We start from the raw sequence: 72,089 nt of genomic DNA, 5'->3' as shown, positions 1-72,089 counted from the left end.
GCAGGCAACATCTTGGAATGTGGAATCTTCCAAGTTTCTTTTGGATACTACAAAGAAGGAGGAACAACCCATGTCTGAGTTACAGGGCAAATATGAAACACTTCTTGAGGCCTATAATAGGGAGGTAAAAAGGAGAATTGAACTTGAAAACAAGGTAATGGGGAAGTCCACAAGGCCAAGAATAACATAACTCCCATCCTCCAGTGGAACCTTTTAAATCTACCCCCCTTGTAGAACTACCAGACACACCTCAAAGGCTAGAATATTATACAGCTAAGGATTTTGAAGAAGAAAAAAAAAGCTATGGGCTTTAGATATAGAGTTAAATACGCAATATGAGGATAAGATTAGAAAGGCCCTAATGTATTTGGTGGATAAGATTGAATGGCCCTTTTTTTTTTATCAATTGGCAAGAGTAATAAGTATATGGGAGCAACTGAAAACCCATGATGAAATCCTCAAGCCTATTGTTAACAAGTGGCGAAAAAGGGAAAAAGAAATCACCCTTTCATTTTATTTAGTTATAAGGTCTTCAAATGACCATATTGAAAAATTATATGATATTGCTAATGACTTGACAAATTTTGATAACAGGAGAGTTGCTTTGCAACTGAAATTGTTTCTTATTTGAATAAATACAAGAATAAAAAAATTTATCTGTTTCCTTGTGCTTTGGATAGAAAGAACCAATTGAAAAATAAGGATGAATGGAGTAAAGAACTGGATGACCTTTTCTGCATAAGGATAAATAAAGTTGTTAATGAAAAGGGGCATGCCTGGTGGGCCACCATGATAGAGGAATTGGTTAAAATCCAATTATTTTTTCATTCTTTGAGCCAAGAATTTGTTGGTTTTGAAAAGGAGGTTGATTATATATTAAAGAAACAAGATGATATCCTATGGTTCAACTAGCTAGATGACATACAGTTTAACACATGGATGGCAGATATTCCTTTGGACCAGCAGTTGGAGGAAGGCAGTTCAGATAATGATAGGGAACAGGAAGATGAGGTGTAGGTCATTGACACATTAGCACTAGAATTGAGGGAAGAAGAAAGTGAAAAGGAAATAGTGTGTGCTCAAGGTGAAAGCGGTGAAAACCCACAAGAACAAACTGATCTAAAGGCATCACAAGATCACCTCTCATTGGCTAGCCTGGTAGCCACATATTTTGAGGATCGGGAACAATGAGAGACAAATCAAAAGTTGATAAGTACAGTAGTAATAGGAACAGGCCTACCTAAAAGAATATTTGATACACCTGGCATTCTGTTGTGACCTTTTTGTCTTTTGTGTAATGTTTTGTTCCTTGGACACCTCTCAATCACATTATCCCTTTACTTGTTGCAACTCATATATATATAAATGAGTTTTCAAGGCATTGTGATGGTTCGAGACTTGTGTAATTTTTTGTTTTCTTTCAAGAAGAGTACATATACAGTCGGTCCAATAGTATGCAGGGGTTTTGAGTTTGCTTCCATTGTACTTTCTGATAAGAAAATTGAAATGACAGAAATGGCAATCTATTTTGGGCATTCAATTGGTTTTCTATTGGTTATTGTATTAGTCATATGAAAAGGATAGTACAACAGGGTATTTACACTATATATGTGTGCTAAAAGGAAGTATTATGTGTATGATCAAGATTTGTATGCTATTGTTAAAGCCTTGAAGAAGTGGAGACATTATTTGATTCCTAAGGAGTTTATGTGGCATATTGATCATAAAGCTTTATAGTATTTGGGAAGTCAATATAAGTTGAATCAAAGACATCTGAAGTGGGTTGAATACTTGTAGATTTTTACATTTGTGATCAAGCATAGGAGTGGAGTTACCAATCGAGTTGCTAATGCATTAAGCATAAGATGTTCTTTGATGATCGAGATCAAGGTTGAAGTTATTGGTTTTGATGAAATGAAGGAATTTTTTGATACTACCCCTATTTTTCTAAGGTGTGGAGAGAGTGCGGAGCACCAAATCTATCAGATCAAATAAGTAAGTATGATGAGTATTTCATTCAAGAAAGTATATTGTTCAAAGATAATTAGTTGTGTATACCAAGAAGTCCTATGAGAGTTAATTTGATTAACAAAAAACATTGTGGTGGTTTGGATGGACATTTTGGAATTGATAAGACATTGATTTTTCTTTTGCTTAAGGATAAGTTATATCAACAAAGTATGTATAATGATGTTTAGAATTTTGTAAGGATTTGTGGAATTTGCAAAATTGGAAAAGGAGTAAATTAGAATACTAGTTTTTATATACCTATTTTTCTTCTTGAGAAAGCTTGGAGTGACATTAGTATGAATTTTGTTCTTATATTACCTAAGATAGCAAGAGGGTATGATTCCATATTTTTTGTTTTGGATAGATTTTCTAAGATGGAAAATTTCATACCATGTAAGAAGACATGAGATGTTGTGCATATTGCTAAGACTTTCTTCAAAGATATTGTTAGATTGCATGGATTCCCAAAAGATGTTATTTCTAATAGAGACTGTAAGTTTGTTGATTACTTTTGGAGGACTTTGTGGAAGAAGATGGGTACTGAGTTGAGATTTAGTTCTACATTCCATCTACAGATAGATGGAAAGACAAAAGTTCTAAATAGAAGCTTGGGCAATTTTTTGAGATGTTTATTTGGAGATAAGCCAAGCGATTGGGATATTGTATTGGCACAAGATGAGTTTGCATATAATAATTTTGTGAATAGGAGTACAGAAAAAACATGTTTTGAGATTGTTATTAGAATGTAACCTAGAGGTATATCAGATTTGAGGGATGTTGCTAGTGAAGAGAAGAGAAAAGGGGAAGAATTTCCTAATTTTATGAAGTCTTTTCATGAAGAAGTGAAGTTGAACTTGGAAAAAAGTAATCAAAAGTATACAGTGAATGTTGATAAGTCTAAGAGACATCATGTTTTTGAAGTTGGTGATGAGGTGATGATTCATTTTGTTAAGGTTGTAGCTTCTATTAGCTTGATTTGATGGTAAAACATCTTTAAGATAAATATCCTATATATTTTATATGTAATGTAATATATTTTTTATATAATATACATTATATATTATTATATAATAATATAATAACATATTACATATATGCTTAAAGATGAGTTATACATATAGTTATTTATATTATTAATATAATGATGATTAACTATAGAGACATGTCTCCTCCTCTCATATTTATATGAGATCCAAATCTGCATTTTGAAATCATTAATAACATTGGCAATGTTATTACATTTATAGAAAATGATCCATGTTACTCAACAATGTATCAAAGCCTAACTATAAATGCAAGAAAATAAAAGAATACCTTGAATATTCTAAGCATCCTTTCTAGACTTCCCATCCAACTCACAAGTGTGTGAACTCAAGGATGCTTAGGAGTGCTTCACTACAAACTACCTTAAAGGATGTTCAGTGCAATATTCTATATGAAGAACAAACCCATTTTTTTCAATACAGAGCTCTAGTAAATGGATGGACAATGAACCACTTTCTCTTTCCTCTAAGAAGAGGGTTCCTTTAATATATTTTTTTAATGAATGATATTGGATCTCTACAATTGAGGTCCACAAAGGTCTATCTCCAACATTTACAAAGAGTATTGTGGCAGCGTTGGTGTGTTGCAACTTGACATTATGCATCATAATGTGGGTTAGAAACAAATGAAGACTCATACCAAATGAATCCCAATGGAAGATTGACACCAAATGGATTTTAGTCAAAGACTCTCACCTAATGATCGTGATGGAGTGTGAAATAAATAAGGGATTAACATATATATATATATATATATATATATATATATATATATATATATATATATATATATATATATATATATATATATATATATATATATATATATATATATATATATATATATATATATATATATATATATATATATATAACGGTTCTCTGCTAATCACACACACTTGTAGCAAATGTAGATTAATAATATGTAGAGGTGGAAAGCAATAAGAATCACTTTAAAAACTCTACAAATTTTCTCTATTCTATATAAACCAAGATGATGCCTCTACATAAAGATTATCATGCTCTCTAATTGAATACGATGCAGAAAATCTTTATTTCATGCACTCCTATCACTCATTTAGATGATGTATTAGTTCCTCCTATATTATGAGAGACACATAAGGATGAATCACTTTACTCTCTGGCTAGTTATAAAATAAGTGACTGTCATCATTAATCTTTTTAGTAAAGACAAGGGGAGGCCTTCTAACTATAATAATTGATATTGATGGTGAAAATCAAGGCACATTAAGGCACTTTGATTGGACCCATTTAAGGGTTTGGTGTTATATTCACATCATGTACATCATTCAAGTTTGCATGTTTGACTGGTCCTTATCACCTAGAATATAAGCATTCGGGCATATAAAGTAAAAAAAGGTAGACCATTCTAAAAGTGACCTAAGTGTATATATGTTAGTAGAAAAGTACACTAGGTGTTTAACCAGGTGGTGTGGCCATACATAAGAAGGAAATAAGTTACACACATTAAAGGTAGGTAGGTATAAATGCATAATTTATTGCTAATGATCATTCCCATTCCTTATTTCTATTTAAATTTTTGCTAATGTCATGTGTGGGAATATATATATTAACATATATATCTTGTGTCTAATATATTCTATATATTAATGAAAATGAAATATATGCATATATATTCAAAGTATATATTCTTATTTATGTTTTTGGGAAGATCTTTATTATGCTAGAAATAGATAATACTGAGAGGGGGGGTGGTGAATCAATATTCTACAAACTTTTGTGCACAATGGGATATTGTTAATTACTTTCTAACTTGCATATGGAAGTAAACCATAATTGTTGAATAGTAAATATAAACATGCACATAGAGAACTCATAACACCATCATTTGTTAACTAGGGAAACCTTGGTCAAGGGAAAACCATGGTGGGGATGGTACCCACTAGATGATTCACTAAACAATAGGATCCTTGTTAGAAGCCTCAACCCTATTAGGAGTTGCTACAACCTTGTTAGGAGTTGGTATAACTATTACACACAAGAATATCTCACTGCCCTAACATGCAATTATACAATTCAATTCCTTCACAAAATAGGTATACATACATTACTTTCTTGGCTACTATAACTCAAAATTGCTCCAATCTTACATCAAATTTCACATCACATAAAACTTGCAGATATTTCTCATAACATTTTGCATTGCACATCTAATCACACAAGTTCCTCCTTCTCTGTGCAAGATAAGATCTTTACTTATACCTTTCACATTAAAAAAACTTTGCACTGGAAACCTTCATGTCTTCACATGCTTGACGTAATATAGAATAATTTATGGAATAATATCCACATAGTCAGCTCAACATAACTTAGTAATTATTTTGTAACCAAAATAATTCCTTAATTCATACAACTTTGTTTACTGCTATGCTATGTTTTGCACTATTAAATACCCACACTTTTAATCTTACTATAACTTGTGTTGTACTGTTCATACACATCTATGCAATGGAACACATCATCATGATAGTTTCATGAAGCTTTCCTCAACTACACATAAGATAACTCTCAACGCATCATCCAAACTATTAAGATCTATTCTTTGAATTGCTGCAAACTATTTAATACTTAAACAATTTCTATCTTTAAATGCATAAATGAAATGTTGAATGTATGTTTCCATAAATGAAAACCGTCAAGACATATAGCTGACCATATTTCCAATAATCTCCTCCTTTGGCATGGATGGAAACATTTGGGAAAAATTTTCTAAATCCCAAAATGATATCATACATAACAAAAACAAATAAAAGTAACTATATAAAAATTGCCTTCAGAACATAGCAAGTTTAGCTCTCTCTCTCTCTCTCTCTCTCTCTCTCTCTCTCTCTCTCTCTCTCTCTCTCTCTCTCTCTCTCTCTCTCTCTCTCTCTCTCTCTCTCTCCTATAATACAAAACATTGGTTAGATAGTCTTGTGGCTACTTATTTGGCTTTCTCTTCCTATTCAGTTTATAAATCTAGCAATCGTATTCATCCTATGTCTATGGATAAATGTTAGAAAACCTTAGTACCTTTGGATTAAAGGTATATCCTATCATTAAATTCATTTAAAATATATAAATGATGGAGCTATACCTCTTAATTTAGAGGATAGTTATCAATCAATGATAACTGATCCAACTATTAGTGTATTTTGTCTTTTGTAGTTGGGCATGTTGAGTTCTCTTTTATTTTTCTATCCAAAGGACAAATCTGTTTACTAACAGGATGCAAGCATGAAGCTCAAAGAATGATAAATGTAAGTCGATGCTATGCAAAGGTGTAATCTAAGTCATGCCAAGCACTCCTAAGGTTACAAGTCTCCATATTTTCAAGGTTTCAAGTGTTTTGGACCAAAGTTTACAATGTCTTGACAATGTTGAAATTTTTTGACAAGTGTTTGAATAGTATCCAAGGTGTAAATTTGTAAGTTTTTCTTTATCTTGATTAATGTTTTACACACACACAAGGCACAATAAGACAAGAATAGTTTTACATCACAACCTAGGATTTAAGATTGTATATTCCATTGAATTCCCACTTGAACCGAAGTTCATCCATGCTTATCTATGAGTGGAAAACTTAGAATCTTGGCACCATAGGCTCTCCCTTATAGTGAACTCACTTCTTGGGGCTACCAAGATTTGGTTCCCAAGGGGCATTACTTCCCTAGGGACTATTGTCTCTACTAAGGATGTGAGAATATGGGATGTCTTCATGGGCATTAGTGACCCCTTGAGCTAGTGGGTAGAAAGAATTTTGGTCTCCAAAACAAGGTACTTAGTGTGGTCATTTCATTTGGAAAGTGAATGGTAAACTTCCTCAGAAGGTCTCCGAGCCCTAAGGACTAGGGTTTGATACACCACACAGATACTGGAGGAGAGCTATCACACAACAATACCACTGACATGACATTAATTGTATCAAGTCTATTATAATGGTTGGAATATTGAAACCTAGTTTTGGCCAATCACCACTTCAAGGTCGCTCCCTAGGGCTCACCAAGTGATGAGTCTTGTGTCCAAGATAGGCCTCTCTATAGAAATTGCACAAATTTCTCTTGCACCCAAGATCTATGAATAACAAGGGGAGATGATATGTCCATGAAACACCTAGGGTTCTAAACAATTCATAAACACCAAGTAGTATAGAAAGTTAATTCTGGTGAACCAAATAAAGTGTTATCTAATCTACAAAAACCATGCATAGAGTTTGAACAAGCACACAAGTCTTCAACAACATCCTGCAAACAAGCATTAGTAGTTTTTCAATTAATGAGTTCTCCCAATGATTTCCACATATTGTAAATAGACCATCAGTAAAAAAAAGTCATCTACTCTAGGTCCTAACATGAAATTGAAACCCTAGATGTGAATTTTGATCAAAATAGGTGCTTTCTGTGAACCAAATGAGCTATGATAGAGCAGATTACACCCCAAAAGACCAAAATGACTCAAAATGCCCCCAATTGTGCTTCGACAATGAATATTACATCCATGGTGTAGTTGGGGTCCTAAAGGGTGCAGTTGGTAGTTTTTAGGTGCAGTTGGGAGAGTGGAAGTAGGCTATGGGGAAATGGTGTCAAATAAATACCTAGAAACTTAAATCTTGAAACCTGCCTAATTCATCAATTTCTGTCTCCACTTTATGGGTTTGTTTACTTTGAAGTCATTTAAATAAGGTTTATTTGGCTGAATGCAGTCTGGATGGGTTGTATGTTGGTTTTATTGTTGCTTTTAATTCAAGCAATTATATAAATGCTTCAGTAAATCAGTAGGGTTTATGAGTTCATAAAAGGGATATTGCATAAGAATGGAGATGGGTGATTGCAGTTGATTAATTCTTATACAAGTTATTTGAATTATATCTTCTGCCAATAGTCAATTTCTTGCCCAATGGATAAGGCACTGGTCCTATAAATCAGAAGCAAACAAGGATGAATTTTGCTGCTGCATATCAAGTCATCTTATAAAATCAAAATTATTTCAATCCTGTTCAAGAATTATAAATGTTGGTCTCAACTCATTTATATCTAATTCTTGAGTCTTAGGTAGTTGTTATTTCTAGGAATATTTGTAAATTTTAGGAGAATTATGACCAGATCTACTAATAAGGGATGTGTATAAGTTTGAGAGCATTGAAGAATTGAAGTGAGTTGTGTATGTATGTGAAGGTAACAGATGAGAATCAGAATGAAACTAAGATAATTTCATACACAGTTGCATTAGAATTATCCCTAGGTATACCCACCTTGGTTTAGTAGATCCAGAAGAGTAGGAAACCATCATTTGGTTTTGTTGAAGTTGGGTTATAGTGATTCATTCATATAGTTGATATTGGGAATTGGCTAATCCCTAGATTGTGTGAGTCATTTCACTGTGATATTAAGCATTTTGTTGCTTGATAGTTTCAGTAGTTTGAAACACCAACAAGATACACACTACTCCTAATCTTTCAAAGCACAAGCATGAGGGAAAAATGAATAATTATTTATAGCAGGACTATCTATGAGAGAATATAACACAGCTTCAAGAGTATGAGCTGCGTCTTTAGCCAGAGATGATAAAGCAAATTGCTTCTTTTCTTCTTCTTTTTTCTCCCACACAAGCATACCCATTTGCATGTCATCTGCTAGAATCACTACATTACATTTTCTATTTTGGAGAAACAGTTCCTTAAAATGGTACTTCTAGATTGCACCAGGAAAGCTTGTATAACTTATAACAATGCATCTCATATAGTTTCCTCATAGTATTTACATTGCTGGGGCTCCAAACTCTACAATGAAGTTCTTTTGAAAACTTGCAAGCTAAGCTTCCTTTCTTCTTTAAATAAAGTAGTGAAAAAGACTCCTGACTCAACAAGGTCATGTTGTGGATGCAAGCCATACAAAAAGATGAAAATAAAACTACTAGAATGAAGAGGAAAGGAATGCAAATACAGATGTTCTACAATATATCAATCCTCCCAAAGATTGAGTTCTTGTTTAATTTCTTGCAAAGAAATCTACAGTAAAATGGCCACAAACCTGTGTGAACAGGTTTGGATCAAATTCTATCAAAGGTAATGCTGCTAATTTGAGTGAAAAAGCAAATGGGAGAAGCTATGGCATATTACATTCTTTGTTTCCGATCCAGAGTTTTCCAACACCAAGACATCTCGAGATTCCCTGCATGCAAAAGAAATACAAAAAATGAATAGTGCATTATATCAGAAATATAAATTTTCCACAACTTTATCCTTGCACTTAATATATGCTAACCCTGAACCTAAACATCATCTATAAAACAACTTTGTGACCTGAAAGAATTAATAGTGGCTCTGTTTTTTAAATTGTGATGAGTAGAAGAGAAAGAGATAATGTAAAAGCATTGAATAGCTTTGGAATCCGCCTCTACAACTTTCTAATAGATAACAAACTTGGAATGATATCTAATGATTAGATTCTTACCTCCTTTCTCCTCTCCTGTTGACCTTGCACCAAACTCCCACCGATTGCAGTCACGGTGCACCCCAAAACAAAATTAACACTACCGTGACCTTTTTTCTTATGTTCTGAAGGTCAAAATTTAAACAATTTTACCATAGTCAAAATTTGGTCAAAATTTCGACCATATCGGGCCCATTTTTTCAAAAAAAATGAATTTAACAACCCAAATAGGCCTTTGGTCGAAAATGGGGACCTAATGTACTAGTGCTTGCACATGTATGTATATCATGCATGTAGATATGTAATCATAGAGAAATTTTAATTTGGTGTGTTGCACGTGCACATGTAATGTAGGGGGACATGCCTATTTTTACTCCAACTTTGATGCCAGATCATGTATGTCGTCGAGACTCATTGGATGATGTTAGTAGTGGACAGGTAATGTTTATTTATGTTTTGATTATGTGTAAATGTATTTCAATATCACTTTCTCTTGATTAAATGTATGTATGTATTGATATCACTTTCTCTTGAATTTATATATAAGGGTCAGCACATCCTAGTGAGCACCTTGATAGTCAGTCTTCAGACCGCGTTGTGAGGAGGTGTGGTGATGATAGTCCTGCACTTGATGATCTATAGTTGTTTTTATCTAGATGATTTTTTCTAGACTTTCATCCAAAGAGACATTCATATATTAGATAGACACTTTATATACACACATGCATATTATATTTATATTTGATTTGATATAGATGTACCTGGATCTGCATGTCTACATGTGTGCACGCTATTTATATTTGATATTATCTTTTGATAGATCTCTAGATAGATACATGTTCTAATTCAAGTCCAACTTAAAACATGTACATGTTCAAAATTTAGTTAAACAAATCTCAATTTGAACTTGAAAGCTCACATTTCAAGTAATTAGTTAAATTGAAAGTTCGCATGTCCTAAAATTGAAAGCACATGTCCTAATTAGTTAAATTGAAAGCGTACATGTGTCCTAAAATTGACAAGTTAAATGAAATAGAAAGTTCAATATAATTAATTTTACAAAACCCTAATTTCATCCCCTTAAGACAAGTGGTGTTTGAATTTCTTTCCCTCAAGACCTGCACATGTCAAGTAATTAGTGTACACATGTACATATAAGTTCATAATTTCTATAATTAGTTACTTTATGACAATTTGAATTCAAGACATTGAGTTAAAAATGAAAGAGTAAAAGTTCAATTTAGAAAATTAGTTATTCCACCAAATTTCAAATTGTTCTTGAGTTACATTTCAAATTTTAATCATAGAGAAATTTTAATTTGTACACATATCCTAGAATTTTATCCCCTTAAGCCCAATGTTCTAATTCAAGTCCAACTTAAAACATGTACATGTTCAAAATTTAATTAAACAAATCGCAATTTGAACTTGAAAGCTCACATGTCCTAAAATTGAAAGCACATGTCCTAATTAGTTAAATTGAAAGTGTACATGTGTCCTAAAATTGACAAGTTAAATGAAATAGAAAGTTCAATATAATTAATTTTACAGACCCCTAATTTCATCCCCTTAAGACAAGTGGTGTTCGAATTTCTTTCCCTCGAGGTGCACATGTCAGGTAATTAGTATACACACATACATATAAGTTCATAATTTCTATAATTAGTTACTTTATGACAATTTGAATTCAAGACATTGAGTTAAAAATGAAAGAGTCAAAGTTCAATTTAGAAAATTAGTTATTCCACCAAATTTCAAATTGATCAAATGATTGTTCAACCAAATTTCAAATTGTTCTTGAATTAAATTTCAAATTAGGATTTGTTTCTATCTCATATCAAGTGGATCAGCTCGTTCTTGGATAACATTTAATATTTTCTCATGATCATTAATATGGAGCCTCCACTTACGTATTCCAGGTCCTTTGACTGGATGAAGAGTTAGACCAATGGCAATAACATGGTTACTATATTGATATACCTTATTGTTAGGTTGATAATTGGTGAAATGAATCCCATTTTTAAGTACTTTTCTTTGCTTCAAATATGTTCCCTGTACAACAACAAAACTTGCACATGTACATATTTAAAAAATGCATCAATCTTGAATTTAAGTCAAAGAATTTGAATTCATAAAAAACATAGATACTTGACATACATGTACATAATTCAACTATATACTAACCTGTGGGAAAAATAATTTCATCACTTATTTCAGTCTTTGTTAGCTTCTCTCTTTCCATGGTGCAACGTAATAAATAATAGCTAACACCTTCTACATTTTCCGATTCTGCCATGACTGCAAAAACATTTCCTACACAAACTTATATATGTCATAATTATGGATACATGTCATGTACATAAGTACATATATATAATAAAAATTAACCAAAATTATGAAAAATTTATACATGTATATGATCCAAGTATATATATAGTTCATACATACCAACTCTGGTCAATCCTGAAATATGGTTATAATCACTAGAAATCAATGGAATATCATCATAGTTTTTGTCCTCAAACTCATTCATATTAATAACATCTAGTGGCACCAAAGTCCATTCACCCACATATCCACGTTCTTGATTAATGCAACCATCATAGTATTCATCAATACAATCAGGACAAAAACATGAGTATTCTCTTGTGTACAATGACCACACATTACTATTTGTACTCATAATTGAATGCAAAGATCGTGTTTTCTCTACCCTCCTACATGCATGCATTGATCTTCTATCAACACTTGAATGTACACAAGGTCCATAATTTAGTTAGAGATCACCTAAGGTAACATATTAAATATAAATTTAAGATTCAATTTAAAAATATGGACAAATTAATTTATATATACCTAATACCTCCCAAAACACTCTAAATGGTATGACTCGGTCTGCTTGTGATGATGTGTTATCTATATTTTTTGGCACCGAAAAATGTGTTTTGCACCACTCAACCACATCATGAGCATTATTAATGTGATATGCTTTATAGTCCATTTGATACTTTCTTAAAGCATGTTTGATACAAGCTCCTGCACCATCATGCTCACCCTTTCCATGTCCACTCTCAAAAAAACTCTAAATGTGTGGTATATTAAGGTATCGATGATATCTACATAATGCATAAAATGGTCTAGCTAATTTAAATTGTGTTGCACATCCATTTGACCATACAAAATGTTTTTCTATTTTAATATTTTTTTTTTCAAATATTCAAAAAATGTCTTAAAAAAATGTTCCACAAAATGTGTGCCATGTTCTTTGTCATCACTAATGTAAAAGTGATACTCTTTTTTAATGACTTGTGCTTGATCTGTACTTTCCACACCATCCAGATCAATTTGTGCATGTCAATAAGACACTTGAACCATAATAGTAACTTTCTCTGTATAGTAGTATTCTGCTTGAAGTTGTTTTTGAGATACGAAAGAGAGATTCTTTGCAAAGTCAACAACAGATAGAATTGTTCCGAGTGGGAAAGTTTCTCTTAGTGGTTGAAATGGTTTTTCTTACCACTTAGCAAAAAATGCATGGTATATATATGGTTGAATCAATTTATGAAAATTTGACATAAATTCTCCAGCTGATATCTCATCCTCTACATATTCTAACCTTGTTGATTCTTTTCCAACTTTTGTTTTTGACTTTATGTACTTATATCTCTTACATTTTACCATCCTTTTCGTATTAGTATCTTCTTCTCTCAAAGGAAATTTAGTCAAGTTACCACATGTTTCACAAGTTCCTCTTATGCAATCTATTTCAACTATTGCACAATCATTTGGTTTGTCACATAAGATTGAAGTTATGAATTGACTCAGTCATTTGGGAAAAGTATTTTGAGAAGTTCCACCACTTTCTTCTATCATCTTTCGAAACCCTTCATAGTACAGATCAAATTCAACATGATATCGACAACAACATGTTTCAAAAGATTTATTTATCTTCACAAAATAGGGCTTCAATCTTTCAAACATTGTTTGTCCAATCTTTATGTTAGGATTTAAATTACAAAATGAGAGATACAATTCATGTTGAGTGACATCCAACCAATGTTTTGTGTGTTGAATATATTCCTTAGGCCCAATCCTCTGCTTGATGATATCTCTTCTATTTGGTGAAGGACGAGTATTATCAATCCAAAATTGAATAACTAAGTTCTTAACTATTTCCCCAATCCTATCAGATCGAGGAGCTCTACACATTAGTGCCCAATTGCCTTCTAATGTACTATCATTCAAATTGTTTCTCCTTTTTAGATAATGTAGTACTGTCTTCTAACTATACCCGAAATGAGATGATAATGAAGAGATCTGTCTGTTTTGGGATGTTTTCTTATTTAAAATAGATGTCAGTATCACTCTTCGCGTAATGGATTTATCTGTAGATCTAGTTTTTTTCCCAATGGAATGTAACCCTTCCTTAACACTTTCAACAATATATTTTTTCTAGTTTAGAAGTCCTCCTCTTTTTTATACTTGTATCTATCCCAAATAGTCTCAGTGGCTCTTTTAATTCATCTTTAAGAAGTGAAATTGATAATAGTTGAGTTTTCTCCAATGTTGACAGATTCTCAAATTGTGCAATTATGTCTTTAGAATTTTTATTCAATTTCCTCTTCGTAGTATGTGTAGGTTGATTAGCATATTCTCTCAATTTTTCCACATCCATTTCAATTAAATGATTTATGTTTCTATGATTAATTTTTCTCTTCAATCTTTGAGCTAGATTAACATTCTCATGTGTTGTTTGATCTCGGGCTGCGCAAGAAAAAATGAAACAAAGTCTTAAGATACAATCTCTTTAGGGGACATATATGTATACATATATACATGTTTAACTTGAGTGAAATATTATGTACTTGATTAAATTATCTAACCTTCAGATGGTCCTTCTTCAATATCCATTGCTTCATCTTCAATTTCCTCATGTCCAACATTGTCATCATCTACTAGAGTTGCACGTGCACGATATAACAAATAAAATCAAGTTTATAAGGGGAAATATCTCTCGCTAAATTTAAAAATTAAAGATATAAAGTTTGATAGAGACCTAGAAATCTAGAGAGATCTATATTATATACTTGCAAGAGATGCACATGTACCTATTTGAACTTGAGATGAACCTTCTCCAATGTCGGTAGGTTGTCTTGGTTGACTACGTCCTAAATAAATTCATTTATATAAATTTAATCATAATCTAATAAACCTTAATGGACTATAAATTATTAACATAATTGAATAAACAAGGTAATTTCCGTGCTAAATAAATTCATAATTTAAATTTATTCATAATGTAATATTTACCCTAAGGACTAAATATGAACATAATTGAATAAACCCTAATGGCCTAAATGTGAACATAATTTCAAATAAACTCTTAATATTAAGTTAATAGTAATGCTAATTTAAGATAAATATCATATTCCTAATTGGATTTAAACACTAATCCTAAATAAATAAACTAATTAAATACATTGGAAAAATGATTGTGCATGTGTACCTGATCTAAGATAGTATCTTGCTAGCATTTATTGACGATTTTCATCTTCTTGTTCCTAAGTTCTTCTTCGTGCATATTTACTTGCTCTTTTATCTTTATTGCCCATGTCATAAATTCTTCCTCCAAAATTCGAAAATAGGTTGAAGTTTGTCAAATATTTCTTTCTTCCCAATTCAAAAGCCTATAACTTGATTTCACATAAATAAAAATTGAAAAAAATGAAACTCATATTTATATAAGGTTTTTTTTCTTTAAAAAAACAACCTTATTAGCTAGCTAGGGAAAAACCCCTAGGGGTCGACTAGAGAAACACCCCTAGGGGTGGACTTAGGCAAGATCCCACGCTATCTTTCCCTAGTTTCGATCGAAACTACCAGAGTACTTTCGATCGAAACTATGGACGGTTTGTTAACCATGTAGTTAAACCACCCATACTTTCGATAGAAACTATGTGATTTAGTTTCTATCGAAAGTTTGGAAATTTTTTTTGATACAAACTAAGTTTCTATCGAAACTAGCTAGATAGAAGGTTATATGAATAGTTTGAAGTTTTTTCAGTGATTTGCTTTCTTCGAAGCTAAATTACCAGGTTCAAATGGAGCACTGAAGACGTAAAATTTTGCATGACTAAAGTACTCTGAACTAGCTTTCTAATAACTACGAATTTGGTGCTTTTTGAATTTTTTAGGTATATATTTTTTAACGTGAATTGAATATAGGTTTATTATAAAAAATAAACTAAGATATTCAGCGCTCATGGAAAAATAGTAAATAAAAAAATAATTTTTTTGAAAAATAAGTATGGTCTCTGTATTTGAGTCACCTTTCAATCAATTTTTTTTTTTTTTGAAATTGGGTAAATATATAATAAGTTACATGTGTCAAAAGCCACGTATTTCTAAATTAGTGTTATGCCAATTTTAAACTACAATAAAATATGAAATACTAACGATAAAGATATAAGACCAACTCTACAGTTTAGGTATGGATGTTAACAAACTAAATTCGAAAGAATCATGTTGATATCTATTGTAGAAAAAAAGTTATGTGTGTCAAAAATAGTGTCACTCTTTAAAAATCAGGTTTTTGATATCATACCAATTTTTGTAGGAGAAAAAATAATTCAATAATTTCAATTTTTTAAAAAATAAAAAATATATATTTAGAATCTAGACACAAAATCCTAAAAGACTCTAGTTTACTTCATCTTCAAATTCCTAACCGTTAAACGGGAATTTGCATTTGAAAGTGAAAGTTTTCTTGAAAATTCAGAGTTTAGTATCAGTTTAGGCAAAAAAGTGTAACCCACTATTGTGGTCTCACCAGTGACCACGTATCCAACATATACATAATAAAATAAAATAAAATAATATTAAACAATATTATGCAATGTGTGCAACACACATAATATCAACATGTCTGCCTTTGAAGTTCAATATTATGGTCTTCTTCCATTTCTTGAAATAACTCATCCTCTATCTCACTAATATTTTTAGATGTTTTGAATGATATGTCCTCTACAAAGGCTACATCTTTTCTTAGTTCAATTATTTTTTGGTTGGGAAGATATATCTTGTAGGTCTTAAATGATTCACTATGTCCAACAAATATCCTCTTCTTTCTTGATGGATCTAGTTTTGACCTTTTCTCCTTAGGAATGTGAATGTAGACTAGACAACCAAATATTTTTAAGTGACTTAAGTCATTCTTGTTTCAAGTCAAAGCATATTCGAGAGTTATATTTTCAAGACTAGAGTGAGGACATTTTTTTTGTGTGTAGACAAAAGTGTTAGGGGCTTCTGCCCAAAATGTGGTATGAAGGTTTTGATCATGCATCATGGCTTTAGAAACTTCTACTATGGTTGTGTTCTTCCTTTTAGCTACCACATTTTTTCAAGGATTATAAGGTACACTATATGAGTCTCTCTTAATCCCAAAAGTATTAAAATTTCTTTAAAGTTTTCAGAGACATATTCTCCTCCACTATCTAACCTTAGGGTTTTGATTCTTTCCTCATTCATATTTTCAACTGGGGCTTTTAATTCTACTAATAATTCATTTGATTCTTTAAGTTTTATAAAATAAATCCAAGTATTTATAGAGTAATCATCAACAAAAATAAAATAGTATAAAAGTCATCCTAAGGAAGTTACTATCATTGGCCCACATATATTAGTGTGAATAAGTTCAAGTATATTTTAGATTTTTGAACACTAAAATGAAAGGTCCCTTTAGATTTTTTTTCCTAATGCACAACCCTTACGTAATCATTCGTGTTCAAGTTTTACTATAGGTAGTCTTACTACACATTTTTCTATAGACAGTAGGGCATGGAAGTTAAGATGTCCTAGCCTTCTATGGCATTTTTCATTTGTACTTGCAACATCATGAGTTAAGCCTTGATTTTGAAAATTACACAATTTATATAGACATCCATCACATACTCCAATAGTATATGCATTTTGATGTTAGAGTTCTTAGGCCAAATAAGGACTTTCCCATCCAAGAATGTGTTGTGGTACCCATTGTCTTCCAAGCTGAGATGGATAATAGATTTCTTTTGATTCATGGTACAAATAGAACTCTGGTTAGTTGTAAGGAAACTCCAATATTTAATTGAATTATGCAGGTCCCAATTCTTTTAACATGATGTGTATAGTTATCTCTAATAGTGACTTCTTCATGTAAATTTTCATCAAGACTACCTATTTTTTCATCAAATATGGTTATATGATGGGATGTTCCACTGTCTATGACCCAAGTATTTCTACTAGTCAATAATGTACTTGATAATGCTAAGTAAAATATCATTCTTTCTATATCCTTGACTTCTACTTTGGAGGCTTGGTTCTTGAGTCTTTTAGGACATTTTACCATGAGATGTCCAAACTTATCACATATATAGCATTGTACTTTAGACATACCCCTCTTCTTCTTGAATGAATGTTTATTGTGATATGAATATCAGGATTTAACTGTGTGATTTTGAGTCAAACTCGATGACCCATATTTCATGAGTAGTGATTCAACATGAATCCATCTCTCATGAGAATAAATGGAACACTTAGCACTCATTGGATCTAGGTGATGCTCACAGGGGTGAAGCACCGGGACTTCCCGGGAGGTCACCCATCCCAGTACTACTCCAGCCTGAGCGCGCTTAACTACGGAGTTTCCTCCTTAGTTAAACCCAAAGCTTGCAACCCCATTTGCAAAACCTTCACCAAGTGTTGTGCCTTATGAACCATTCATTAGAAAGCCCCTTAAACTCATCAATTGATAAGTAGGAGATAATTTCCACAGCTAGTCAAATTGTGATATGAATATCAGGATTTAACTGTGTGATTTTGAGTCAAACTCGATGACCCATATTTCATGAGTAGTGATTCAACATGAATCCATCTCTCATGAGAATAAATGGAACACTTAGCACTCATTGGATCTAGGTGATGCTCACAGGGGTGAAGCACTGGGACTTCCCGGGAGGTCACCCATCCCAGTACTACTCCAGCCTGAGCGCGCTTAACTACGGAGTTTCCTCCTTAGTTAAACCCAAAGCTTGCAACCCCATTTGCAAAACCTTCACCAAGTGTTGTGCCTTATGAACCATTCATTAGAAAGCCCCTTAAGCTCATCAATTGATAAGTAGGAGATAATTTCCACAGCTAGTCAAATTGTGATATGAATATCAGGATTTAACTGTGTGATTTTGAGTCAAACTCGATGACCCATATTTCATGAGTAGTGATTCAACATGAATCCATCTCTCATGAGAATAAATGGAACACTTAGCACTCATTGGATCTAGGTGATGCTCACATGAATGGTTCATAAGGCACAACACTTGGTGAAGGTTTTGCAAATGGGGTTGCAAGCTTTGGGTTTAACTAAGGAGGAAACTCCGTAGTTAAGCGCGCTCAGGCTGGAGTAGTACTGGGATGGGTGACCTCCCGGGAAGTCCCGGTGCTTCACCCCTATGAGCATCACCTAGATCCAATGAGTGCTAAGTGTTCCATTTATTCTCATGAGAGATGGATTCATGTTGAATCACTACTCATGAAATATGGGTCATCGAGTTTGACTCAAAATCACACAGTTAAATCCTGATATTCATATCACAATTTGACTAGCTGTGGAAATTATCTCCTACTTATCAATTGATGAGCTTAAGGGGCTTTCTAATGAATGGTTCATAAGGCACAACACTTGGTGAAGGTTTTGCAAATGGGGTTGCAAGCTTTGGGTTTAACTAAGGAGGAAACTCCGTAGTTAAGCGCGCTCAGGCTGGAGTAGTACTGGGATGGGTGACCTCTCGGGAAGTCCCGGTGCTTCACCCCTGTGAGCATCACCTAGATCCAATGAGTGCTAAGTGTTCCATTTATTCTCATGAGAGATGGATTCATGTTGAATCACTACTCATGAAATATGGGTCATCGAGTTTGACTCAAAATCACACAGTTAAATCCTGATATTCATATCACAATTTGACTAGCTGTGGAAATTATCTCCTACTTATCAATGAATGTTTATTGTTAAACTTTTCCCCTCTTTTGTTTGAATTTTCCTTTCTTTCCTTCCTTGTGAGAATTTATATTTAACACTTGAATCTCTTCACTAGTTTTATTCATAATGATTCCTCTAGTGATAATCATGACTCCTCTTGAATACAATCAGTTTTTAAATGATCAAGTTTTGGAAGTTTGAATTGGGCACTTCCCTTGTATGAATGATGCCTAGGATGTGGGAAGTTCATTTAGAGCCAACATTGTTAATTTGTTATTGTCAGTTATCTATTCAATTGTAGATAATTGATCCCTCAATTTAGTTATCCTTATAAAATAAGATGTAATAGATGTAACACCCCATTAGGTAACACAAGAGAAAATAACCTATAATGTCACTAAGTTTTCTAAACATTTTTATTTAAGATTAAAACAATCAAGAGATACAAAGCGGAAGCAATAACTCAAGTACATACATAAGCAATATAATAACAATTACATCTTTCAAGGGTTCAATAACATTGAATCACACACGTAAGTTTTAATAAGATTAAATATGATAAGTAAATAAAGTTCATGTCATAGAATAACTACATGTACAAAATACAAGAAAGAATATACAAGTGCATAAGATGCCACATGGCATAACCAGAATGCATACACATCCTTTGCCCATGTCATAGGGTATGAAATGCTAAAAGAATATACATCACGATAAGATACAAAATCCCATAGGGTCTCAAATAATCGAACTACAATATACTAAAATATGACCATAGAACATAATCGCAAGACAAGAAGAATATAACAATTGCACAAGGTACATCTAAAATTGGCATCCAGCGATCAGATCTCAATGGTATAAGAAACACTACCACTCAACCCCGTGGAATGTAAATGTCCCACTCCCATTGTGTTGAGGATATAATCTCAAGTTCCATACAAATAACAATCCAAAATTCATAACAATAATCTAGGTCAAGGAATCCTTATGGCAATCTATCTCAAAGGTACCAAGTACAAAAGTGCATCTAATCTCAGAGGCAACAAAGACATGTAGGAAACCTAATATGTGTGCAAGTTTCATCACATGAGTCAACTCTAAGGTTATCTTGGCAATATTTCTAGACTTTAGATCCCTAATGACTCTATGCATGACATCAGTATCCTTTCTTACAAACAAGGCATAGTAATAAGGCAAGGTCGCAACCAAGCATCCTCTCTACTCCCATCCTAGCTTACACTAGCACTCGAGGCATGGGCGAGACAATACATCGACTCTTCCTAATTTACTTTAACCACATTAATGAGATGTTATCACTTATTAATACAACTTACAATGGGTTACCCAGACAGCCTCTTTAGGGCTCCAGCCTCCAATGCAAGCCACTTTCTAGCATACACATTGATAACCTACCCTAAGCTCATAAAAAAAAAAATCATAAAATCGTAATATTCACCTCAATCCTATACAAGAAACTGGAAATCACTGATAGATAACTGATTGAAACCTCATAGGTTACACTAAGAAAATCACAATATTCACCTTGGTTCTATACAAGCAATTGGAAAGCACGGATAGCTACTGATCAAAAACCTCATAGGTTATGCCAAGATAATCATAATACATGATCTTAAAAAGAACTCAATCTCATCATAAAAACACGTGAATATAATACATTGGTTGGGAATAAAATAATCATGACAAAACAACATCACATAGCAACATCATAAAATCATCACTTTCCAAGCCTCTAGTAAACAATCCTATTTGGTTGAACTACTAGGTTTCCTCAAAAAAAATATCACAAGATAAAACATGACATTTTGACATACATGTAAAACAAGTGTAGTTATTTATTTATTTTTAAATATAATTCCATAAAAAATGATTTTCATCAAATTCAAGTTTTTTTTTCAATAATTGTTTCGCAATTAGATAAAGGTTATCAATCATGCAATATTAGCATGTTATTATTTAAATAATCTTAAATCATGAATGATTTAATTAATAACATAAATGTATAACTTTCCCCCAATGTTTTAACTTTCCCGCTCGCTATTTTCCTGCGTGCTACTCACCTAGGCCAAATATGGCTATTGGAGTCGCATCCGCTCAACTCGTTTCTTCCTATGGTGGTTCCTGGGTTTGGTCTCCTATTGCTAGCGGCAATGTTGTCTCTTTTGTGGATGTAGCCACTTTAGAAGCTGATGTCCATGGTTTGGGGGTTTCGGCTGTGGATCGTTCGATTTTTTCCTTAGTTGTGACTACTGTCACAGTCTGCAATCCTATCTAGTTGGAGCTAGAGGATGATTTTGCCAAAGAAATTGCTCATAAGATTGAGGAATTCTTTGAGAGGGCAACTATTTTCAGATTTTGAGGCCTTCGGCCTTCCCTTTAGGCTCTTCATGCTTGAATTTCTAAGCACTAGGACCCGTTGATTTTTGAATCTGTCCATATTTACCATGTGGCTAGGGGTTTTTCATAGTAAAATTTGTTGATGCTAACAATAGGAGGGCTATTTTGTGTAGTCGTTTCAGCTAGGAGGATCATTAGCCTTTGTTGGCCAAACCCTAGCATGTGGATTTTGACCCTGCATCAAAATCTTTTTCTCATTTTCCTCTTTGCTTTTGGTTCACGAATCTTCCCCTTCACCTATGGCTGGATTTGGTTCTTGAAGTTGTGGGAGATGCCATTGGTGACTTCCAAATGATGGATTCTAAATCTTCTAATATTTTGCATACTTCTCACGCTCGCATCCTCGTGATGGTTGATACTTCGAAGGGCCTCCCTAAGAAGATCAAACTTGAGGACCCTAATGGTTCCTAGATATAGACTCTAGACTATGAAAGAATTCTTTTTTGTTGTAGAGTCTACTCCAGAACTAGACATATTGCAATGTGTTATCCGATAGAATTGATGAAATCAAAGAAAAGACCTTCTTGGTGGTCTGGGGCTTTGTTTCAACATTACTCTATCCTCTAAGACTCTGGTCCTATAGTTTCCCTCGCAACTATAGTTGCTTCGTGTGGCTGTAGCTCTACCCCATCTGAACAAGCAATTGATCGGTTGTTGGATGTGGATGCGGTCGCCCCTCCCTCTATGGGTCAAGTTCCTGTGGTCAATTTTTCTGGTGTCGTTGTGTCTATTTATTCGGTTGGATCAGATGTCGATGATTTGGTTTGGGAGAAGGAGGCTTCTCTGGTGGAGGAAGGTTGGACAAAGGTTAAAGAAAAAAAATACAACTGGTCCCAACAATCCTTTGATCGACTTCTTAGATCTCACTCTTTTGGGATTAAAGGATACTAAATGGTTTTATTGAGTTTTATTTGGTGGAAGAAGTGTATTGTGTTATCTTTGAGGTCACCCTAATCACCTTATTTTGGATGGTGACATGTTCCACCTCTGGTTTGTTGTTTCTTTTATTCGGGCTCCATTGAAAATACTTTGATGTGTAAAAGGTTTTAGGCACTCTTCAAAACCTGTTTTCCTTAATAAAAAATAAAAATGTATATTATTAGATCAAATCTTAATGTCAATTTTATTTGTAAAATATAAATTTGACTTCTATTTAAGTCTAATATTAATATTTACTTTTCCTTTAATTCATAATGCAACTAGAGATAACTCAAACTTGAAATTATAATTATAATTAAATTATTTACAATTTCTCTCTTAATATTTAAATATTCATTACTAGATGATTTTATAGCTAACTCAACTATAAATTTTCTTAAAATATAGCTACATCACAAATATATATTTATTAACTTATAACTCCACTTGCATTGATAAGTATATAACAAGTTTTAACCCACTCAGATTTTATTTTTTTAATATATAAAAAATCCACCTTATAAGAAAATAAGTAGTATTTATTTATTTTATTTTTACCATAAATAAATAATATTTTTTAAATATGTCTTTAAATATTTTTTGAAATTAATAATTGAACATATATAAAAAAATTAAATAAATCCAAAAATTATATTATATTTTTATAAAATAAAAATAAGCATGCAATTAGTGTTTTCGCATGTCTTTGATCTCTCCAGTCATGCAACCATAATATACTTAGTTTTCTATATTTAGTATATTTGTTTTCACATGCATGTATAAGTTTAGCTACGATGTGCTTTCCTCTCAATTAATCTTTAGCTTTTCCAATAAATTTTGCAATTAATTTATTTTCAATATAAGAAGAATATTTATCTTTATTTAGAAAATTTATGATAATCACATGACAAATTTAAAGTTCAAGCCCTAGTTCAATTTGTTGTTTTCTTCCAATTTTCTATAATCGAATGTTCCCTATATTAGAAAGGGTTTTAAAAGAATATAGTCATAATAATTTTGTAAATTTTTCTATAGTTTTCCTCTATCACTTTTTCATGATTAATAAGTTTTTCTTTTCAAAATCTACAACATAACTCTTTATCCAAAAATTAATACAATAAATTGATAAGCATTACGCAAGCACCTAGGAAGACACGAAGTAGACAGATTTTTCAATAAAATTCTACAATGCATTTTCAAACCCTACCTCAAAACAATAGCTAAAATGTGAGACAACATGTCAATGTATGCAAATCCAAGCCCTCTGAAACTTTCAACAATACTTTTGCTCCCATTCCAAATTTTGCTCCCCAAAATCTGTGTAAAATGAGCTTGAATCTATTAATAAAGAGTTTAACTCTACCTAAGGTTTTCAGTTTTCAAACATGCAAAGGCCTCTTCTTAAAATAAAATATTATTATTTTAATTTATTTAATTCTCTTGTGCATGTTTTTTGCCTTGAATTAGAATCGACTTTATTTAGATTATTCCCACTTCATTTTTTAATAAGACATTTTTAGAAAACATATTTATTAGTTTGACTGATAATAATATTTAAAGTTTATTATTTAAATGCAACTTCTAAATTTATTATTATTAAATTAAACAAATATGATTGCACCAATTTTAGTCTTTTAATTAAATCTTTAAATTTATTTCTTCCATTTAATTAATTTCTCAATTAATTAAATACAAAAAAATAAATTTTTTCCTTATAAATTTTTTATTTAATAATCTCTTTAATTAATTTAATTATACTTGAAAATTACAACATACCCACAAACTCAATACGATAAAACACGACTAAAAAGACAATGTATGAATCAAACTCAAAGGTTAAAAATCTTGAATTCATTTCACTTAGATGAATTCGAAAAGGTAAATAAATCAAATGTTTGTCATATATTTTAGGACAATTGGTTCAGGTTTAGAATTTGGACTTGAGAACTATCTCCCCTCTTTTACCATTGAGATATTGCGATAGGGCATGCTCATCCTAGCAATTCAGGAAAGTCGGTGTCTGGTACCTGCAATCTACATAAAATTCAAACGTGTGTGTGTGTGTGTGTGTGTGTGTGTGTGTGTGTGTGTGTGTGTGTGTGTGTGTGTGTGTGTGTGTGTGTGTGTGTGTGTGTGTGTGTGTGCGCACTAAACAAGCAATGACAGGGAATGGTACATTGTGTAGATCTCGACTAGCAGGTGACTTCAACCCCCTCCCTTAACCACATCAGACACGTCAAATATAAAGTAAAACATACATGTACACCATACACATTTTAGTATAGGGTAAGTAACCATAAAAACATACATAAATCATCCATATAATTGTCATCATGAAAGCAGCTAAAATCACTATATGAAGGATGTAAAACATCATCATCACAAGAATAGCCATGAACACATCAAATATCCCAGTATAAAGTAGCTCATCAAATATATAATCCAAACATGTAAGTGGTATCAACCAAATCGAGTAACCAAGTACCATTAAATCACGTAAACACAAAAAATGACCTAAAAGAATTTGACAATATAACAAAAAACAAACTAAGGGTAGGCACTATAGTTTTGTCTTTAATCATTTTTATATGATGCAGTTGTTGCTTTAATGCAAAGGCTCGACTATTATTGTTTATCTCATGCGTTCTCTCTAAGAAAGTAAACATGTCATGAGCAATGTCTAGTTTTGATATGACATCAACTATGTGGTCCTTTGCGAAGTCTACTAGGATCTTAATGGCTTTATTATTATTATTATTTCATTGGGGTTTGTCAGCCTCATCATATGGTATTGATACAACATCTTCTACATATGAATCTAATTCTTGTTCTTTAAGTGTCATCATTAATCCGAGTTTCTATGAGAAAAGTTTACAGCATCTTCAAGTCTATCTTCAAATTTAACTTCATTCACCATGGTTACTAATTAATTGTAAACTCCTTTCAATGATATTTTAGATTTTCTAAGGTTGTATATGCTCTTGGTATTATTTATAAACCTTTCCCTAATATCATGTTAAGAAAACATGATCAATGCTAATAATACCTTTTAATTTTATATAGTCTCTCTTTTCTGATGGTGACGCAAAGCTCTTCATCCATCACCTCAGACAACTTCTCCCGTAGGACCCCTTCCTCAACTCCGGGGACATCACCTCCATATTCCACTTACTTGTGTCTGCCTTGTGGGAGTCTACCCTTCTCTCCATTCCCCATTGCACCTCCTTGCTCACCCCTCATCCCATTCACAGTCTTGCCCCATGAATCAATGGTTCAATGAGGACTACAAATCCATTCATCGCATGCTTTGCTCTGCTCCACCCACTACCTCTTCCTCTCAATTGAAGCTCGAATACCACCGCTTTCTTTACCATAAGAAATGGAAGTTCACTTTAATGCAGTGTCTCTTTGTGCCATGTTCTTCTAGTCCCCAAAACTCTTTTGGAGCACTATGTTTCCTCACCACCCACCCCTCCCCTTCCCCTCCCTCTACTCTAGACTTCCACTCCCTTGCCTCCCACACCTCCATTGTTTATGATATTCCTGGCCAACCCCCTCCCCATCTCATCCTCCCTCCCACTCATTGTCACCTCTTCTCCTTCTCCCACATAAGTGAGGCAGTTAGAGTTATGAACAGTAGCAGAACTCCAGATGATGAAGGACTTCAAGCTAAATTCTTCAATTTGGGTATCTCTGTTCTAGGTCCCTTTCTTATAGTGCTCTTTAATTGAGTGGTTTGTGTTGGCTTCCCTGACGCTTGGTCACAACATATTATCTATCTGATCCATAAATTTGGGCCAACCTCTGACGTCGAAAACTAAAAGGCCATCATGGTGGGCATACCTTTGCCAAACTCTATGCGACTATGCTAAATGGTATCCTGTCTAGTGAGCTCGACCAGTGACATTGTCAGGCTAAAGGTTAGGCTAGGTTTCGTTCAAATTTTCAAACCACTAATCACATTTTGACTTTACAGGTCATCATTGAGGAGGCTTTCCACCACTCGATGAAAGTTTATTATTGTTCTACTGACTTCTGTAAAGCTTTCAACTTTGTTCCTCGGGTGGCTCTCTTTCAGCGTCTTAGGGACATTGGGATCTCAGAGATTCTTCTTACAGTTATTATGAGGTTATACGAGCGCAAGGTGGGCAGATTCAAGACTCCACAGGGCTTCTCTAATCTTATCCAGAGCACTATCGGAGTGAAACAGGGTTGTCCTCTCTCCCTGACTCTCTTTGGCATCTACATTGACAAGCTTGAGGCTTTTCTCTGTGATTGTTAGCTCCCTAGCGATGGTTTTTATTTACATCAGGTATTGATCTCTATTCTCCTATTTGCTAATGATGTGATTCTCCTAGCATCTTCTCCCAATGGTCTTCAATGGCTCCTTGATGGCTTGGCCTCTTTTTGCTACTCACATGAGCTAGTTGTAAATCTAGGCAAGACTCAAGTTATAGTCTTCAATTATTTAAAGACATCTCATCTCCATTTTTACTTATAGGGTATTGAGATTGAGATTGCATCTTCATATACTTACTTGGGGGTTAAGTTTTATGGACCTCGATTCAGCCTGAGACCAGCGATGCAGCCCAGAGTTAACAAGGGGCTCAGATCCCTTGCTATTCTTGAGCGACAGTGCTTTTGACACCACTTCCAGGACACCACGACTAAGATGTCTCTTCTTGACTCCCTAGTCAAGCTGACTGTCCTCTATGGTTCTACTATTTGGGGCCCCTCTATCTTAGAGTCTGAATGGGCCTCTGTTGAGAGAGTTCAAACTCTTTTCCTTCAGCATGTTATCAGATGTCACTGGTTCACACCACACAACATCATTTTGGCTGAGTTTGGTGCTCACCCTTTTAGATTGGGGACCATCTTTGATTTAGTTTGGCTACTTCATCGGCTTCTGAGCTTTGTTGATTCCTCCGACAATCATCATAGATATTCCTACTTGGCTTATTGTTCCTCTATGGAGGTGGCGAGTTCAAACTCTAGTCACAGGTCTCGTTGTTGGTACACCCAGGTCTCTGCTCTCTTGGGCTCGATTAGTATTAGTTTGGATTGTCTTCCCCCATTCCAGTTTTCCCTAACTCTGTAGCTCATCTTCTTCCACCTAAGTGGGAGTTAAATGAGCATGTTAGACTTGACATCTACAGACAGTATGTTATCACGACCTAGAGGAATCCCCCAGGTGGGCTCTGTCTGCACATGGATTTCTATGTTGAGCACTTCCTTGAGATCTAGGATGGGATCATCTTACGTCCCTAGTACCTTACCCATCATTAGACTCACACTCTTTGCATCTCCTTGGGATCTTTCAGGGTGGGTTCTCACTGACTACGTATTCAGATTGATCAACAGATTGGTAGGGAGGACAAGATCTGTCAACTTTGTCAAATCGGGGAGGTTGAGACCGAGTCTCACTTTATTTTTCATTGTCCCATTTACTATGAGGTCAGAGGGAGATTCTACTGTTTGTTCAGAGAGTGTCAGTCTCTTCCCTCATTCTTTAGATATATTGACCAGCATTGTCTTGCACTCTATCTTCAAGAGACCATGCAGCTTAGTGAGCACACTATATAGCTCCATCTTTGCTCGACATCGACCCCTATGTAGCTTATTACCTCTTTCTTCAGTCCTACAGTTCCAGCCTGAGGATCAAAGCGGCTTCTCTGAACTATCTTGGTTTACACTAGATATGTGAGACTCCGCAGGGATTACACTCAGAGACAACCTTCCAAAGTACCCAATTGCCCTAATGTCCACCTTTCCATTCTAGACTACTTCTCGCCTGTGAAGAGTTCTTAGCTATTGTTATTCCCTTTTCTTGGTGATTTTGTTGTTTTGCTTTCATGTTCTTTTTGTGGACACTGTACTGCTTCTAGTCCCTTAGACCTTCGTTGGTCTCTTATTGGACATTAATAAATTTATCTTATCTTATTTTATCTTATCTCTATTTCATGTGTTCTCATTTTAATAGAACTAGTTCAATATGCTTCTACAGATTTTGAACAAGTAAATGAAATGTTAATTTGTAATTGATTTAAAACTTTAATTTTATTGCATATGATATTGATTGTTGCTACTTGATTAATACTTCTTTTGATTTATGTATTTTACAAGTGCAACAATCTACTAAATATTTATATATGTACGCACGCACACACACACATGCAATTTATCTCTTCATCAAATCAATGTATGCATATATAAGACCATTAATATGCAAGTGTGTACAAATATTTAATAATTTTAAAGTAATTATTAAGCTTACAATAATATCACTTCATGTATGGATCCTTATCACTTGCTAGTATAGGTGTGTCTGAACATGGGACATTCAATGTCACTTTGAGCAGGAAAAATAGTAATTGTTTTATCATTTAATGTACTGGATGTTTAGATGTGTGTAAAATGTTTCAGTACTATTAAGCCTAATTTGTACATGAAGTAGTAGGATCATGGTGATCAAAGAAATCCTTGTAACCTTTGGAACCATCTTACCACATAGCAAAGTGAGCAATTCCATCAGTGTTCCACATATAATGTTTCCAAGGGGTGATTTTGTACAAATTATCTTGGTTTGTGATAGGTTATTAATGTCCAATGATAGATTATGTAGCATCTTTTGATTGGATGGTAAATGTCTAAACAAAAAACTTAAAAGTGTCTTACTTTAAAAAAAAGCATTTAATTTTAAAAGAAATTCTCTATTGCTTTTATAAGAGCTATTTTTTAGTGTGTTGTTCAACCAAATCTGTTTACGGAAGTATCCCTCATGTAAAGGAAAAAAAAAATCATCCACAAAAATGAAGAATAAATATCAATGACCAACATCAATTGCACAAATAATAATAAAAATTAATTTACATTCATTCATGTTTATATTTTTATATTCTAAAATAATATTATAAATAATTATCACTAATAAATACTTACTTTTACAATCCTCTAGTATATTATTTAAAGTATGTTCTCCACCAAAATCAATTTATGGAGATAAAATACAAACCATATTAACCCTTTCAAGGTCATACAAATATAGAGCTTCAAATATCATTTTACTTATGTAATTTATTTATTTTATTCTTCATCCAATTTTTTTTTTAAATTATTATTTTACTGTGACTTTTGTGGAATGGATACCACTCATCAGTTGGATGGTATTTAGGTTCTTGTAATTTCCAACATAAACAAGGGGCGCATGTGCCAAAGTTCCTACCTTCATGATTTTATGGTTGATTGAAGTAAGTTTTGGTTAAAATATAATGTATTTAATTTAATAAATATAATAAGTAAATAGTAATAAAAAATATATAAATTAAAGCAGTAAAAAAATATATAAATAAACATTATAGTATCATGCTAAATTAAAATTAGATGACATCTAAAGAACATTTATCATATGGTATTAATGATACAATTAAATGCAGTGACATGAGAGCAAAAAATTTATTTTTCATGATAACAGTGTATTTTTTTTATTGTATTCTTAAGTTTAATAATATGAATTTGATACTTTTACCTATATTTTCACTAATGGAACGATATTTTAAATTTATATGAAACAATTAAATTAAATTTAAAGAAAAATGTACAACCATTTGAAAATATGAGGTTAGTGAAATTTTTTATATGATTGGATAAGTCTAATAACATGATTAAAATTTTGAATTATAAATAAAGTGATAAATATATGTAGATTTCAAAAGAAAGTAATATTTATTTTTATTTTTATTTTATTATGTCGTATATGAATAATACAAATAATAATGTATGAACTAAATTTCTACTACAATTCATATGAGATCTTCTTTATAAAGTATCTTAAATAATAAATGTGTTTAAAATAAGAAATATATTTAACTCTATATTTGATTAAAATATCTATATTTGAATAACATTTTACAAATCACAAAAATAAACATCAATTAAAATTGATCGTGTTTTTTTTTAAGTTTATCCACTTGTCACAAATGTGGAAAAGTTAAAATTGAAATGAATGCATTCATTAATAGCGGTGTTAGAAAAATGAATTTTTTTTTTAAAGTGTATCCACTTGTCACAAATGTGGAAAAGATAAAGTTGCAATTAAGGCATGCATTAATAGAGGTGTTGGAAAAAATAGTTGTATTTTTGTTGAAAAAAATTGAATTTTTTTATTGCCTTTTTCATCATGAGCCAATACAAAAAAAAAAAAAAAAAATTGTATTTTTCAATTCCAAAACAAATTGCAAATTAATAAACCTTTTGCAAACATTAGTATATCAATGAAATTTTTAGATTATGTAACTAATATGGAACCTCATGATTCCATTAGTTTCCTGCCAAAGCAGGAACTAATAACTTGCTCCCCCATAACATGCTTACCTTAATAGGTCGATAACTTAACAGAGACCTCTGAACTGCTGAAAATGGGCAATGTACCTCTTGAGTCTTGAGGGCTTGAATGTGGATGCACCTTCATGCCTTGGAGACGAGGGCTTTTGCGACAAATCTGTCAGGTCTGAGATCAAACCAGGCCACGAGAGAGACTTACACAGTAAAAGTTTGAGACATGGTCTCATTTTAGGTTTAGCTTGACTGCACAAAAGAGTGACTGGGATGAACGGAAATGCTTCATCCTCCAAGTATTCTTCTAATGTTGGATCCACCAACTCTAGCTGTCTATAATCCTCATATAATTGTCAGGTCTGGAACACAATTGTACCAGGATGATCATAGTCATACACACATTCTTTGAATTTCAGATCATTAAAACCTAATCATAGTACACTGAACCTCCAAATGAAGCTTCATGAGTCTTGGACAAGCATTTTTGTTCGAAATTAGTCTTCCAACAAAACATTTAACTTCTCCGTATTTTGCCAATTACAACTGAGATTGTGGGAATCACAGACCCTCTTACCAATCCTGTACATTTGTCTAAATGAGCAGGTAGCAAAACGTAGATTTTAATCACTTTCCCTTAATTGATACATTCAAGCATTTAATGCCAATACTAATAACTGGAAATATCAGACAGATGTGGTGGAAACCCTTGCAGAGCTGTCTTTCTCTCTCAGATTTGGCTAATCTTTTTGCAAACAACCCATCTATCTATAATAACATGAAAAGATTTTGATCCCAATAGAAAAAATCTTGTCATATCAAATTTGCCATTGATATTCTCACAATCAAGACACAAAAATGTCATTTACATTCAATGATAGCTCTTCCAAAAACTGAACTTGAAATTGTCAAATATTTTACACCAAATCTGCACTGCTTTACAGGGCTTTAAACCCTCATTGGATGGCAACAACCATACCTAGGAAAATTTTACAATATACCTGGCTGTCCAAATCGGATTGCTACCTTTAACAAGAACAAATGTTCAATACTATACAACTTTGTGCACCTATAGCTTCCCCAAGGGCTTAAACAGACTCTGAAGGTCTGTGGAAAAGAATACTTCTGATAAAATACAACCTCCTAGCATATTTAGGAGCAACCTAAACTAATATTGCGGTTAAAAAAATAAAAAAATGCTTCAAATACCATTTGACTGTGACATGGAATGTATATCATGCACAACCAAAATGGTATTGAATTTTATGCCTTCTAACTCAAAAATTTGCTCCTCTCTACATACAAGTTTCCGACAAACACACATACCTCAACGACCTGATATCTCAAAATCGACCTCTGAAATATTAGATGTGGATGCACCTCCACTTTTAAATGTTGAGGATGGAGGCTTTTGTGATGTACGCTTTTTCAAATCTGTTAGGTCCGAGATAAAACCAGGTCGTGAGAGAGACTTTTCAGTAAAGGTTTGCTCTTCTGATAGCATCATTACCACTTGAGACATGGTCGGTCTGATTTTGGGCGTCGCTTGAGTGCACAAAAGAGAAACTTTGATGAACCTCAATGCTTCTTCCTTTGAGTACTCCTCTAACCTTGGATCCACCAACTCTAGCAATCTATTTTCCTCATATAAATGCCATGCCTGTAAAACAATTATACCAGAATAACCATACATGAATCTTTTGAAATCTGGATAAACAAAACTTAATCAGAGTACACAGAAACTTCAAAAGAAGAATTAATGAACAAGTGTTACTCTGCTAAATTCATCTTCCAAGTACAATTTTTTTCTGTAGGAAAGTTGCCATTTTACTATTGAACTGATATTGGTATACAGGTTTTAGACCCTGATACCAATCCTGTATATAAAACAAAGCTGGATTTTCTCTAAATGAAGATCTAGCAGAACATAAATTTTAATGTTTTCCTTTAATTAATATAAACATTCAAGCATTCAATGCCAATACCGATCAGTAGTTAAGAACTTCGGAGGCATATTCTGTGAACTGTTTTATGAAGCTGTTAGAGCTAGCAAAATTTTCCTTTAGTTGACAGTTTCTTTTGTTCAGTTATCTAAAAAAATGAAACTGGCTTGAGTACCTTAATCCAAGTTTTTCAGTTAAGGAAACAACAAAGGGATGCAATGGAAAAGTTGGTAAGTGTTTCCATTTCAAAAATAAGGAATATTCACATACTAATATTTGAGGAAACACGCTATTAATGTCGGTAAATTTTGATGAATTCAGTTTATACACTTTTTAAATGCTTAGAGTTTGATCTGGGATTCTGGATTTATGAATAACACCTAATAGGATTTGAATCTTGATGGAAAGAACTAAACTACCACAACTTAATCATCAGACTGCTAATATTGACCTCAAGGTTATTAAGTTGATAATTATTACTAATGATTGGATAAAATCTGTTCACTAGATCTAAAAAGCAGCAAATGGTGCACCACCAAAACATAATTTAATGCAGAATTACAAGTCTATACTTTTGGGGGGTTCTTTTATGCCACTTCAGAAAAAGTGTTGATATGACATCATATTTGATGATATGAACCTGAATAATGAACTTATCAAATAAACTGTTTAAGTTATTTGAAATCTCCAAATATGACTTTGAAAGGGAAAAGTTAAGATGCACAACTACTATGTTCATAAATATTCTTTGTAGTTAAAATGTGGCATGATGATTAAAGCTTGGTTTCAATATAAGTTTGGAAGTCATAAACTTACCTAAATGCAATAGAGATTAGATTAATCATTAAAGCTATTATTATGTACATCATGTTGTGTCTTATCAATGCTCTGTGAATGTCTCATGCATGTGTTTGGCATATTGATTCCTTTGTTGACAATTCCCATCTTACCAATATGGAAGAGCAAAGTATTCTTACTTTTAAGTGTGATCGATATTTGTTTGCCAAGGTTTCTTCAATATACCTTGTCCAAAGATTTCCTACTCAACGTTTTTTTGTTAATTATATAAACAAATTTAGTGATCCACAAATATACGTGGATGAGCCCATTATTTTATGGTCAGTTTAGGAGTATGATTGTCGATATGACCATATTGTATTTCATAACCTAAACACAGTACCCAAACTGTCTTACTTGGCTCAAAGAGGCTTAGTTTTCAGATCTGACATCTTCCAAGGAAATGCCCCCAGGGATAAAATAAAACAAAATGCTACAGGGCACAGGAAACCCCAGCTGCAATAGAACTTGATACATTGAGTGGCCCTTTTTTTTCCTCCACCTCTACTGCTACGCCTGCCATACTCAAATAAAACCGAAGGCTTGTATGTATACCAATCTTGAGACAAATCAAGGGCAAACAAGAGTTTGTTCATATGTATCAATATCATGTATGTACTATCATCCATTCATTTTCCTTTGGAGAAACCTGCTAAGTATATCTATGTAAGTGTAATGACACTGTTATAAATGGATGAAAATATTGCTTTATTAAATTCCTCACTAAATTTAGAGTTCAATAAATACAACTTTTTTTATCTGTAATATTTAACTTGCAAGCATGATAAGCCAGGAGGGGCATGGAGCCTGCAAGAACAGCAACCTAGCAAAGGTGGTCTCAAACCAGCATTAACACCATTTATTTGGGCCAAGTGGAGATTTGAACCATGGTTGCACCATTAAAAATGAAAGACCTGTTTTCCTGCATTTTGTCACCACAAAATGCTGGTAACAATACGAAACTTTTTCAAGCTAGTTTCGCATCTATCTAAGTTGAATTTGATATTCAATTGTTTAATGTTGATCAATCAATCAATTCCAATTCGTATATCAAATTGTTTTACTGAGGGCTTTTGTTAAGTCTTTTTTGTCTTTCTATCTGTCGAGCCTATGTTTGATTTTTGAGACCTTCATCGTCCTTTTTTTTGTTTTTGAGTGAGCATTTGTTAGTTTTTAGTCTTTTGGTCTTGCTCAAGTCATAGCTTTCGATTTTCCATTCGATCTGGTCTAACCTAAGGCTTAATTAAAGTTGTCAGTCAAGAGATATGACCATTTTAGTGCCCAAAAAGTGGATCTTTTTTATGCAACAGCACGAATTGAAAATATCATATTATATTTCTAATTTGACATTCACTTTTTGAAAAATATAACTTAAATTCACTTTATGTTATGTTTTTAAGTTACTGTATCTTTTAAATTTTCACTTAAAGTAACTATAGTGCACTTTATGTTATATTTTGAAGTTGAGTTTACTTTTTGGTTTTCACTTAAATGACTATATTAACTATATAGTTCAATTTAATTTTTAGCATTTAAATCAAATGCTCTAGTAAATATTACTTTTTAAATAATATTTACGTATTATATTATTAATATGATATGTAAATATAATTTATGTCTCACTTAAGTAATATTTTAATGATTTTAAATTGACATGTGCTTATTAAAATCACTTAAAGTCATCAAAAGTGGATATTTTATGTCATTACATGTAAAATCGATCAAAAGTGGACCTTTTACATGCCATTGCATATAAAATTCAACTTAGAAGTATAAATCCATCAAAAATGGACCTTTTTGATGTCATTACATATAAACTCAGTTGAAATGTGCAATGACATCAAAAAAGTGAGTTTTATAACTTAAATATGCTATTGCATCCAAAATGTGAGTTTTCACTTAAAATGTGCAATGACCATGAAAAGGTGAGTTTTCAAGCTAAGAGCATATTTTAAAATGTGCAATGACCACCAAAAGGTGTGTTTTGCATCTTGAGGCATATTTTAAAATATGCAATCACTCCTAAAAGGTGCATTTTGCACTATGAGGAGATTTTAAAACATGCTATGGACACCAAAAGGTGTGTTTTGCACTAAAAGTTGATGTTCTTGCTCTTGAGAAACCCATTTTTGGAAGAACACATGCAAAGAACCTCCAAGAACCCGTTTTTGAAGATTGTGGATGATTTCCTTCATGATTTTTCACGAAATCTTCTCCAATAGGGTCGTTTTGCCTATCCATGGGTTTTCAAGCAATGAAAATGGATTTATCTTGCTAATAGACGTTAATTCAAGCTCCTTCCAAGGGCACATTTTTTGGGAAAATCTTCCAAAAACTCCATTTTCGCTCACGTTTGGCCCAAAGAGGAATTGATTTGGCATTTCTTGGTGTTTACATTACATTGTGATACATGTTTTGGCTTTTGGAAGCCAAAACATTTTGATCTCTCACCTTGAGAAACATGTTTTTGGCCAAAAATGTCCCATGAGCATTGCATATCAAAAACGTTGGGATTTAGAGCAAATTTAGGGCACGTTTTTGGCTTTACCTTTGAAAATGCCTCTTTTGCTGCCTTTGCCAATTCGAAATTGCAAAGTTTAAAAGAGTCCAAGTGTTTTTGAAGAAATTTTCAACTTTGGATCTTCTCTTTTCATCATTTTTGGCACTTAATCCTCAAGTAAGTGGACATTTTCTTTCTTGCTATTTAATTTGTGTTTATCTTGTTGATTTTATGCATGTTTTTGCTTGATGATTGCCACTTGTTGAAATTGATGCCATAGAAAGTAAATTTTTCCTTTAAAAATGATGAAATGGTTCATTTTCATGTTTTTGGTTTTTCCCCAAACTCCAAATTCGAAATTGCATGTTGAAGTGTTTTGCTTGTTGACATGTTTGAGTCATTTGCCAAAGGTACATTTTTCTTTTTAAGTTTTCATGTTTTGTGTGCTTGTTTCCGATTTTCTCCACTTTGGAGAAGTTACGAGTTCTTTCCGAAGAACTTTTTCTTGTTTCATTTCATGCATAAGCATCATCACATTCTATTTCCATCTTCCATGCCACAACACTTCACATCTCATCCGACAAATGCGATTACATGTTTTCCATCTCATTCACCATCCACACATGCATGTAATCTCATTTTCCACTTTCATTTTCACTCATCTCACTTTCCGTATCCACTTGCAAGACACGATTACATGAAAAAGTTTTACGTGTAATTGCATCTCCAAAACCCGTTTTTGACTTAAAGTCACTTTTTGAAAAGTCAAAAAATGTCATTTTCATCTTCCATGTACTTTGACTTCACCTTTTCACCAAAGATGACTATAAAGTTCATTTCCCTCTTCCATTTTCCATTTTCCACCTTCATAACACTTCATTCCGCATTCCATTTCCATTCACATTTCATCTTCTTTCACTGCGTATGTATATGATTTCTCTTTTGAGATCATTTCATCGGATGTACAAAGTCTCCAATCCGTATTCGAATCTTTGTTGCTAATCAAGAATCAACTTGTATAGCAATTTCTTTTGATGATGTGTTTATGGTTTGGGATTTTTGTGTTGCACCACAAGCGCAAGAGATGCCCTCACCATCAAAATCCAAAGACAAGATGAAATATCAATTTAATAAAGAGTTGGCTCATGCAACTCCATCATCAGTTGTATCTATTCTTCATAATGTACTGGACACAAAGATCGGTCATGTGAATGTGGCTGATCTTTTGTGGAGAGTATAAACTCTTGTTGGCCACGAAATGAAGCGCATTAAAAGAAGTCACATTCACTTGGTGTCTACATTTCCTATGGCTGCCATGGAACTAGATTTTGTTCTTGGATGTGCAAGATGTTTCAGCCCAAAATCAAAGACGATCAAGGATGTTGACGGCAAGGTTGTCATTAGTCTTGATCCAGAGGTCATTGAGCAAATCTTCAAGGTACCACATAATGCAAAGTGTGCAGATCTAACCAAAAAATCATCTTTGGCAAGCTGGAATGAGAAGAAAGGTGATTATCCGAAGTATGTTAACCAATACTGGTTAGACAATAAAAGGAACAACTTCTCAAGATGGCCAAGGATCGTTCATCAGTCTAATTTCAAACAAGAATACAAAAATCTCATCATTATACTCAACAGAGTTTGCGGTCTCATATATTCCACCGATTTTGAGCCATGGATGTACAAATTCATCTCAAATCATGGAAAACAAAGAACACATCTTTTGGGGAGATTTGATTAGCACTGTACTCTGCCAGTTATTGCTCAACGTAGGGACCTTTGTGTCTTTTTACATGAACTCTTACTTTGTCTACATTGTTGTTGCTATGGGATCTTTCTCTGGTCTCTCGACCAAAGGAGATCGTCTTCATATTCTAGTTTGGGATTACTATGACCAGATCACTCCGGCTAATAGTAAGTTTCATCACAGAAGAGTCCAAGATGCTCTCTTTGGGCATTTCCGATGCTTATTCGATAAACAGTTATCCATCAAGAGGGTATCTGATGCAGCCTAGGTAAAGGTAAATCAATACGGCTGTGTCTTCATTCAGTTTCCAACTTTTACATATTTGAGAGTTGGGTACTTTAAAGGTGAGTCGTATACCTTACCTAGGTATGCTATTGATAGAATCATCCTGATGGAGTGAGTCAGACAACTCATGGAAGTCCAATCTGATCAGCATACTTTGTATAGGCCTGGTTTCAGTATCACTTTTGCCAAACCCTTGGCGATTGGTAACTATTCAATCAATTTTGTGCACAAAGCAAAGAATATGGAAGCAGAGTTGCAGTCAATTACCTTGAAGAAGTTCAAAGCTTTATTCAACTTTGATTATCGAGAAATGAATTCTCAAATCAAAAGGGCTTTCACACATGTTCATTGCATCAAGGATATCTGAATTGACATGAGAACAGAGCTAGATATAATGAAGATGGACTACTGCAGATTAACATTGCAGCAGATAATCGATCTTAACATGCTCGAGATTCCTTTAGATTTCCAAGTCGAAGATTATGGCAACATCCTTGATCCAAAATTTCATCAGGCCGGTTTTGATAAAAGGTGTCATTTTCCTATTCGGTGGCAGCAAAAGGAAGGTACATCCATATTGGATAGATTTCAATCCATTTTGGCAAACACCAACAAGTGGCTGAAAAGTAAAGGCCTAAAAAGAGTTAATCTTAAGTTGGGTTTGGATTGTGGAAGCTTTGGCCCTCCTGGAAGGAAGTCACAGCTAGAAATTACAAGGAAAGATGGTGCTTCCTCTTCTGATACGAAGAATTCCCTCAAATTCAAGTTAAAAGGCAGAAAGGGATCTAAGTCATCTTAGATCTCTGAATCAGTTCAAGAATTAGAGGAAGAATCAGAGGAGGAATTAGAAACAGAATCAGATGAAGAAGATGAGAAAGAAGAAGGGGAAGTTGTGATCATTTCTCCCCCAAGACCTGCACAAACTCATGCACCATCCATGCATGAGGCACCCTTTCTAGATGAAATAGATGATGATGTGGATTCTTTCTCCACCGTTTTCACACCTTCTATTCCACTTTCAGAAGTCAATACAATGGCTCTTTCTATTTCTTCTGCCGCTCCTCTTATTCTAGCTAATTGTTACATCCCAATTTTTGGCCTAGCTTGAAATATAGCCATTAAGGTTCGCATGAAGTCAGTTGGCAGTTTAATTTGATATAATCTGAAGAAATGGTAAGATAGTTGGTCGTTATGATTTCAAGTGAAGATGACATGTTAGTTGATCATTAATTGCGAATTCATGAAATTAAGATGAAAGGTTAACTATCGTGATTATTTATGGTTAAATAATTTATAATTTAATTGCGGAGAAATTCCTTGCAGGGAGCATGTCGAAGGGGTGGAAGCATTGTCAGAAAAGAATTAGGCAGGGCATCACCATCATTGGGCAGATTGGTAAAGTACCCAACGATTTGAAACAGGATACATCTGTGGAACTGCATGAGTCATTTTAATAATTAGTTTAATTAAAATAAATGAATTAAAGTATAAAACATATCAAAGGATTTTAATCTATCTTTCATCATATTATTTTGATAATAATTTATATTCATGCATTTAAATATAAAAATGATTTAACAACATTATAATTTAATAATTTAAATAAGTGATTATAATAATGTTCAAAACTATAATGATGTTTGGAATTATAATATTGAAATATAATTTCTTACTTTTAACCGAATAATTCTTGACATGAAAAACGATTTAATATTTGATAGTTTGAATTGTATAATCGTTCAACTTTATTTTTCCAACCTTTTATTTATTTTTCCTTCTTATTCTTTTCCTCTTATTTTCCTTCTTTTTACAAATTCGATTTGAATGGCATTCGAATGGTTTCTTTATAACTGAAGGTAGCCGAAGAGCTTAGGTGGCCAAATTAAATAGTATATCCTGGATCTTTTTCGGGAACAATTTCTCTATACACTCTATAGTTAGATCAGGATCCTCTGCACCGTCCATTATCATGAACCACTTTCGTGCCTATTGGTACTAGAATGCACTAAATTTTTGTGGAATGTTTATAGGCAGGAAATTGGGTTTGGGAGTGCTATATTCTACAAATAGAAGCTATGCCAGGGGATGCCACAACGAGAAAGATTCTAAAACAGTGGGTTTGCAGTCTAGCGGATTTGCATATATACTTTTGTGTTTGTTAATGTATATCTTGGTTTACACAAGTCTTAAGTTTTATGTGTATATGAGGATTCATTTATTCTGGGGGTTTCGTGTTTGGAGGATACCCTGACAGCTTGCAGAAGAAATAAATAATTGTATTCTTTGTGTATTTATACTTCTAAATAGCATTTTGGCTTGCTTTTCTTTCCAGAAGCCATTGTAGTCCTTTGTAGAATATTAGAGGCATAATATGTTTGAGGTTTTCGCACTACGTGCCTACTTGTCAACATTCTTTTGGATGTGTCTTTGTATTTTTACAATTTATATATGAATCGTATGAAAGAAAAACTTCTTGATCCTTCTTCAGGGTAGTTTTCTGTGTTTAAGAGTTGTTTCAGTAATTTAGGACTGCGGATACCAAGTTACTTACTCTACGTAAGAGATTTGCACTATTTGCATTTCTTGTTTTTGGTTACTTTTGAATAGATTGATAGAGATAACTTACTGACTGATTACTCTTTCTGCGTTGTCTTTATGAAGAGGTATAAATTAAGAGAAAATAGTGTATGCGTTACATAGGCATTATGAGACTTTGGCCTGATGAAACATATATGCAGATAAGTATCTTGATCTGGTGATTATTTTGAGCAGAGAAATGAATAGAAAGTATAGTTGGATATGTAACTCCAAACCACAATCAATTTTTACAAAACAATCCAATGTCTTGTTCTTGATTTACATTTGATTAGCCATGAGAATACTTAGATTCTGGATTTGGAGGATACAGAAATTAATTGAGTAGCATATATTATAAAATCAATATCTATGCATATGTATTTTCCATCCTTTATTTTATTATTCTTTCTCTATCTGGTTCGACATATTTTCCTCAGCCGATTAAGATTAATTAGTAGAGATAATCCATTATGCCATCTGTTGATATCCGAGGTGTTTTATGAATCCAATTATTTAAATGATCCTGAGCTTACACCAATTATACTATCCATTGAAATAGAGATAATTTTGATTATTGGAATGAATCCATATGATTGCAAAGCCTTAACACATTACTAGACATGGAATTAGAATATATTGACACCAAAGAATTCACCTGACAGAGAGGCCAATGAAATGGTGAAGAGGTGGAGATAATTTGCAAGAACACAGAAGAGAATTCAATTTATTAAACATTCGATTTTGAAAACTTCAAGGAACATAATTATGTAATCACAACGTGTGAAATACTAGATGTATGAAATCTTCTTGAATAATTGTTAGAGTCGTCTGCTCTTAATATTTCCGAATACCTAGGACTCACCCGGCTATGTAGCCAAGAAGATGGGTGATGAGGTGTGAGCAAGGAATCATCAATAAAAAGAATCAGTATTAGTTATGACATTTCAATATTTATCATTTAATACGAATTAATCAAAAGCTTGCGCATATTCCTATTATTGTTATCTCCTGCTGCCAAGTTGTATGGTGAGTTAATTACCAAGAAACCTAGTGGATGGCAAGATGACCCCTAACTATTCCGGGTAGGGAGGGCCTTTCTCGTCAGAGATTGAGTGGAGACAAGTTGTGGTCCGATGTTGGGTGGTTAAGCCCCTAACAATGTTTCACCTCTCTCAAGATGCTGGACATGCGTCAGACAGAGATAAGCTATGCATTCAATTGTTTTTCCGAAAAAAGTATTATCATTTTTATTTATGAGGAGGCAAGATTAAATTGAAGTTACCGTTATTTTACACTAGATGTAAGATATAGAATTGTGGATTGTTTTTCTTTTATATGGATATCAAATATAAGTATATTTCTAACCTGGAGTTTCAATCACAGTTAAGCAATCGAAAGGAAAGGAATCTGAAGCCCTAATTGATTCCGTCGTAGTAGAAGCCCTAAATTAAATCCGTCATCGCAGAAGCCTTAAATTAAATCCGTCGTAGCAGAAACCATAATTGAATCCATGGTAGCGGAAGCCCTAAGTGATATAGCGGTATCAGAAGCCTAAATGAACCGATGGAAAATGATGCCCTAATTGATACAGTAGTATGTGATGCCCTAATTTAAAATATAGTGATATTTAATTGTAATTATCATTTGATTTTAAAATAGCGGTTTGTAGATAAAAGTCATCATATGAAATTTTATAGTGTACTTGTGGACTAACCTGGGTGGATGCAAAAGCATCCCTAGTTTGATTTCGAACTTAGTTTTCTGAGGTATGTGGTTTTCAATTTCTGTTGTAATTTAATTTGATGGTACTTCAAGTTTTCAGTTAAGAAATTTTGTCTAACTGTTTTCTAATGGTAAATCTTATTCACATGAACATGAATGATATAACTATCTTCCTATGAAACGAAGTTATAACTGTATTCTTTTGAGTATGTTAAATGTTAATTTAGACCCGGGAAATCTGGTTGTTGCACTAATGAACAATATGAGCATTTGGGAAATGTGTTTGAGGATTTTCCAACTCTTACAAGTGCTCAAGTTTCCCAACTTGATACATCTATGACGGGTTTTAAGCTTTTCATGACAGAGTCCTCTCATCATGCTCATATGCATTCAGCGGTACAAATTGAATCTTGTTTAGTCATGACGAAGATACAATCAAGATCAATGCCAATGGTCTCCACTATACTTGCTTCAATAGATGAAAGTTTCAGCTTGCCTACATGGTTGAGCACGATCACAACAAAGAGAAGAAAAGTGGTTGTACCTCCGGATAATCTCCCTGTCAAGCAAGCGAAATCTAAATCTTTCAAAGATAAAATTGTTTCAAGGATTTTGGTTGATTTGGATAAAACCAAATTTGTAGAAGTTGCTGAGCCACTAGTGGACAAACCTGATGAAGAACTTGCTCGTTCTGATTACAAGTTCACCAAGGTTGAAATTGGGAAACAATCACATTTGAGTTGTTTACAAGATGCTTAAGATGCATTAGCTAATGTATCAAAAAGCAACCACATATTATGGGAGAAGAAAAATCAACTCAAACAAGAGGTTTCTAGCCTAAATGAAGTCATTCGGCGACAATCTTTTCAAAGTGTTGTTGTTATGTCTCAGGCATCCAAGGAGAGAAAGTTGAATGAAACTGCTAAGTCTTGGATAGGAGAAATCATCTCTGAAGGAGTTCAAGCCATCACGGAAACATTTGCAATTCTTAGGCGTGTCAAAGAGATGAATGAAATGAAGCAAAACTTGATTTCTTCTTTGACTCGAGAAGTAGATGGTTTGAAGGAAATTCTTAATGATTGGGATGAAATTGCAAAATTTGATCTAGATGCCTTGGTCTCATGTGACATTCTTCTGTCATGTGAAATTTTCTTCAGATTTCAAAGACTTATTGGCTACAAAGAGGAAACATTGAGGAAGCTGATTTCAAAGTTACAGGTAGCCCTTGGAGATTGTCAAGCAATAGAAACAAGAGTCACTTGTGATTTGGAACAAATGGGATGTCAAGTTCTTGATGAACGTGGTAATATCATTGCAGTTGAAAGGGCAAGTTCAAAATATACAATCAGAATCAATGCTGATGTGAATTCTGAAGACTTTGGTTCGCATATGATGAACAAGTTTGTCTTGTATAAATCCTCAGAAAAACACTTGTTAGATTCTCTAGTAACGAATTCCAAGGTTGTACAATCAGCATATGCAAATCCAATGAGGATAGATGTCATATCAAAGACAATGGAGATTGTTGATCTTCTTACAATGCGTGATGCCATCATCAAGTTCAAGGCACTGAGAAATAATTTTTAAGATTGATATTTTTGTTTGTAGGTCTAAGAGGATGCATTGCATAAAAAATGTAATACATGTAATGCAAGTTACAAGTGTATGGAAAGATGTAATGTGAGTTGCATGTGCAGTTGCATGTAACTCTATAATTTCTCTTCTAGTTAGACTAGGTCAAAGTTGGTTGAGTTGCTCCCACTTTTTCCTCCATCTTTTTCTCAACTCTTTTGCCTATATAAAGGAGTGTCTCCTTCATTGTAAAATCATCTTTTATCATATATTCTATGCAAGAGAGCTCTAGAGAAATTGTGCCAGCAAAACTTTGTTTGTGTAGCACTATTTTGAAAGAAAAGTGAATACAGAGGAGCAATTTAGAGTTAACTTTGATTGAGTGAGATTGTTACTAGTGTGAATTAGAAGCTTTGTCTGTAATTCGCATACGTTATCTTTGATTCATGTTCTCTTGTGTTGTTGATAATTGAATATAAAAGAGTTAAGAAGCATCTGGAGCCAAAGCTTTGACTAGGAGCAATTGTAGAAGTATATAGCTAGAAGCTTTGTCTGTAGCTTATATTTCTTTCTTAATTTGCAAAATAGTTAAGCTATCTTTACTTTTGGAAGTCTTTGTGCCCCATTAGTAAAGCTTTTTCATATAGAAGTACGACTGGACTTAGAGCCAAACCAGTACACTTTTAGCTAGTCTTTGAGTTAGTGTTGGTTTATCGATATCACCGTTTCCATCTTTAGATAGAAGTGTACTTTGAGATTTCAACCTGCCCATTACTCGGTCCACGAATAAGTGGATTCTTTCTTAAAAGTTAAAAAGAAAGAATATTGGTATCACCCTTTTTACAAAATCTCTCGACTTTTTGCTTACCTTGAGTTGATCCAAGGAACGGTGAGAAGGGGGAGCCTTCCCTTTAAGGTAGGAGAGACTCTGTCTCACACGCTATGGCTGGTCATCTTATTTTGGGACCGGATTTTTATCCAAAACTGTCGGTTGCAAAATATCCATCCAACAAGACCTACAAATAATTTACTTATATTTATATGGATATTTTATAATTTAAATTTATTGCTAATTTATTTATCATATTATGTTTGTTTATGTTATTTTTATATTTTAAATATTATATATAACCAGTCATTGTTAGTAATTCCTACACAATTTTTCCTCTAATAGTAATCAAGTTGAGCTGAGATCTCTGTATTTGATGACCAGCTAGGTATTTGTACAGTTATTGGATGATTTCTTAGATGATTATGTACATGGGGATGTTAATAAATTCTGATCTTATGGTGGATGGCTGGCTGCAATAGGCAGGCAACACCTACAATATAGAATACTGAAAAAGAAATCCAATAAGCATTAAACTACAATTAGTTTGACTGAGGAATCAAATAAACATCTTTGATGAGGCTATCCACAAAGATTATACTCAGATGCATTACGAGGCTTGATTCTCATAATTAGTATATCAGTTGATTTGGTTTGGCAACACCGCAATGGATGTTTCTTCATATCATTCTTTTGTTCAGCCAGATCATAACTTGTACCCTAGTATATTGTTGCTAGCATACAAGGATTTATAGGTGTAGATTACAATCAACTCTGATTTTTACAACACTGATATTGGCCAAAAGAGTAATATTGTTTCCACCTGATACAATATTGAACAAGAAATAGAGATAGATACATGCAGAATTGGGAAGAATCAATGCACTATTCATTGTCTTCCATATATGAAAAAAACTATTACAACTAACACGAATAATTGGGTACAACCACCTAGACATCAATTAATCATAAAATAACAAATGTGGCAATTAAGGACAAATTAGGAACAGTAAGTGTTCTATCAAGGTGGTAACTGTAAACTTTAGGTCTTGCCATTTAGAATCAGATGAATCAATAAACTATTTTAATGAATAATTATTGTTGCCATGAATCAGCAGTATGCAGTCATGTATCCTCAACCAGAACTGGTATAAAATGAAGAGGTATAAACTCCAGATCTATATTGTCCCTAATGTTGATGATCATGGCTACTAAAATCTAGAGCAAATCCATGTTCAATATTTGTACTGTGCAAATTAGGTCAACTCAAAATCCTGCAAATCTTAAGTACTTTGAGATTTTTAAACATGAATCTATCACTGCCCACTATAAACAAACCTCTCAATCTTTTCCAAGTGTGAGCAAGCCGTGTATTGTCATGGTGGCTTACTTACACTGTAACTTAAGTATCCATGAACTCAAACCCTGCAACATCAGATTACTTACATTTCATACTAGCCAAGAGTCTATAAAAAGTCTCTATTGAAGGTGAATCTCATCTAAGTGCTCTGATCACATTAAGAACTCAAAAAGTTTGATCATTCAATCAAGCCATATTAATAAGCTCCCAAACTATCACCCCTCTGCTCTCTACACCTATGAGTCAATGAATCAGAAAGCTGGCAAGCTGACACATAAAAAGCTTCTCATAGCAGAAAAAAGGTTTCACTAATTATTTCAATGTACCATAGATTATAGTTTTTTAATACATTATTTGTCACTATTTGGAATTCCACCAACAACATTTGTCTGCCCATTACAACTTTTAATTTGTTGGGTTCCAAAAATGCAGCTCCACTTCCTAGAATAAAATAGTACCGTCAAGGCTAGGGTAGTTGTCATAAAAGTGGAACTTGCTCATCTATAGACCAAGGAGAGTTAAAGGTCAGCTTTATAAAAAGTGTGTTGTGTTACATACCAATTTTTGGCTCAATTTAAAATTGTTCATATAGTTGCTGAGGTTTCATGTGAAGTCAGTTGACAGGTAAAATTAATTACGATTCATATGAAGATGACATGTTAGTTAACCGTTATGATGTTATTATATCATTATCTTGAAAACTTGAAAAATGGTCATTCATTATGAATTCATGGGAAATCATATGGTGGTTAGTCATTGTGTTGGTTTATGAATAATAACTTGTTATGGTAATTATTATTATATTGAGGAATATGATATAACGTGGAGAGGAGCACGTTGAAGGGAGGGCAAGCACTGCCAAAAAAGAAATGGGCACAGGGGTCACCGCCATCACTGAGCAAATAGGTAGGTGTCGTGAACCATCATAGCTAAGGGTAAACGGCTAGGCAAGCAAGAGTGTACGTTGGACAATACCATGAGCTACTTGGTCATTTCTATAACAAGAGAAATATAAAACATTTAATATCATAAGAAGAACTATTATCTCTCTTTTATTTTAAGACTATGGAAGTGGTCAACATTGTAACTATATATATGTTTTAAACCATGATTAAGTATAGTCTTTATGTTTTATTTATGACTTCAAATGATGAGCATTGCCATCTTATTCTCATTAGCTTTTAAATTTGAAATTATGGAGTTCTTGTAACTGATATCAAGCTCCTTCTTGAAGCGAGAGGCTATATCTCCCTTCACTGCAGCTAAAGGATTATTCTCATGAGCTCTCTCTCTCTCTCATTTTTATATACGATTTCTCTATGAACCAAGTATCCACTTATCCCTCCGTCTAATATCTGAAGTATAATACCATACCATTACTGCAATACTGAGTTGCTCAGGTGAAGCCAATAATACCACACTATTACTGCATACTGAGCCACACGGGTGAAGCCATAATGTGCAGAGTGGTTGCTACTGCCTCGGCGATTTGCATTGATTCTATCTTTTCTCAGGTCATGTATATTTTTGCAAATTATTCGCATTGTATGCAATGCCTTACTATACAAGAAAGCTCCTTTTTATATTCAAATACAGTTTGAGAAGCATCGACTTTGCTCTCTTTTCTCTATGTTATGACAAGTCCCTATTTATATGCACCAGGTGTATGCTCGTGGGGAGAAAACTGATATAATTCCTTGGAAAGGAATGCTCAGCCAATGTTAATGCAGAGTACTTTTATGTTGTGTAAAATCTGCCACATCTTTGGCTTAAGTATCTTCTGTCTTTCTTTGATATTGATATCTACCAGCTGTGATTAAATTCAAAATGGCTCTCACAAACATTTCTCATTGAAAAGAATCTCATGATTATTAGTAGTCTCCTAGGATGCACCCAAGGCTGGTAGCGCCAAGTGTAAATGGATGAAGAGGAGAGGAATCCTGCAAGAGAAAGATAAAACTATTATTCAATGTCTTAATTATATGATCAATTAAAGGAAGAAATTGCATAAGTCCAAGTCATCTCATGATTGTCCAAGTATTACATAGTTGTCAAGTCAAGCGGTGGGTTGATACTCTAAATATCAGGATACTTAGTGGTAGGACATGTTGTTCCCTATCTATTTTTGAGTTGGGAGGGTCTTTCTCGGATGAGATTGTGTGGGGATAATTAAGGGTCTACGGTTGGGAGGTTAAGCCCCTGACAACGCTTCCATTCTCCACCAAATGCCAAGACATGCACAAGACAGAGATAAGATATGCATTCAAACATCTGTTGTTAATAGGTATTTTACTTTTATGATATTTGAAATTACAAGGTGAAGATATAGTAGATTGATTTATATCATTGAATCAATTATCCCCTTCAATGCAAATCAACCTTTCTCATCAATGTAATTGGTAACCGGCTAGATCAATTGATCTTCCAATTGAACATGAAATATATATGTATGCTTGAGATAGGCCTACTTGATGGATGTTATAACTGTCCTTTTATGTGAATAATGAAAATAAGTGTATCTTTTAACTATTTTTTATTGCCATAATTAGCAATAAGAAAGAAAATGGATGATACAGTGGTATTTGATGCCCTAAATGGTAATTGACATTTCGATAGTGGTATAAATATTTGTGCCCTAAGTGGTATATGTGGACTAACCTGGATTTTGCAGAGGCTACCCTAGGCGGATTCTAGTTTCGGAATTTAAGGTATGGAAAAGTTATATCCTCTATTTAAAATTATTGATGATGCCTTCAACTGTTAGTTACGATAAATCAGTTAAATTGATTGTAATTGTTAATCTCTTTTGCATGAACATATAAGATAATTGTTTTAATTGCCTTCTCATGCTCATGAATATGGAAAAGTAATAGTACTCATTGATATGATAGTTGTTAACCGAGGCCCGAAAAAAGTGGATGTTACATATGGTATCAGAGCTCTGGGTTCGACATTGAACCTTATGCCCAACGTTGTTTCAGGAAAAACTGAAATATAATGTATGAGATAGAATGAATATTTATTTATTTTGTGACACTGAATATTTTACAATGTACGCTGGAAACTCACACTAGAGATCATCCGAAATAGCCAAGGAAGGGTTGAGATGATGGTATGGTCCATATGAATTGGATAGATGGATAAATTTGCAAAATCATAAAGATGAATTAGAACTAAGGAAATAACATTATTGGCAAGTCGAGTGGTGGTTGATCGGGCACACAGTGTCCATTGGAAATCCCTGGCCAAGGTAGGTTTAGTGGCAAGATTGTTGATGTGATCACCACAAGTCCGAATGCTAACAGTTAGAAGATAGGTTGATGGAGGGTATCCACAACCTCACCTATTGTCTAGTCGACACTCTAACACCGGGATGCTTGGGTAGCAAGACCAAAATGGTACACATGCCTTATCCCAGGTAGGGAGGGTCATTCTCAGTAGAGAATGAGAGAGGATTACACTAGGTGCAAATGTGGAGGCTTGCACAGTACAAACTAATTTCTACATCCTTTGATGGGGTATTATCTAAACCCTGATTGTGACAAATTATTTCTTTTACTTGCATGCTTTAAGCATTATACTTTATGCAATTAAATTCCTATTTAGATGAAATGTTAGTTAATATTTTGTTATCTATTTTCTGACTTGAAATGAAAAATTATGAACCATGATTTTAGAATTTTTTTATCTTGAAAGTGATGATCTTTTCTAATGATGATTAAATGACGAGAAGGCCATACATCACATTTTGTGCTCTAGTATAAAGTACGAACACTTGCATAACTGAAACTATCAATGCTTATTTATCGATGCAATTTTTGTTTGACTTGAGTTTTCTTTGAAATATTATGTTGACAAGATGGGCATGAGAGCCTAGGTCCCATGAATGGAAAAAGTATTGTCCCAAATCTTTACAGGTGAATGGCAAGCATATCCAGATGATTTGCCTATCTGACAAGATGTTTCAGATACTTGTGATCAATTTATGACCCAAGGATGGATCAAACTAAGAAATGTTAGCTTAAAAAGAACATACAAGCATCAGGGCCACACCCATCTCAGGAATTGCATGTGGGCGTGTAGTCCAAGGGCTTAGGAGACTAGGATACAGATAGTGTGGTACCATGTCTATCATAACCTCTATGATCTTGATTGGATGTATGATGATCTTTCATAGAATATTATGATTTCATCTTTGACACATTGTTATAGATGTATAATACACATGCGATATTGATCTTATATGGTAATGAAATATCAAGACATACTTAGTTGTTTTATAGTGTTTTAGAGATGAAGTATATTTCTATCATTAAATGATTATTCTAATGAAATGTTATCATGATAAGATCGGCATGAAGGCCTAGGTTACATAAATGAAAACCTGGATCTACTAACCATTTCAAGTGATTTATGAGCTTACAAGGATGATTTACTCATTAATGAGTATCATATGCCAGATGGTATGTATGAGTGATTTAAATTGTGTGACCAAGTTATGATCTAGAACATGTTAGTTGAGGAATTACAAATTTTCAATGATTATCTTACTCTCAATTATTAAACACTAAAAATTCTCTTATATGAGATATCAATATGAGAATTTAACTGAAGATATTGTTAAGATATCAATATGAGAATTGAACTAAAGATATTGTGAGTGTCTACATGAGTATGACAGGAATATGAAATAGAATATCCTAAAACATGATCAACTCAAAGTGATGCTAATGTGGCCACAAGTACGGTAAAGTAAACTCAAGTGAGTGTGTGTTTCATTTTTTATTTTATGATATCATGCAAGTATTTTTCTGGAAGCATTGAGATAAAGGAATAATAGACCTTGATTTTGATCGGGGCTTAAATTTTGATTTGATTTTGAAATGAAATTATTTCATGACGCTATGTATATATCATGTATTTGGAATATTCTATTAGTGTCTAAGTTGCAAAGTTCATCAAGGATGATGAAACACAAAGGGGTGTTAGAATCTGAAAAGATTAATAACCCAGAAAACTAGTGCAAAGAGTAAATATCTAAACTATGAATGCAAATGATGCAAAATCAAAATAGCATCATAGAGTTAGTCTCCAAGAGAGTAATGCAAATGCTGGAAGCAAAATAGCATTAAGAGGATGCAAAAATAAGAGATACAAATACAAACCAGGTAGCATGCTTATATAGGCAAGGAAGAGAGAGGAGGTGGCAACACCAACCAATGAGGAGCAACCATCTATCGAACTAAAGATAGCAAAGTATCTTCCCAAGATAGCTAATAGATGCTCACATGTAGGAAGGTGACACCTCACAACCATTCACCTAATAAGACATGCTTTATTAACCTAAGCAAGATTATTAAAAGTGTAGGAAAAACCTAGCAAAATAGGAAAAATAAAAAACTACACTAACACCCCCCCATAAGCGAAGCTTAGGTGGATGTAGAAATGGGTCCCGGCAAGTCAAGCCTGATGAGGTACCCATGTACATAAAATTCCCCCAAAAGAGAGAGAAAAGAGACTCCCCAAAGAAAATTAGGACTCCAAGTGAGAGGAAGAGGCCCCCCCAAAAGATGTAGCATCCTGCACCTCCAGCAAAGCTTGCAAATTTTGTCCGGTAGATCCACTTACATCGAACAATTTTTCTTCCCTTAGAAAAATGGACAAGATCCCAAGTGTGGTTCCTCATCAAGGAACTATACTCTTCCTGCATAGCTGTATCCCACTCAAAAATACCAGAAGCCTCATGAAAGGACTGTGGATTTGAGGCAGTAGCAATGAAGATATGTAGAGCATCCTGGAATTGTGAACGACTCTGCTTGGTGTCTGATGGATCCCCAACCCAATCACCTGCAAACTGCAAGGTTTGTCTAGCCCAAAGTGGACCAGAAGATGGAGAATCTAGAGGAGAATCATCAGCCTGTGAATGATGACTAGGAGAGGAAGGAGGTGAGTCCTCTGAATCACTCTTTGCATCAAAAGTGGAGGTAGAAGACTGCTCAAGTGAATCTGACCCATTAGAAGATCTATCATGTATTCCAAGTGACTCCAATGTCAAAGTAGAAGGCAACCCTGTGACCATGCTCTGCTGGTTAAGCTGATGCACGTAGTGGAAGTTAAGATGGCCAAACTGCTCATGCCATAATCTGCTCACATCATTAGAGTGAGTGAGAAAAACAGTCAAAGGAGGATCAGGAACAAGGTGAGAAAACATATAGAGTCTTGACTGATGATCTGCTCTCCCAGCTGCAATTGTAGAATCATTGTGCAACTCACGTATCTCCACTGAATCAGGAGTGAACTCAACCCGCTTGCCTAAACCTGTGTGAGTGATCTGGTGTACCGATAGGAGATTAGTTGACAATGAGGGTACATAAGGAACATCATGGAATGTGCCATCCCCCACATCAACAGACCCTCTCCCACACACCTCAATAGGAGTGTTGTCACCCATCAACATAGAAGGCATAGTACATTGCTCCAAGGATGCAATTTCTTCGTTAGATGAAGCCATGTGGTGTGAAGCACCCGAATCAAGAACCCAAGTGGATGGTGAGGAAGCAACTGCAAAAAGGGCCTTGCCCTTTCCTTTCCCCTTGTTGTTTTCTTTTTCTTTGTTAGACCCTTCATTAGAACTTTGTTTGATAGACTCAGGAACACTGATATTATTCTTCTCAAGAATGTATGTCAAGTGATCAAGTTGTTTCTGCAAACATTTATGTTCATCATGACCAGGTCTTTTACAATAAGCACATTTGACCTTTTCTTTCTTAGGTTTATCGCCCTTGGAAGATGGTGTATCAATAGTTGCTTTTGAAGAAACTGGCATCTGATCCTTCTTCTCCTCGCTATTCTTTTGTTTCTTGTCCTTACTATTGTTGTTACTACTTTGTCCTTGTTGTTCTTTTGTGCCTTGGTTGGCAGCCAAGGCATGTGACTTAGAGGACTTAAGAATGCCCATCTGGATTAGCTTGTCTTGTTCTCGAGTGAGATTGATAGCAAAATCATCTAAAGATGGCATGGTGAATTGAGTACCAAGTGCACCCTTAGTAGCATAGAAGGTAGAGACAAACACAGAATATTTTGAACTTAGCTTAGAGAGAATACTAAGAATCAGTTGTTCATCTTTCTTTTCAATTCCACATTGTTTTAACTGCAACCTTAGTGATTTCAATTTGGTGAAGAAATCTTGGATTGTGTTGAAATTGCCTGGACTCAAACTTATTAATTCATTTTCCAACATATGACCCCTCATTGAATCTTGTGTGCCAAATAGTGTTTCTAGCTTTGTCCATACTTCATTTGGTGTATCCAAAGACTCAATGTGAAATAGCAAGTCAGGAGAAACAGACAAACACAATGTTCCAAATGCCTCATCACATTTGTTAAACCACTTAGGCTTATCTTCATCTTTAGCAGGTTCAATTTCAAGTCCCATAGTTATCCTATTTAATCCAGCTTTCCTTAAGTGAATTGTCATGCATGATTTCCACTCAAAGTAATTGTATGGAGTTAGGATGGGCATATTTGTTTGATCCATGATGAAGAAATGCAAAGAAATGCTAAAAAGAAGAGAACACAGCCACGACAATGTCCCCCCCTTTTTACTCAATCAAAGAACCCCCCCCAAAGAATTATGATTTGGCACTTTATTTTAGTGCATTTACAACTACCACTAGAAAGAGATACTTAGTGGTCTTGATTTCAATGCATTACAAACCCTCATGAAGAGCATATGCTAAAAGTGAAACTTGGGCACAATAATCAAGGAAACAAACAACACCACTGTGATCTACTCGAAAAATCATGCACTTTCAAAAAAAGAATCGCCTCGATACGAGGTCGTATGAGAAAGTTATGATCCTCCGAAGTTTTCAAAATGAGAACTGTGAACAGTCACGGCTGAGAATTTGCAATTTCTGAAGAATTCATGCATGAAAATCAAAAAATAAATCCACTAGTGGATAGAGCACAAAAAAATAGCTAAGTTCATAACAAGAATCATCAAAATCGAAGTCCGTATGAGCAAGAACGAGACATTTGAAAACTGCATTCAAATCTGCGGCTACCAACGGAGAGGGGTATGGCTGTAGCTTTGCATGCTCGATCCTGAAAAATATACAGCTTGCATGCAAAATCTAAAAGATACCCAGATGGTTTTTCGGGGCTGCGAACAAAACCCAGAAAGCATTTTTCTTGCTGATGAACAGAAGATGTTGCTGTAGTGTAAATCAGACGCATTTAACAGTAAAAAACGGCTCCAAAAATCAGAAAACGACCCCAGCAACCAAAATTTGACATGCAAATGTTGGATCAGCTTCTTAAGTCCATCAATGGCATGCTGGAACCTGCAAAACTGATTAAAAACTCCAAATATGCAAGTTGGTTGTCAGATTTGAGATTGAAACCCCAGAAAAAAACTGTTTTTGTCAAAACTTTTCTGATTCTCAGGATCATCCAAAGATGCAAGAGAAGAGCATACTTTGTTTTTCAAAAAACTACAATAAAGTTTATTTGCCCCTCCCAAATCTCTCAAATAAGGAAACTAAAATCTACTCTTGCACATAGAAAAGCTCTGATACCATGTTAGAATCTGAAAAGATTAATAACCCAGAAAACTAGTGCAAAGAGTAAATATCTAAACTATGAATGCAAATGATGCAAAATCAAAATAGCATCATAGAGTTAGTCTCCAAGAGAGTAATGCAAATGCTGGAAGCAAAATAGCATTAAGAGGATGCAAAAATAAGAGATACAAATACAAACCAGGTAGCATGCTTATATAGGCAAGGAAGAGAGAGGAGGTGGCAACACCAACCAATGAGGAGCAACCATCTATCGGACTAAAGATAGCAAAGTATCTTCCCAAGATAGCTAATAGATGCTCACATGTAGGAAGGTGACACCTCACAACCATTCACCTAATAAGACATGCTTTATTAACCTAAGCAAGATTATTAAAAGTGTAGGAAAAACCTAGCAAAATAGGAAAAATAAAAAACTACACTAACAAGGGGAAGGGTATGTTGCATCCCAAATTTTGGCCAATTTTAAAATATCCTTTATATTGTTCATTAAAATTTCAAAGTTCATCGAGGATGATGAAACACAAGGGGGAAGGGTATGTTGTATCCCAATTTTTGGCTCAATTTAAAATTGTTCATATAGTTGCTGAGGTTTCATGTGAAGTCAGTTGACAAGTAAAATTAGTTACATTTCATCATTGGGCAAATAGGTACGAGTCCTAAACCACCATGGCTAAGGGTAAACAGCTAGGCAAGCAAGAGTGTATGTTTGTACTACCATGAGCTACTTGGTCAATTTCTATAACAAGAGAAATATAAGACATTTAATATCATAAGAAGAATTATTACCTCTCTTTTATTTTGAGACTGTACAACTAGTTGACATTGTAACTTTACATATATATATATATATATATATATATATATATATATATATATATATATATATTTTTTTTATTTTTTTTGTTTTAAACCATGAGAAAGTATAATCTTTATGTTTTATTTATGACTCCAAAACAATAAGCATTGTCACCTTCTTATCAGCATTAGCTTTTAAATTTGAATTATAGAGTTCTTGTAACCGATATCGAACTCCTTCTAACCGGAAGCGAGAGACTATATCTCCCTTCCCCACGGCTAAAGGATTATTCTCATGCGCTCTCTCTCTCTCTCTCTCTCTCTCTCTCTCTCTCTCTCTCTCTCTCTCTCTATATACGATTTCTCTATGAACCAAGTATCCTCTTATCCCTCCGTCTGATATTTGGAGTATAATACCATACTATTACTGCAATACTGAGCCGCTCAAATGAAGCCAATAATACCAGACTATTACTACATACTGAGCCGTATGGGTGAAGCCATAACGTGTAGAGTGGTTGCTACCGCATCAGCAATTTGCATTGTTTCTCTCTTTTCTCAGGTCATGTATCTTATTGCAAATCATTCGCATTGTATGCAATGCCTTACAATTCAAGAAAACTCCTTTTTATATCCAAATATAGTATTAGCTTGAGCTCGATTTCGTATCTGAGAAGCATCGGCTCTGCTCTCTTTTCTCTATATTGTGACAAGTCCCTATTTATATGCATCGGGTGTATGCCCGTAGGGATAGAACTGCTATAATTCCTTGGAAATGAATGCATAGCCAATATTAACGCATAGTACTTTTATGTTGTGTAAAATTTGTCGTATCTTTGGCTTGAAGTATCTTTTGTTTTTCTCTGGTATTGATATCTACCAACTGTGATTAAATTCAAAATGGATCTCACAAACATTTTTGATTGAAAAGAATCTCATGATTATCAGCAGTCTCCTAGGATGCACCCAAGGCCGGTAGAGCCAAGTGTAAATGGGTGAAGAGGAGAGGAATCCTGCAAGAGAAAGAATAAACTATTATTCAATGTCTTAATTATATGATCAATTAAGGAAGAAATTGTTTATGTCCAAGTCAGTTAGTGATTGTCCAAGTATAGTCAATTGTCAAGTCGAATGGTGGGTTGATACTATAAATACCAGGATACTCAGAGGTAGGACATGGTGTTCTCTGTCTATTTCCAGGTAGGGAGGGTCTTTCTTGGATGAGATTGTGTGGGGATAATTAAGGGTCCACAGTTAAGAGGTTAAGCCCTGGACAATGTTTTCCCTCTCCACCAGATGCCAAGACATGCACAAGACAGAAATAAGTTATGTATTCAAACATTTGTTGGTAACATGTATTTTACTTTTATGATATTTGAAATTACAAGTTGAAGATATGTTAGATTGATTTATATTGTTGAATCAGTTATTCCCTCCAATGAAAACCAACTTTTCTTGTCAATGTAATTGGTAACCGGTTAGATTAGTTGATCTTCCAATTGAACATGAAATATATGTGTGCTTGAGATAGGCCTACTTGATGGATGTTATAACTGTCCTTTTATGTGAATAATGAAAATGAACATATCTTTTAACTATTTGTTATTGCCATAATTAGCAATAGGAAAGAAAAAGCATGATACAGTCGTATGTGATGCCCTAAATGGCAATTGACATTTCGACAACGGTATAACTATTTGTGTCCTAAGTAGTATATGTGGACTAACTTGGATTTTGCAGAGGCTGCCCTAGGTGGATTCCAGTTTCAGAATTTAGGGTATGGAAAAGTTAGATCCTCTATTTAAAATAATCGATGATGCCTTCAACTGTTAGTTATGATAATTCAGTTAAACTGATTGTAACCATTGATCTCTTTTGCATGAACGTATGAGATAACTGTTTTAACTGCCTTCTCATGCTCATGAATATGGAAAAGGAACTTTGCTCAGTGGTATGATAATTGTTAACCAAGGCCCGGAAAAAGTGGATGTTACATGTTGTCTCTCCTATGCTTTGACCTCTGCTTAGACTTAGAATGGTTTTCCTAGATTCATGCCTAAATAGGTATAGAGTCAAGCACAAATAATGACAACCAAACCCAATTGAGCTATTGACCCCAAATATTATCAATAAATGAAAAGACTGCTCATGATAACCACTGCATAGCTGTTTTTACTATTAAAGCACGAACTATATGATATAAATACTTTCAATGCTCTCTTAATATTGATTCCCTGTTAAGATCATGAAAACACAACAGATGGTCCTATCCCTAAACTGTTAATTTATGTTTTGATGATGTGAGATTTGTTAGGTTGACCCTGTTGATGGGTGTTTTTGCACTCAACAACTCAAATAAAATACACTAAGTATATTACCTCTCATTCAGATTGTGAAAAAAAAAGAGGAGAATCCACCAAGTTTCTTTTAGCTAGGTCTTGACTGTGCAAAGATAACTCAGGGTGCATGTATTTTGCTGTTTCTAACATGGGATCTTAGGTTAAGTAGCTGGAAATAAGGGTTTTTAATTCATTTAAATGAGGTATAAAAAACAATGACAGATCTTCAGGTGCAATACCTGTAATGATCTTTGACATCAGATTTGACAATGATTTTTAGTACTTTACCTAAACTGATCTCAGAATCAAAAATAAAGTTCAAAAGCAAGGTTAGAGAAAACGACTTAAAAATCATATGAACAGTTGCAGGAACAAATCAACGTTACATATCATTGAATTCCTTAGAGAAACCAATTCCGGCTTCACCAAAAATAATTACAGACCCTTAAAGTTCATTAAAATAGCCAAGTACAGCACAAATTTAACAAACGTTCATAATTGAACATAAAACAAAGTAAAGGTTCACAACCATATACAATGACTTCATTAATGGTCTGAACCAGCAATTAATCAATTTCCTAACATTTCATCATTATTGCAACCAAGTTGTACATAATGTTGGAGGAAGGAAGAATGTGAACAATTTGAAGCAACAAGAAAACACCAGTATCAATGTTTGTCTTTGTATTACTTTCAAAAGGTCTGCTTATTGTTTTTTAACTGTTAACAAGATTAGAGCTTCTATAGTTCAAAGATAATTTGATTACGTCTTAAATTCGTAGGGTGTTGTCATTTCCCTCTATGTTACATATGTAACCATGAATCCAAACAACCGGGAACACTCATCAGCTTCCATAATCCTGCTTACAATGGAAGGTTGTTAAGAACACAATCCCATGTAAATAATTTATACCCAGACTATGCCATTTTAAATTCAGCAATGCTTAAATTTATATGGTACACCATTTAGCCAGCCTTGCAATTCTAGACAGGAACAAAGCTGTCTTGCTTCTCTAGTTACTAATGCTCTGACAAAAGAGAAAATTGTGGAAAATTTTCAGAATCCAAGACCAAGACTTGAAAGAAAATTCAACAATTCCCTGGTGCTTGCATTTTATGTGTTTAAACTTTAGGGTCATTCAGCATTTTTGCCATTTGGCATGCCATTCGACTGTTTATTCAATTAACATATGAAGCAGATATCAATTATTATATTTAGTAAATTTCCCTTATAGAAAGGTGAATTGATACTGATTTAATTGTACAGAAATAATACATTACCATATAAACAATGATTTTTAATGCCTATAGTCAGCCATACTTTTTGAATCACAGTTTGAAACATAAATATTGCCCAGGCAACAGGACCGGCATCTTTGACTGCTCAATCATCTTTTATAACTTGCAACTTTTGTAATTGTTAACGCTAACTACATCCTCTTTGAAAGCAAATAGCAATTTCCTTTTTAATACCAAGTGTGCACTTAATTTTATTTTTTTCAGTTCTAGGCATCTCAACATAATATCTCATATTTTTGGAATTCCCAGATGCAGGATAATTTTTTATTTAAAATGTAGATGCTAAAATTCATGAGCAACAAAGAATTTCATAATGGAATATTTCTTGTCATTACCATTTCCAGTAGGATTTGCTCCTCATCTGGTAGGCTTGTGTTCATATTGGTCCTGCCACTGATAATTTCTAGTAGAAGTACCCCCAAGCTATAGACATCTGCCTTTTTGGTTAATTGGCCACGTATAGCATATTCTGGAGCCAGATAACCACTAGCTAGGACACAGCCACAAAAAACAAAATTATTAAGACACATCTGACTTTGATAGAATTACTTTTCTTTCATGCATTTTGCATAACAATATTGAAAACTATGCTCCTCCACATATAACATTTTTTAATAGCTGATCTAGCATCTCATATTCATGATGAAATTAAATTAGGATAGATGGAGAACTATAGTCTTCAAACTTTTTGAGTTCTAACACATACATTAATATTTCAATTAAACTCATTATCTTCTGGCATAATTATTGTAATTGCAATAATTAAGACATATAAACCTGTTAATGTGTAGCCGAGATATTATTTTATTTATATGTAAGATTAAAACATTTAACAGGACTTACAGTGTTCCAGCAACTTGTGTACTGATATGTGTAATATTTGCTGGAAAAAGTTTAGCCAGACCAAAATCTGCAATTTTAGGATTGAGATCCCCATCAAGGAGAATGTTGCTAGCTTTGATATCTCGGTGCACAATATGAGGCACAACTTTTTCATGAAGATATGCAAATCCGCGTGCAGTTCCAATGCAGATTTTGGACCTTGTTTTCCAATCCAGGTTTATTGCACCATTACTAGAACCTGATATGGTACAACCAATGTCATTTTCACATAAATCTTCCTTACAATAGTAAATAAGATTGTCATTTTCTTTCTTTACTTTAATTACATTTTTAATCTCTCTCCGACAAACATCTAGGTAGATGTAGCCAAACCTTGGATACTATTTTCTAAAATTGATCTAACTTCTTAAACTCGTAATAGTATATCACTATTTAAAATAAGGAAACAATCAACATTATTTCTCAAGATCGTAGTTATACCAAATAAAGCGTGTGAAATGCTATTATTCTCCATGTACCCATACACCAAAATTCGATGATCTTCTTCGATGCAACACCCATGTAACATGACAAGATTTTCATGTTTGATCGCAGAGATTGTAGCTATCTCAGTTAGAAACTCACGGACACCTTGTCTCGATTCAGCAGAAAGCTGCTTCACAGCAACCTCCATGCCATCCTTCAAGACTCCCTGCATCCAAGGGGATTGTCAGTGAAATAAAAGAAATCACTAAAGAAAAATTGTATATCCTGCAAATATTCCTTCATCATCTATGCAAAGTAACAGAGTCCCAAAAACAGAATTTATACGTATACCTACAAATGTATGCTTGTACTGTTGCTATTTATGTTGGACAGTTAAGTATTCATTTCATGTAGGATCTACCGGTAACTAACACACTAATTTTGTCAAGGTTTCGGTTTCATGTGGGAGCAAAATGATAAGTATTGTTTTGGATTGTTGAGTTGGTTGCCTCAAAATACCTAGGATCTTGTTTCTTCATTAGGAAAAAATCTTTACAATGTGTCCAATTCCCATTTTACATCATCCAGGTGACTGGCACTACTTGGTCAGATTCCAAAGAAAAGTTTGATGGTAGGATTTTATGCACAATACACCTTACAAAATTGACTCTACATTCAGCACACATTCTGGATCAGACTACTCATAAAAGGCATTAAATATCTCTCAGAAGTCTACAAAAATTGACACAATCAGAAGTGAGTTCGAGAAATCCTGATGAATGCTGGAGTAATATGAGGCAAGCAATACTGGGAAAGCAAAGAAAAAGAAAATTGAAAAGAGGCATTCAAGGGATGTGAGGAAGTAAAATGTTTGGTGGGAAGAAATATTCATCTTGTGAGCACAAGTTTCTTTAGAGGGGAAAGTCATAGAATCTAGAATTGGCCAATGGATAGAACTGCTAGAATAGGGAAAGATTAAATAACATGTGGGTTTGACTAAATTACAACTCGATAGAAGACACTTGAGTTTTCTTAGCAAAGAGTTCAGGAGACAAGAACAAACTAGGTGAAAGGAACGAAGATGAAGAGGATGACTAGAACGAAGATGTCAAGCTGTGTTACCCTAAGGAAGGGGAAAGTATTGATCATCACCTTAGAAGAAGAGAAGATTTAGAAGATTATGATGAGAAGGGATACAACCTTCACTGGAACTGGTCCAAGATGTTGCAGCTGTGGAAGTTATCAATATTAAAGATGAAGTATCACCAGAGATGGAAATCTCTTGAGGCCTATATTTCATGAGGAAGAAGAAGTCTTCATAGAGGAGGATGACACTCTGAAGAATGAACGTTAAGGGCATGTTATTTTAAACATGCCAAAAGTGGATATGGCAGAAAATGTTAATGAGGAAATCAACTCTTGATAGTTTGTGATAGGACAGGGAACCATGAAAATATACAAGCTGAAAAGAATAATTTTTTATTTGCAGGTGCAACAGAAGTTTGGTAAGAGCCATAATGGGTTTTGGTGAAAGTATAGTAGAGGTGGTTCTAGTAGCCTGCAAGAAGTTGATAAAATAAAAAGAGAATAAATTGGCAGAGGACAATTTACAGTCTATAAAGTAGTTGGAAGAAAAACAAGGAATTATGAGAAAAATTCATAACTATATAACGTGGTGGAAAGCTAGGTCATGGAAGCTAGGCTTTTCGAGTTCTTTCAACCAAGAGGTTCAAAATTTCTAAAAGATATGAGTATTCTTTAGTATTGCTCAATCCACTTCCATCAATTCTGTGCTTAGAGTCTTAAGAAAAATTATTGAAAGTGTTGTTTGTGGATTCATTAACTGCAATAGTTGGTTAGGGGAGAGGAGCCCTAGATGCTCACCCTAACTTCATGCTTTTCAAAATGCTATGTGGAAATCTCAAAATACTCTCAATTTTTTACAGCAGCTTATTTGTCAAGTCCCCTATTTTAAAACAAAATTTGAAATCCACATGGTCAAATATGATGCCACCTCAACATGCGTTTCATGAAAGTGTCCGAAATGGTCCCAAAAAAAGGTAAGACCCCTAGGTATGCATTATATCATGTTAAATGGTACGCTGATGTGGCACCACGAGAGTGGTTGTTTTTTGAAATCTATCTTTTTTGAGATAGGCTTTGATGGGACATTTTTAGTGCACCGCTATGGATCTATTTTGTTCATGTAGTGGTCTAAAGTAGTGATCACCTTTTGGACCCCACTCACCTATTGGCTCCTCTCCCCTATTTAGGACTTTGTTTTACTAATTTTAGTAGTTCTTTGCAACAACTTAGCCTCTAGGGAAACAACTGATATCTACATGTCTTTTAACTCAAAATAGGAGCATTCGTTGATGATGCCTTTTTTTTCTGTGAATAGCAAGGCTTGTGGATCAGAGGAGTTATTTTCAGAATTTTTAATATTTTTTTTTTAACAGAAACGCGGTTTCCTTTTTATTTTTCAAGTTTGGAAGATTTAAGCAGTTGTGTTCCATGTCTTCTTGCCGTAACTCTCTGCTGAACTTAATTCTGACGATACAGTGGGATAGTGAGTTTATTAAGTTGCAATAAAGGCAAGTAGTGTATGCATGAGGCAGTCGATCAATTACTCCATCAAGGTTTTGGCTTCATGTGAAAGCAAAATGACGAATATTACTTCAGAATACCAAGTTGATTTTGTCAGTAATCTATAGGTTCTTGTTTTCCATCCAAACAAAATCCTTTATAAGGTGTCCAATTGCTATCTTTCTCCATCCATGTGACTGGTGCTAGTCGATGGAAATCAAAAGAGAAGTTTGAAGGTGAGAATGTTATGCACAATGCACATACTTTGAATAGAATTGACTCTACCTCAAGTGCATATTCCATACCATACTTCTTATGAAAGGTGCAAAATGTCTCTCGACTAAGTTCTACAAGTCTAACTTGCTTGAAAAGAAATTTGGCATATGCTTGTTGGTATCAGAATACTTGAAAGGGATGAACAAAATACATTACAATACATACCCACCATAAAGAGCTAAGAGAGTAGTTATGATTGCAAACAAAAGCATTTCAGAAAACTTCTGATGCATAATTACCATTAAATAAAGGCTATCTGAGCGTGCATAACTAGGCAAAAGTGGCTTATACTGATTCCTCATTTGTATTGGGTATATAGGTATGAGCAAAAAGCCCTTTTGTGTCCTAGATCCGACACCTGCAACCCAGTGCATTGGGTATTTTTTAAACTAAATAGAGAATGCATTCCATTAAAACATTGAATTAAAAAATGTAAACCAAAAAGACTTGCTAAGTGTGGCAGGGCGAAAATAGAAAAGCCAGTCAAGAAGTATGTTTGCTTCAGCAAATCAGCAGTTAGAACTTGTCGTGTCAAAAATCACATATAATAGCAATTTCACGCTTACGCATTGTGCCCATAACTTTTATTACAAAACATGTGTCTAGAATTTATCAATTCCAACCTCACAAAAGGGCAAACATGAAGTGTCCATCGTTCATTCTTTGGAAATCAGCAAGTTTCCTTTCGGCAATAGCACAACACGCAGGCATCTATATGATGCACTAGTATCTCAAGAATTTTTAAGATTCTCATGCAAATCTTCTGTGTGATTCGTACACAGGACGCATTGTAACATCCACACAAAAAACGTAATGGTTCTTCCCACCTATTTAAATAAACAAAACCCCATTCATTCATTTTTTACGGGTTTCAGCTCTTTCAATCTCTCTACACATAGCAAAAAGATTATATCAAAACTCTAGCAAAACAACAGCAAAGGTTTGAGCTCCTCCGCTCCATTTTGTGCTATCAGTCTATCAAGTGTCTCAAGGGAGGAGCCATGGAACTGTTACTTAAGCTCTCTTGCATTGCATCTTTCAAAATTTGGCACCAAAAACATTATTTGCATTTATTGTGACAGGAGTTTTCTCTTTACTGAGTTTGCTTCTACCATAAAACTGTTCATTTTGATGTCTTTAATTTCATCTGTCATCTATTTGTTTGTCCATGCAGATACGAAGACTGAAAGGGGGATTTAATTGAGGCAAGCCCCTATACAACCCCCAACATTTTTCCTTTTTTCTGTGTGCAGGACTAGATGAAAAAAAAGTACAACAATGTGGGAGCTTACCAGTTGATTTAGACTGGACAACAGCATGGACACACTGCTGTTCATGGCTCAGAGCCATTCCAAACATTGATGTTTAATTTTATCCTTCCATAGATGTAGTTGAACTTTTACATTTCATGCTCGTATAAAGCGAACAAAAAAATTTTCTTTAAATATTCTTACATACATGCATGCATGCATACATATAGATTCTTAGATTATTTCGTAAAGTTAGTAGCATAGCATATGTCTTCTGTGTTAATTGGAGCCTACTTGCTCCTGGAGACTCTGTTTTCTTGAAGGTATAAATCCCCTCCTTTACAAAACTAATGTTAGTGTATCGGACTCTCTTGAGATCTATGGGTTGAAGTCCTCTAATTAGTCTTTTGCTATGTGGTTTGTTGTTTCTTTTGTGAATCGTAGATGTACTATTAGTATTGTTTGTAGCTTTTAGTTTACGGTTCTTGAGCTGTCATTCCTTGTTATATTACAGCAGTTAGTTGGGCTTTGTTGTTATATCTGACTTTTTCTTTGTAAAAAGATTTAGGTCCTAATATCCACTTTCACTTATAAATGGATAGAATATATACACACCAAATAAATATTAAACCACAACCCGAAATCTATCTAATATCAATCCTATTAGAGTCGTTCAACTTATCTGTTATTCTCAGACCGTCATTTTTTTCTTTGTATTGTTTACAACAAACACCATTTTTCAGCAAACGTCCAACAAACAAAGCTGGCAAGCCTCAGCTGCCAGCTACAAGGAATCTCAGCCAGCTAAAATGTCCCACTTGCCTTGATTCAAGAATATCATATTGATATAATAATATTTACATATAGTAAGATTTTCCCTATGTTTCGAAAAGCTAAAAATCCTACCGCACGAAATTACTTTTTTGCATTCTGGAAAAGGGCAGAGTTTTAACAATCGCAGCCATAAAAGTGTCAAAGACTAGTAACATTATCAGCTTGATATCACGGGATTCAAATATTTTTATGAGCCATGATGATCTTATGGTACATGATTCAACATCCAAGTTCGAATTTCTCAGTTCTAATGTTACCCTGCCTACCGAACTTCTTGTGGTCAGCACCCAAACAGCCAGGTAATGGGAATTTCACACCCAATGCCGCATACCCACAACGAGGGTAACTGCATACATGGATGACCATGCAACCATTTAAGCTTGGCAAACGCTAAGATGATTTCAAATTTCTTGCATTTGATAAGCCCTTACACAAAATTCAATTTAGGTTTCCTCCCACATCACGACGGAATACAAAATTGACAAGTAATTTATAAAATGCAAACATCTATTTGCGTAAATCAGAAATATCCTGAACACTGAACAATATCTCAGATACTATTCTTGGTTTCCGCATACCTTGTACACAGTTCCAAATCCCCCAGCACCTAGCTTGTTGTCCGGATGAAAATTCCTTGTTGCCAGTTTGAGATCCTTATATGGGTATATTTTAACACCTCGAGGGATGGAGAAATCTTCTTGAAATCATAGGAAAATGCTACGTATCAGCGTGTACTCCAAGAAAGAATAAAAACACTCCAATTTGACTTCACTACAGGAGGAATAAAAACCAGTAAATGGAAATGCAAGAAAGATCATACCTTCTCCCTTTTTCTCAATAATAGTTTGGGATCGTTTGTCCCTTCTGAACATTGCACCAAAACAATTCAAAGATCCAAACATATCTCCAGAAAGTAAATAGGGAGAATATCGTTCTGAGTAACCCTAAATTACAGCAGAAGTTCATAAGTAGTAAGAAGAATTCCAGAAAATTATATACAGATTAGTTTCACAGAATAATTGTCAGACTTGACGAATGGTTGTATGGTAGGCAGTACAAGTCAACCTTTTGAAGCCATTTTTTTAAGTTTCTTAAGCTATCCAAATAAATATTGATGGCTGTTGTTGAAATTCAACAATATTGTTCTTCCATTGACTTTCATCGTTGCGATGACCCAATCCAGAGCATTTTTCTCATGTAATGTTTTGACTCTGGCAAACTAATCAAATTCTGTGACTGACTAAATTTTGTTTAAGCATATATAGTACAAGAATAGTCAATTTATGTACCTTGGAGCTTTTCCTTTTTTAATCAACAATGTTCACATTGTGCTTTCTTCCATGATTTGAAGTTGCTACGTGACATGCTTTTCATACCTTGATTTCTTTCAAAGGGATTGAAGATTGCTAAATTGTAATGATTTAAACAATTGTAAAAGGTGCAACAATTTAATAATCAGTTTGTTTAAAACAATATTGGTGGTATACACAATTCTATTATTATTATTAGTAGTTCCATTGCTTTCATTCAATTTAATTGACCAATCAATTCAAACTTCAAATGTCTATATCTTTTTCTAATTTTTCATTATATTATAAATCACATTTTTTCATTCATTTTATTTGGATCATACTATTTTTAGTAGAGAGAAAATTCAATTTTCTTCAACAAAAATGCAATTGTTTTCTAACAACTCTATCATGCATTAATGGATGCATTAATTACAACTTTTTTTTTTTTACAACTTTATGTTTTTCACATTTATGACAAGTTGATTAGATTTTCAAATAAACAAGAGCTCTTGTCATAGAATGGAATTTTTTTTTATTTTTTTGGAAAAGTATTTGGCTATTAGACTCTTAATTGTAAGTGAATGCAATTGCTCCATCAAGGTGCAAATGTAAAGACATATTATAAGTTTGCTAGTTACTTTATTAACTGATGTAGTGAATAATTCCTACTAAAATCAAAGGAGATTTATATAGTAGGTGGAATTGCATCTTATATCATGATTTTTAGTTTCAAAATTTATCTCTAAAAACTTTGTTATAATTTCACAATAATCAAAGTCATATTCACTTCAATCTACTTATAAGTAAAATTAATTTTTTATTCTTTTAATTTCTATCTTATTAATTTTATTAATTAATTTTAATTCATATATCGCCTTGTTAAAACTCTCAAAGTTAATTTTACTGATTAAAAATCTAAAAGCATTTAAACAACTAAATCAAGTTTTAATATAATGTTAGAAATATATTAGAAATCAAAAATTATTAGAGACAAAGCTTGTGATGATTAAATTATTTAAGAAAAATGAAAAATTATTTTAGCTTGCACCTGCTCGTGTTTACTACTGGAAAATAATCTAAGTTCCTTTTTTAAGTAAAATTGATATTTGGAAAGAGAAAAAAATTCTAAGTGATTACAAAATATGTTCGCTCTTTGTCCAATTCAATTTCATTCACCGTACAATTGATTTTGAAAATGAATTATCCAACAATATAGTTAATATGAAGTACGGATAAATCTATCCAACCAATAGAAGAAAAAGAATTTTTAATAATACATTTAATATATTTATTTTTAAATATTAATGTTTTAAAAAATTAAATATCAATATTAATGTTGCAACACATTTTTATTTGGAAAAAATTCAATATCTATGATATAATCGTCAACATTTTAAAAATCTGTGTCATAGAAGTTAAAGTTTCTACAAGCTTAATTTTAAAAATATCAATAAATATGATCAATTTGACCATCTTGCTAATGTGATCATTGATATAAAAACTAAATTTTAAATTATGTAGAAATGTAAAATAAAATATAATTGTGGTTTATGTCATGAAACTAAATCTATATTGATGTAGAATATTAAATTAAAATGACAATTTTAGAAGTTTATTAGTAAAAATAAATTAGAAAAAATTCTTGTAAAAAACATTTAAAAAATTACATGAAAAAATATTTTAAAATAATTAATATCACAATTTTTGAAATCAAAACTTATACCATATAAAATTTAAATTTAGATTGTTATTTTTTTAACATAAATTTTATATCATCATTCTTAAATTGAATTAAATAATTATAATATCTTTAAAAATAAATTTACATTTAAAAAATATAAAAAGTAAGATTTTAAATAACATGTATTTTTGTTTTGAAGATAATAATAATTTAAAACATTCTATATCCGCCCTTTAAAAAGAATTTGGAAAATTAAACAACTACATAATCTTAGTCGGGTACACTTACAATATATTTTGTTAAAAAAAAACTTATTGAAACTTATTGGCATTTTTTAATTAGTGCAAGGATCAATATAATAAAAAATGTGTATAGTTATACAAAATCTGCCTTAATGTCTAAAGACTTTGAAATAACAATTTCATATTCCGTAGTAACCTTTAAAAACAAAGAGAAACCAGAACCCCAGCCAAGCGCCAATGTAGAAATTGTCTACATTTTACAACTGTAAAATCTATATTTAAAAATAAATTTGCCTAACCATACTGCCTATGCCTAGATTTTGCACAACTACACTCAGACTCTTTTGTCTGGTGTTCTTCCCCCTTCGACTAATCAATAAAAGAGTTGGTGCAATGTTAAATGCGTCTGACATCCTCTGGATAACTCTTTGCGGCACATTTAATGCCTCTCTATGCTGTACATTTACATTTAATGCCTCATCATTATGGCCACCTAGCTTCTATTTTTTTTTCAAATTTATTTTTTCTAAAAATGTTTAAACCCCCGGCAAATTTGGTTTGGGCCAATCAAATAAGTGAAATAGTATTCAATAATTAATTTTTAAATCTAACCTTTGAAACACAAAAAAATATGTTGCTTGGTTCACAGCAAAAATAAATAGGCAAAGTGCAGTGAAAACATTAAACCCTGCCTTATATAAGGCAGGGACTAATAATCATTTTTATCTTCCACTTCAAAAATGAATGTCTAATCAATAATCAATTTTAATTATCACCATCTATGTTTATTATCAAGTTCAAATATAGAATTAAATGTTTTATATTTCTTATTTTAAATATATTTATTAATTTTACATTGATGTTTAATTTTGTCAATTGTAAAATGTTATTTATTTAAGTTTACACTATGTTTTACTAGCTACTATTTTACATTATTGCTCTCTTTTTTTATACCATTTTACAATTTATAAAACTAATACTACACTTCAAACTTACTAGATATTTTAGCAGTTTGAATTAAGTAATCAACAATTTTTTTTTTAAAATTAAATATTTCAACTTATAATTGAATTAGTAGAAATGAGTATTCCATTCATATAATATAATTTCTATTGTTATTTATATATTTCTTTAAAAAATATAATTATTAATATTTTCAAATTCTCTTCTATCATTCCACATTTACTTGTCCTTATATTAACATATCATTCTTTCTTTTAGCTCTCTCTTGGTATCTTTCCTTTCTATCTATAAATCTATAGTTTTCTTATTTTTCAATTATTGGCAGGAACTTTGACGCATTGTTTCTCTTGTTGTCTTTGTCGTAGGCAATATACTATTGTAATCAGTTCTATTGATCAATCCTTTTTATTTCAACCAATTAAATTTGATTATTTTTATTTTATATTTTAATGTTTCATTTTTCTAATGTATATATGTGAAATATTTTATTTTTCAAATCAATAAAATCATTTTACTTCTATTTGATTGGCTCATTTATTTGGGATGTTATAGGAACGAATTTTTAGGAACCATACTTTTTTTGAGGCAATATTTTTATAAACACAAATTTATTAAGCTATGAAATAAATTTTGAATTTAAGATTGAAATAACTTTTTAAAATAGAATGATAATTTCTACAATCTTATAATTTTTAAATCTTTAATAAAATATTGAATAAATTATATCAAATACTATCACCAAATTAGAATTATTAACTTTAATGTACTATCTATCTAATTAAACTATAATATTAACTTCAATTATCTATATAATTAAATTATAATTATTAAGTTTAATGTAATAATATGTAATGTCCCCATTTTAGCAGTTGACCAAGTGTGTGTGCGTTAGCCTTGTTCTACATGGTCCTGAGGGCTAACGAAGGGTTTAATGGGATCTTGGAGTGTTTTGGCCTAGTCATTTCCAGTTTGGGGCAAAACGAAGTTGATTTACTCAGTTTCAGGCATACTTACTATTTTTAGTAAGTCGGCAGGACACAGTGCAGGTCAATTTTGGTGATTGGATTCGATACTCCTCGGTGAGAGCTTTTCGATGAGCTATCACTCACATTATTCGGAGTCCGATTCCTAATACATTTTAATGCCTGAAGTTTTATTAAAGTAACGTCTAATTTAATTGTAAAATATTAAAGTGTTACTTTAATATTTATTTTATGGTGATGTGTACCCAAGGGAGACATAAGGGGTATTTTAATATATGTTTTATATTACACATCTTTATCCCACATTGCCCATATGAGTTGAACGGACCCGTGGGAATAGAATAAAAGGAAGCATTTGTAGCTTCATTAGGGAGGTTGAATATGAGAAGAAATTGGTGTGTGAGTTGCAGCTTTGTTCTTGGCATTTGAGGACGTCTATCCTCTCTTGTAACATTCTAGACGTCATTCCCTTGGGGTTTGGCCTTTGGAATTCTTTCTTATTGGCTTCATTATCAGGCAGTTTAGTTGCATTTCCGGCTACAGGCAGATTTGATATTTTGCTCATATCTTCTTCACTACTTGTCCGACGCTTATGCCGCTTGGAGGGAATGGTATTATGAAGGTAGTGGACTGATTGGAGGACAAAGTATTGTAGCAGCAAGTTCGTAAGCATGGGCTGGAGTATTATGACAATATTGCTGAAGTAATTAGTGAGTTGATAAATCTGCCATGTATTTGGTTTTATGAATTCTGAAAATAACATTTTATTAGCAGCAGTTCATTTCCACTTTGCATATTGTTGTAGTTTCTTTCTTGTTTATGTTGTATGATACCAATTCCATGCACGAAACACAACAAACAAATAAACGTTTGATTTCCAGAGTTATAAGGGGTTTTAAGAAGTTGAATGCAAACTGTTTGACATAATTCCTTTCAGCAATTTGGTTTAGTTTTTGGGACATTCAGGGGTGCCCATACCAGTGGTATCAGAGCTATAAGTCCTGCCATCCTGTGGAGGTCTTATAGGGAATTTGGAACAGCCAGATAGAGGGAAAAAGTAAGTAAAAAACATAGGCTAAGCATTTATGTTTGAGCATGCGATA

At 33.5% G+C, this 72,089-nt stretch overlaps 1 protein-coding gene across 3 annotated transcripts; it reads right to left on the bottom strand.

Annotated features, from left to right (window-relative positions):
- Window positions 1–31,982: 31,982 nt before the first annotated feature.
- Window positions 31,983–67,060, bottom strand: LOC149531135 (cold-responsive protein kinase 1-like). Of its 3 annotated transcripts, none has more exons than XM_089809981.1 (7): window positions 66,891–67,060; window positions 66,646–66,769; window positions 66,404–66,522; window positions 60,895–61,105; window positions 60,415–60,652; window positions 59,907–60,057; window positions 31,983–32,841 (listed from the first exon to the last, which is right to left on the bottom strand). In XM_089809981.1, the coding sequence occupies exons 2-7, from the start codon at window positions 66,725–66,727 to the stop codon at window positions 32,509–32,511; spliced, it is 1,134 nt and encodes a 377-aa protein (XP_089666107.1). In that variant the 5' UTR covers window positions 66,728–66,769; window positions 66,891–67,060; the 3' UTR covers window positions 31,983–32,508. The 3 variants fall into 3 exon arrangements, with proteins under 3 accessions (XP_089666107.1, XP_089666108.1, XP_089666106.1); XM_089809982.1 differs by having other exon boundaries at window positions 66,404–66,519; window positions 66,891–67,057; XM_089809980.1 differs by having other exon boundaries at window positions 66,646–67,060.
- Between the last annotated feature and the right edge of the window lie 5,029 nt (window positions 67,061–72,089).

This window comes from Cupressus sempervirens, chromosome 11 (genome assembly GCF_028749045.1).
Source record: "Cupressus sempervirens isolate cs-2001-9-10 chromosome 11, ASM2874904v1, whole genome shotgun sequence".
NCBI lineage: Eukaryota > Viridiplantae > Streptophyta > Pinopsida > Cupressales > Cupressaceae > Cupressus > Cupressus sempervirens.
Note: the sequence above shows the minus strand (reverse complement) of the source record. Positions and strands in the feature narration are given on the sequence as shown.

Bases quoted from the DNA above. Each gene is read 5' to 3' on its own strand.
- LOC149531135 (XM_089809980.1), bottom strand. From the start codon at position 66,727: ATGTTTGGATCTTTGAATTGTTTTGGTGCAATGTTCAGAAGGGACAAA. The intron at 60,058-60,414 runs GTAAGTCCTGTT...TGTCCTAGCTAG, and splicing joins ACACAAGTTGCTGGAACACT to TGGTTATCTGGCTCCAGAAT. The intron at 32,842-59,906 runs GTAATGACAAGA...ATTGTTTTACAG, and splicing joins AGCAAATCCTACTGGAAATG to GCATGGCATTTATATGAGGA.